This window comes from Corvus hawaiiensis, chromosome 1 (assembly GCF_020740725.1).
Source record: "Corvus hawaiiensis isolate bCorHaw1 chromosome 1, bCorHaw1.pri.cur, whole genome shotgun sequence".
In the NCBI taxonomy this organism is placed as follows: domain Eukaryota; kingdom Metazoa; phylum Chordata; class Aves; order Passeriformes; family Corvidae; genus Corvus; species Corvus hawaiiensis.
This window is the reverse complement of record NC_063213.1, coordinates 67,436,844-67,508,932: the sequence shown is the minus strand read 5'-3', so window position 1 is coordinate 67,508,932 and position 72,089 is coordinate 67,436,844. Positions and strand designations below refer to the sequence as shown.

The following is a 72,089-nucleotide window of genomic DNA, read 5'->3' as shown; positions in this document are numbered from 1 at the left end:
AAATGTACAAACATATAATCCTAAAACCCCTCTCTTATGTGAATTGCATTCTTCTGATAAAATGCAAGGAGTGAAAATAATTTCGTTTTTCTTAACTTGTTAATCAAGTCTATATCCATCAAAATAAGGTAGCATAGGAGGGTTACATTTGCCTCAAATTTCTGTATGTTTTGGAGGTTTAATTTGCAATTCACAAAGACTGAGTATGACTTTGGTTTTACTCATACAACCAAAGGAGGGTTTTCTATACAAGCATTGTGTTTTCCTCTGATTCTGACCATGGCAAGCAGCATAAAAAAAGAACAGAACATATCAAAGCACTGTACATGTTATTTCATAAAAGGCTGAGGCAACCAACCCATCACAAATAAGACATCATGACTGCAGCAATGATTAATGAGATGCTAAGTGCAAGTAGAAAACAGTATTTTCTGCCTAAGCATACAATCAGAACATTCTGCAAATTTTTTCAGTAGTGCACACAGTTCATATGTGCTGGAGCCTACATAGCAGAAGAGATGCATTTAAGTAGCACAGATAATCCACATACTAAGTTTCAGAACATTACAGATGTAGACAATCTAAAAAGAAATCCTACTACACTGTTGATTAGGAAAGCAAGCAAAGTAAAAACCTTACCAACATGAGAAAACCAAGGCCCTATATTTTGCTAAACCACCACGCTGAACTTGATGGCTGATTTCAGGTCATGATCAGAGCTGGGGTTGATTCCTGCCAGAGCTCCCACCAAGGCAGGTCCCACTGAGAACATCAAGATACATCTCAGCACAGGCCATGCCCTGGTAGATCCTGAGCTTTTGCCTGCCAGAACCTACTTTAAAAAAGAAACTCTGCCCTATGCCCTTAAACTGTCTCATCTTTAGAGTCTAAATCCAGATACCCTTTGGAGGGAGAAAAGGCTCAGTCCTTGGGTCTCCCACTGACCCTCAGGCCTGGGGCTGTGCTCCTGCTGTGACTCCAAGAGACACTCCCAAGACAGACACTCACCTAAGGGGGCTGCTCATTCCTCACAGCCCCCGGGAGCCAGCTCTCCCCTCGGGCACCTGCGGGGAGCAGGAGTGTGGCTCAGGGAGATGTGACTGCACCTGGGATATTGTCTCTTGCAGGTTTATTTTCCCAAGGCAGCCTCAGCACCCACGGCACTACCCTGCACATCATGCCTGCGCTGTCCAGGCCATGACACCACAGCTCTAAGGGGACTGTGATGGAGACCGAGTCCTGCCTGCACTGGTGCCAAAAGCAGGGAACCACAGGACTGCACAACCCTCTTGCCACAACATTTTTTGCCTTTTCTTGTTAAGAAAGAATTTCCCAGGGTGGGTTTAAGCCCCAAGCCCCCAGATACTTTCGCCTCTTGCCCTGTCCTTGTTCCTCAGAGAGCTGCCTCTCGCTGTTGCTGGCTCCTCTGCAGGCCTCCACCGCTGGTATTGACAAGGTTCATGGCAGCAGCCAGGATTTGGGCTGGCCTAGGTGGTGGGACAGGGCTCTTCCTCACAGCCGCCACCATGCCCTGCCCCTCACAAATGGGCACGGGAAGCTGGGCAGGCTGCAGCTCTCTGACGGAAGGAGCTTCTTCCCACTGCCTCGCAGCTCCCACACTCACAACCACACGGGCCTGTTATACATTTCCTTGTGAACTTGAGAAACATTTGTGAGTGTGGCTGTGAGGAAAAGAATGGACTAACTGTCCCTTTATTACAGTCTTAGTTTATTCAAATTCCTGTTGGTTTTTTTTTCTTCCCTCTCAAATCCCTCTCCAAAGACCATGAGGTAGAAAGATCATTATTAAAGAATTATACTGGTTTTTTATATGCACTTTACTTTGTTTTAGAAAATAAGGAGGCAGTGTCCTAACTGGTGTGATCCAGTCTCTTCAGTCACACTGATGCAGATCAAATGAAATCCAGGGCAGCAAAAGCCTTTGCTTTGTCTAATTGGTTTTTGCTGAGCAATGCTTCTGGTAAGTGTTTATCTACACTGTCTGTGAAAGGGATAAAATGCATTTTGTGTCTGTATAATTGCATTCATCAGGTACTGTTTGACCTCAGGAGACAGTCCCTCTGTAGCCTTCCCTACTTCTTTTTCTTCTCAATTCTTTCAATTTTTGAGTACGACATTCACAAATTGAAATGAAGGAAACCAGAACACCACTTCTTTGGAGGCTTCAATTCTAAAACAAAACAAAAGAGAAAAAAGGCTTGGAACAGAAAATATCTTTATTTTTGCAGAGAAAACTCAAGGTCAGCAGCCAGTTCAGAAGATTTGTGGAAAAACACAGCAGTTCTAGTGACTGTGGGTTCAGTCAGTTCCACTGACTGTGGGTTCAGAAGCAGTTTAACTCCCATTGAAAGGGTGTGGGACAAACTTCTCCCTTGTTGAGGAGACAAAGAGGTTTAAGAAATGTATCTAAGTCAAAGAACACAGAAAATCAAAGTAATACAAAAAGAGGAAAAGAAGTGCTTGGTATAATTCACCTTTCCCAAGCACATAACCCTGACAGAAGGGGCAGCTTTTCAAGTGGTGTAAATCATTGTCACTCTCTTGACCTCAGTAAAGTTGCTCTGTCAGGGGATATGACCCTCTTGGTAGTTCTTCTCAAAGCACAACAATAATAACTGAAAATGTAGAAAATTACCTAGAGTTTTTCTACCTAGAATATTGTGCTTCATAAATCCAAAATCCACGGAACTCAATAGGAGATTTTAATTGAACCTATCAGTTTTGGATTGCCGTGGTCAAACTAAGCATGAGTCTACAGCCATGTTACAAACCCTAAAAAAAATGGTGTTTGCAATGGAATTGCTGACAGATCCTTAACCATAGTGGTGCTAGCGGGAGTCACTATAATATTGTAAATAAGGTGGATAGGCTCTTCTTATCTCATTTCACAGCTGAGCAGTGTATTGCCAGATAAATCAAATCAGGGTAAACGGTTTCATCTAATAAACTGGGTCAACATATAATGTATTTTTCAGGTTTGCACTTTCATTGATTCTCATTTGATTTAAGAAGAGATATTTCAGTTTGTGTTTACAACATTTTAAAATACCTCCTTTGCCCCTTCTCTAGAGAACAAGCAAGCAAGAGAGAGACTATGCAAGCTGGTAGCATCACAATAATGTCAAGTTTTCTGTTTTCTGTAAGTTCTACTTTCCATTTTTATGCATCTGGGAGAGAGTGGGGGCAGGGAATGAGGGAGTTACTATCTCATATCTGCATTTTCTCAATAATGTTTTAGTGATGTTTGCTAATGTATCATTCATTAACCATCAGCCACTACAAAAAACATAATCTATCTCACAAAGTGGACATTATTATCGCATTAAATCATTTCACAATATACCTGAACGGTTCCACATGAGGGGCCTGGCCTGACTGAGCTCAAATGCCTTGGGGGCAAACTCTTCAGTAGTAATGAGATACGAGGTCTGTCTGTGATGAATATGATATTACTCGTGTCAGTGGCTGTGGACTGCACCCAGAATATTTCTTCTTACAGGTTTTTTTTTTCCCTATTGGAAAGGAACTCAGGCAAAGCACTATTAACCCAGTAAATGAAGCTCTAAAGATCACAGAGTGTGCCCATTAGTCGACAAGATTGTGACTAATCCAATTTTTCTTGCAGGGAGCAATTCTAATGCTTCTGTAACATCTGGGGATGGCAGGGCCTGCATTACTGATGAAGCTGGATATTTTTTCTTCTACCTTTTTCTTCATTGAAGAACAATTATTGCACTTACTTATTTCACTGCTTCTTCCCCCTCCCCCACATTTTTCCCCTGACTACTTCTGCCCTCATGACCTCTTTGAAGATGGTTAAAATAATATTCCAGGCTGACAGAAGAACCAGAAAGGGTGACTGTGATTGAGGCTAAAAAAGATATGCCTTGTGTTTATTGGATTGTGGACAGAAAATGTGCTGGTTCAATGCAGAAAAAAAAGAATTAGGTTCCCTCAAAACAAGAAGAAAAAGGACCTAGAACACTTTGTTATCAGTCACCACTAATGGCATGCTGCCTTAAATTGTCCCAGAGTTGAAAGAGAATGTCATCTTGCTTCTACTTACTCTGGTAAAAGCATTGACGATTATTCTTTGTGTGACAGATTAAACATCAGGAACAGTAAAATCCTGCTTTTCTGATTTATTTATTGCCAATTATGGAATTTTATTCTAATATAAAGTGCCACTGAGGACAGACTGGGGCAATTTCATTTAGATATAACCTCAAAAAACGTTTTACAATAGTAAAAAATTACCTAATTCTGTTGGCTGACACATGTATATTTTACAGGTTGATTTTTCTGTGTTCAGAAGCAAATTTTATGTTTGCCTGTTCAAAGATGTAAAAGATGCTAAATACCAAAAGAGTTCTGTTCTTATGGGTAGGGAACAATGCATTAAATTAGAGGAAGAATGGATTAATGAAGTTTATTAAATGAAGTTTACTGTAACTTCATTTGCAGAGTTGCAACATGGGAAGAAGTTCAGGGACAGAAAATAAGTTAGGGAATTCTGCACCTGGTTGCTTCGATCTTTGATTGAAGGAAATCAAAACTATTTTGTTGGGTTCTACACTTAAAATTAAAGTTTGTCCAACATTCAGAGCCACTAAGCTAGAACTCTACTTCTCTCAACAGCTGCTATTCCATTTTCATTATTTTATTACAGTGTCTCACAGTGTGGCTGTATCTCTGTGGAAAGTATTGTCTCTTCAACATATCACAAGTAGTCCAGATTCTGGAAACAGAAACACATTTTTCACAACATATTTCTGCTTCTAACTGAAACCAGAATCCAGAGTTGTATATGAACAAGAAAGAAAGATATAAGGTTTCGCACTATGGCTTTTCTCTTTTCTAGAGTCACAGGGTGTGATGAGAATTCTGGTAACAGTCAATAACAATTCTGCAGGGGCTCACAAGTTTGTTATGAAATATCTGGAGAATATCACCACGTGATTTGAGCAGAGTCCTTGAAGAGCTGGTGCTAATCAACATGAGGAGAGTCATAAAGGAAGTGAAAGACTAAGACCAGTGTTTGCTAATATTTGTAACAGTGTAAATGTAGCAAATAGAAAAGAAAGGGGTAGAAGATTTGAAGGTATTCAAATCACCTAGATGTCTGGGCCATTAAATAGAAATACATGTTAATTTAGAGAAATAGAATAAAGTTAGAGATGCAAAGAATCAGAGAGAAAGTCAAAGAATCAGATGTGGGAGTATTTATTATGTGGAACAGTTGAGACAAAGGAAAGGTTCAAGGCATGAAATATCTTTGATGCTATCAGTCCAACTGAAATACTAAAACCTGGCAATGCAGATAGTGGCTTTCATCAATAGGAAATGGAACACAAAAAGGAAATGCAACACAAAAAGGAAATGCCATTACTACCTTTAGGAAGCTGTAGTTTTAGTTTCACAGAGAACAATCATGTTTAATTTGAGGCACTATTTATCATTCAACAAGAAAGCAAACCATGAAGTCTGCAGTGTATTGTTATGCAGTTAAGAAAGAATGTACCAAAAATATGCACTTTGTTACAAATCCCCCTGTCAGGGCTTAGCCTAAGTAAATTAGATATATTTTGAACTCTTCTTTAATTAACCTGTGTAGTCTGGAAAATCTGTTTCTCTGGTTTGAGATTACAGGGAGGTTTAAGGTAGGTACTATTGAGATGCATACATTATGTATAACCAATACCAATAGATGAAGTTAGAGAATGAAACCCTCCAAGTCCACTCCAAGTCAGCAACAAAACTACTTTTGGACCCACTGAGCCAAGATTTCATAGACAGATTCATTTTGGCATTTGTCAATGTATCCATCTAATTCTGTTGCTCTTGGACATTCTCCGAAACAGCCAAAAGAGAACCCACCCGATGATGTCAGGGGATGATATGCAGAATCAGGATATTGCCATGCACCTTCCAGAACAGATTAACTGGGAACTTGGCCAAATGTGTCTTACATGCCTTTCCTGACAGATGCATGCATGTAGTATTGAAAAGGAGTCTGCAAGGCAGGGAACACTTGAGACTGAAGTGATTAAGTATACAGGTGTTTGTCGGATTAAGCCTTTAAAGAGGATCTTGCCTAACAGCAATAACTGTTATGGATGTAACTCATGAATCAAATGGAATTAGTTGATGTATGATAATGTTACAGATGTATGATAATGTTACAGAAAAGAGGTACTTATTTTTGCCTTTGAAGCGATAACAAACATCATAAATTTTAATGTCAACTTTAGCTATTATTATCTCAGCAATTCAATTTTATTTAAATTGTTTCATCTTTTTGTTTGTTTGTTTGTTTGTTTGGATATTTGTCAAAAGCCACCTTTGACTTTTTTTGAATAACTGAATCTGGTAAGCTGTCAGCTGGCTTGTGTGAGGCCACAGCAAAACTGCTGTTGACTTCAATGGTATCAGGTTTTCACTCGCAGCTTCCAGTGTGGTTTGAACTGACATGCAAATCCAAATTCAGCTATAAGATGATAGAAATAGGATTTTTTCAGCCTACAGATTGCTAAACTGCCTGAAGCATGCTACTTTCTTACATACATATCTATAAAAACATTTTGAGAACCTTTGTTGTGCCTGGGTAATTCCAGCAGTGGTGGAATCTGAGAACAGTCCTTGCAGAAAGTGTTTCTTACATTATATGTAATTGACAATCAAAGCCTTAAAAGCTGTTTTGGTGGTGGGTCATCAAAACTTGACCAATGGTACAATTCAATGATTGTGAAGTGAATTTTTTCCTCTGGTGTTTTTATTATCCTACCTGATATCTGGTACCATTTTGCTGTATCAAAACCTATTGCGTTTTCTCTTAAATTTCAAGAGAACTGTTGCAGCTCACTTTAATATTGACTCCAAAGCATAATTTTATATTTCACACATCCAAGTCTTGAAATAGTTAAATTGGCAGCAAAATCCAGCCACTGCAGAGTCCTGAACAGAACCTAAGGGCTCACTGCACTGCTAATTATACTTAGACATTAAACTAGTAGGTATTGAATTGTACTGGTAGCAATTTTACTATTGCAGAATGCTGTTTTAATGCTTCTAAGAAAGCCACAAGTATTTAGGGATAAACTGTGTCCCAGCTATTGAGGTACAAGAGTATCCCTAAAGATGGTTCTTAGGCAAACTTGGAGATGGGAATAAGAGCTGGGCAGCACTAAGGCTGAATAGCTCCATCTCCCATCATGTACCTCAACTAACATTTTTCAGGTGACATTTTAAGGGTACCCATCCTAGAAATGGAGTGCTGCATAGGCAATTGGAGCTTTTCAGGCTTTTTTTGAATTGGCCTGGTAACAGTGTAGCTACACTTTTTGCTACAGGTAAGTGGGTGTGCAGAATTCCTGTGCTTTGTCCTCATCAGCATTAAGTAATCTCTTTCAGAAGCTACACTTAAGAAAAAGCACAAAACTAGGATATTTCCCACCTTGACTTCAGTGGGAATCCTTTTTTTTTCTTCCCCTAAAAAAAAGACATACTGTATTTTGTTACCTAATATTGAAAAAGGCACTTCACTTCTGTTAGAGGCATTGGAAGTTGGAACAGGAGTCACAGGACAGCAGGTGGAAGGGAATATTTAGGAAGGGTTTTACCCAGAGTTACAGGCAAATGGCTTTTCAGATGTTATGGCCATCAGCGTAAAGCAGCAACTCACTTGTAAATAATCATAAAGGAAGAGAGAATAGGTATATAAGAGGAAAGCAGGCAAACTTATGGGATGCAGTTGTGCTAAACTAGTGGGAGCTTCATCCCTTTGTTCAGGAATAACTGCAGTTCTCTCAGTGTCATCTCAAAAAATGATTGAGTGAAGTTTGTGCCTGATCCTGACAGGGCTAATGGGAAAAGAGGCAAGCATCATATTTTTAAATGATAGTACAGTAAGCGGAAGTGGATCTGCTCGTGTAGTAATGCTCTATTAATTAAGATCATCAGGATGCATTAGGAAGGAGAAGTGGAAGAGACGGAAATGTTTAAAAAAATTATTCAAGATATTATTTATGAGCTCTATTTCTAGGACTGTAGCTAGTGTGGTACCTCTCTCAAAAATAAATGATGGAGACTGATGCTGCATAATGGGACAATTTACAAATAGAAATGAAAGAAATGTTTATAATTTTGACCTTAGTGACTCCAGTAAGATTAGTCCTTTGCTGGTTTAATATTTTTTCACAGTTTGTGCTGTTAAATCAAAAGGTTATCTATAATACATCTGGCACTATTAATGCAAAGAATCAGGGGTATTCAACAGACATTTATTCATTATTAATATAGATAATAAAGGATCATTTATGAGGTTACAGATGAGATTTTTATCATCAAAAGCTTAAAAAGGGAAATGTATTTTTGCTCTAGGACAGAGAAGAAAAGAGTCAGTAATGGGAAATATAAGAGTCAACATGAAACTGTCAAATTCATTCTTTTCCTGAAGACAGCCAAGACTTGATGGCAATGAATGAAAAACAAAATAAAATTAAATGTTTTTGCTGTAAAACTGCTTTATTGACAGGGAGGGGCTTTCTGTGGCAGTGTGGTTTACTCTGTTTTTCTCTTTTAGCATGACAGTTGCGATGTTTTTCCCTCATGCAGCTAGGCTTTCCAATGCCTTTTAAGAAGACCTAGAGTGGGAGAACATATCTGTGTCCAAAGAACTTCTGGAAGCTGTTTGAAATTGAGCTTGACAAGAAGTTCAATTGAACTTGAACTTCACAGGAAGTCACAGCTCTAAGGACCCTTCATTTTTGGGTGCAGACATCACACTCTGTGCCATAAGGTGGTACACTTGCAATTAGTAGTAGAAGGATGTGCACATGTGAAACAGGAGTAACAACAAGAGTAAGCTATTGAATTTTTTGCTGTCTCGTAGTTGCTGGTGTTACAGAGGTAGAACAACCCCCTAGTGCTACTGAGGAGGCTTATGAAGTGACAGAACTTGATTCATTGAGCCAGTGGAGATTTCTTAATATCACAGGACCCATAACACTTGTGGAGATTGCCCCCTGCATTCCCAAGACTGCAGTTACCGAGTAAAGTATTGCCTGTATGAATGGCGAATGCCAGGATACTCAGAGTTAAGGCTAAAACTCTCTCCTCGTTTCACCTATCAGGCTTATCTAGGGCAGTTGCTTGAATCAGCTTCTAGGGTTCGCAGAACATTCAATTATCTTGTTTCCCATATGATCTGCAATACCCTAGGGTGCATTTGGAATTTGATGAAGTTGTTTCTGATCTGAGGGTATGGACTGACCAGTCTGCTTGAGATGACCTCAAATCCTCACTAGGAACAGCGGTAGTAGTAAAATAGAAATAGTTGCATTGAAAATTAATTTCATTACTTAGATACTGTCTTTGTGTTGTCTAGAGTTTGGGTACAATTCCGAAAACCCTCATTTGCAATCCCTTTTTCCCTTGTTTTCTTTGGCCTTTTTCATGCCAGAAGAAAAGGGTCCACATTCCCTTTGTTATTTGTGGGATCTTACAGAAATTGTTTAGCCTTTCCTCAATCAAGGAGATGAATCTTGGCAGGCATTATAGAAATGAGGAATTTGAATTATGAGATCCAAAGTGTTGTGTTTTGTTTTGTTTGTTTGTTTGTTAAGTTTCTGCCTTTTTGCTCATAATCTCGTTGAAAAAGAATTCCGAGGATGAGGAAAACCAGCCCTTTTTGAAACTTGATCCAATAGAGGAAAAACCCACAGCATCATTATCTGGATGTGAAAACTGGATCCACTTTCCCCTTCCTCCAAACCAAATAAGGTTTGAATATTTTAGGTTTGAAACTGTGAATAACACTTGAATATAAAATAAATACTTTATAAGCAAACAAATTAATTTTTCCTGAGGGTGGAAAAGGGAGAATAATCCCTGGATGGTCTTGAGAACTCAGACCCTTCATCACTTGTCAGAATGTGTTGCAACATGATGTATCACAGGGGGTCAATGAGAAATGGAGCAGAGCACAGTGGGAATTTCCTTGTCGAACTTTCTTTCTTTTAGTTAGCATTCCAGCCTCTAACTCAAGCATGATGACAGGTAAGCCCTGACTAATCCAGCAGAGCCTTATAAATTACCTCCCCAGGTTCCATTTCAGCCTTCTATAGATATCACTGTTATCACAATGAGTTAGCAGGATTTAATTTGCACGTGTCTCACTCAGCTGCTTTCCTGCAAAGTCCACTGACCTGAGTTATTGGTCGGAGTTGCTGGAAGAGCAGCTGTAGGGTGACCACTCTTCAGGCTCTTATGTGGGACTTTTAATCCTTACACAACTTGTAAAATCTTGTAAGATTGGACTTCCTTGAATATATGACACAGAACAAAAGGACTATAAACAAACATTTGGGTGGAGGACATCCGTGGTATTGCAGATGAGTTTTAACTTTTGATTATCCATCAGAGTTTAGCTAGAAAATGGAGCATTTTGAATAACAAGTCCATTTAGACAGTTCATTAAGTTTTATAAGCTCCTTCTCCTTTCTCACTTCATGTCTTTAACAGGAATAGACTAATATATTACAGAAAGTCATTGTTAGTCCCAGGTGCAGCAAATTCTGCCAATGAACAGCTACTTATCTAATTAATCACCTTAGCAACATCTGTAGTCACTCCTGGATGCTGATGGAGACCTGTGAACATGCACTGATGACCTTCAAGCTGCAGAAGCCACGAGAGAGCATCAGAAAGACAACAAAGCAAAGCAGCTGGCAAGTTTGAGAACGAGGTGGGCTAGTGTTTTAGCTGGGCAGTTCCCTGTATTTCAGTCACAAAAGATTAAATCCTACATGACATGCAATACAGATACTAAGGTCTTTTCTATCAAAGAAGCTTCTTAAAATTCATGAGAAGCAATCAGAAAGACTTTATATGTGTAGAAAGTGAGGAGAAAGTGATTGATACATCAGGCAAATACATACCTGCCCAAGTCATTAACATGAGGGAGGGAGAAAGGATACCATGGTTCACAGAGAAAATGCAGTTTATAGAAATATCTCTGAAAGCATTCAGCTAATTAAAGGCCTGAAACAGGAAAGTATTACTCACATGAGTAGTCAAAATGGTAATCAAACCATCAGTGTAAGGACAACTCATGAGTAAAAGTTTGCTGTCAAGACCTGAATGAAGCAAATGCGTGAAAAGCCTGCACTGATGATTAAATCCTGTGCTTGTTAAAATGTAATAATTCCAGTGACAGGGAAGAGATTTGATTAGTGTGCTTGGACAGGAAGGCATTATTATGGAGGAGTGATTTATAGTATAGAGAGGCACAAATTTTGCAGATTTTTTGTTCTCGTTCAAACAGAATCCAAGGCTTTTTTTTTCACAAAGACCTTGTGTGACTACAAGCACTCTTTGATTTTACTGAACTGGATAGGTATTTCTACTGGTTTCTAGTAAAAAAAATACTTTTCTAGCTTGTAAATGTCGGGTTGGTGGTTGATCAATTTATTTTCCATATTAAACCAAGTTCAAAATGACTTTGCTCTTGAGTAATTGAGACTGTGCAGATAGGTGGCATAAGATCTGTGTCAGAGTTACTTCTTGTGCTGTAGATCATGAGGAATAACAGTACCTGATAATTGAGTGTACATTTCATGAAAAATCAAATATAGTCCAGTTAAATTACTGGGAATCTTTCTGCTGGTGTGGTAGACTTTTCTCCAAGTCAGCAGATTTACTAGATCTTCAGAGATTATTTTTCTTCTACATTTAAATGCAAATGAATAAGGATTTACTCTGTTATGGGATCACTGAGAAAAAGAATTAGAGCTTCTGTGACTGGCTTGAGAGTGCTCCCATGGCTTGGGCAGCATGTCACCTTCTCAGCTAATATAAATTTGCACACTTCCATAGCCTTGAACACAGCTGTGATAGTTAACACCAGGTGAGGCTCAGGGGCTGCTGTATTCCTGGAAACTGGCCTCTATTACTTCTTCCAACGAGCAAGTAACTTTTTTCCCAGTGCTCTCATTCCATGCCTGTTCACTAACAAGTCTAAAACTTTGTCTAGATGTCTGGGGGCCGTGGGATACTACTTGGAAGTAAAACTAATGAACATGTCCCTATAATTACCCAGGAGACTGCATCTTGAGTACTATGTCCAGTTTTGGTCTTCCTACTACAAAAAGGACATTGTCTTACTGACACGAGTTCAGTGGAGGGCCAATGAGATGGTTGGAGGCAGAAACACAGCATATATGAGGAGTGGCTGAGGAATTCACTAGGTGATTTCACTTGGAAAGAGGCAGTTTGGGGTGAGATTTTATTGCTGTCTTCTACCATCCAAGAAAGTATAAGGACAGTTCATAGTTAAAGAATGAAGTGCAGTGGGCCGAAGCTGCAGTAAGAAAAATTCTGTTTTGATATTAAGAAACAAATTTTCACAAAGACAACAGTCAAATATTGGAACACATTGCCAGAGGGGCTGGACACTCTCCATCTTTGGTGATATTCCAAACTTGCCAGGCCAAGTCTCTGAGCACGTAGTTTGACCTACTTTGTGCTGGGCTTAAACCATTTTATCACATAGGTTCTTTCCAGTCTAAATTATTCTGTGGTTCTATGGAAGTCTTTTTAATCTCACAAGCAGAAATTTGTTACAGCTGAAACACCACTTCCATATATTATCATGCATTAGAAGAACATCGTATGCTCATGTCTGTTTCACTAGATTCAAGTTCTGTTTGTGCAGAATGAAAATTATAACCATAGATAGGTTTGTTCACTCCACCTTCCAATACAACAGCTATCGGGATGTTAAAGGAATAGGAGCAAATTCAAAACAAAGGAAAGAGGGGTTTTCACAGCAATTCTTTCTGTAGTGTGGAAGCTTGAGGTTTCCATGGAGTCCAGCACTGGACAAGTTCATCAAGGAGAAATCTGGTGATGATTTCATAAACAGAAACTACCTCTGCTCTGGAAATCCCAGAGCTGCAAATTTTCAGAAAATTGAAGTATATTCAAGGCTATTATTATTTCATACTTACTTAATTCTTATACTTTTCCTTATGCATCTACTATTTATCGCCATCAGAAAAATGGTATTAGATTAGATGATCTTTTGATCTGACTTAATATAGCTGTCCTTTTGGTCTTTTCTGCTTTTCTGGTGTGTTGAGATTATTTTTTTCTTCTCCCCTGGAGCTCTTGGCTAAAGAATGCCCAGCCCTCTGGGAGCAGTGCACGTGCACCTTGCTCATTGCATGGGGCTGCTTAATGCAGTCAGGCTCTTCAGAGACTTCAGCTGTCAAAATCTTTCCAATTCTTGACAGCAGACTTCACAGAGGGTTTATAGAGATTTGAGATTTGATCAAATTTGTGCTAAAGGCGTATATCTAGTATGTTCTTCCCACTTTCCAACTTTTGCACTAGAGCATAAAATGTGGGGCATATAATCAACGAATAACTGTGAGATTCTTTTATTAGAACCAGAAAACCACATTTTCTCTCAAAAATATTTAGCCCTTTTTGCTTTAAAACTATTAGTGAGACACAGATTCTTGCCCTGAAAAATTATTTCAGTACAATTACTTAATTAATTAATTGAAAAAAGGTGATGAGCAAATGAAAAATAAAGTCTCATACTGGAAGGTGTTGGACAGGTTTAATATCATATGTCACATATACCAATACTTTGAGTTATGCTGGTTTATAAACCATACAAGTTAGTCTGGACTTTCAGGGCTCACAGTCTGTAGAACGGTGCAGTTTAAATCCCATTTAGTTTAGCAAGCAAGATGCAGAACTGGGGTGAAGAAGCTGCAGAAGGAAAACAAAAAAAATAACAGGTTTATAAGCTTTTGCTGTTTATGACTGTCCAATACCTTGAATCATGTTCGGGTTCAGATTCATCAGGCAGAGTTACAGAGAGATACTCCCATGTTAGTTCTATGTAATAATTTCCTGGGAACTGGGTTGAGGGAAAGAGAGGAGACTTCATGAACACTCTGAAGCCATTTTTGGAGACTACATACTGTTGAGAGATTGGACACTTTGCAGGCTACCCAGAGGCAGCAAACACAAACCAACTTTACCATGAAGAATCCCTGGTCTGGTCAGCCAGCCCACAACCCACAGGTTCACAGCCCCCCAGACTGCTGACCAGGCAACAGGAGGTGGAGCAACAGAGGAGTGATGCAGGTATGACAGCCACACTACATGACACAGTGTCATTGGGAATCAGACTTTGTCACAGCTGCAGATTGTGAAACTTCTTACTGCTCACACACCCCAGTGGAGTCCTGTAGTCTAGGGTTAAGTTCCTGCCTCTTTGAGAGGGATTCTGTGTTTACAGCATACAAGAATGCTAGTAATAAATTTCTCCTAGTCCTCCTCTTTGCAGTGCCAGCCTAGTATTTGGTGGGAACTATTTCTTAATTGGTATTAATGTAGTGTAGATCCCATTAGGATTATGATTTGATGTGAGGCCAGAAATGCAAGTAAACTAGTGACTACATGATGCAAGTAATATTTTCTGGGTAGCCGAGAAGAAAGCAAATAAAGTATCCATATCTGATGTAATTTATTCAAACATTTTTCACTGGGAAATATGTCTTGATGTGCAGTCACTGTGGCCTAATCTAGCCTGTTTCTTGTGAAATGCTGCTGAAACAAATGATGGTTGGATCAGGTTCATGTAGGCAAACAGGTTGCAGAACCCAGCACAGTTATAAACTCTTTATAACAGAAAAGAATACCAGCTGTGTGGAGAAAAAAAAAAGATCTTATTTTAATTTTGTGGGTTTTTTTGGTTCTGATAACAGATAAAACAAAAAAAAAGAACTTGTTTTGTAAAATACAGTAGTGCCCTACTGAGGTATATACAAAATTAAGGGAAAACCAGTCATTCAGTTATAGTTCAGTTCTCTTTTCCTTCTACCTCTGGATCCCAGTTTCCAATTTCAAAGGAGCTCATTTTGGTCCATGAACCAAATAGAATTTGGACATGATACCATATTGGAATAAGCCTTTGTGACAAAGAGGTATTCAAAGCTCAGTGAAGTGAGAAGTATATTAGAACTGGTATATCCAACATATCCATGTGCATTCCTGAGATATATATCTATATATTTTTTATTATTAATACTAATAAAGGCAGGGCACGGGTGCAGCAGGCCTTAGTTTCTGTCTTTGGGGACTTTCATCTTTAATATAGTCTCTTAAAAATACATGCATTGCTACATTTTTCATTACCCTTAATTTTTTCATCAATCACGTTAATTTATACAGGGGGCACTTAATAATAGCTAATTAACACTTATGACTTTTTAAATTAAAAGACCTTTGGAGAGATTACTGCTGATTGCGAAAAGGTTTTTGTTCCTCCCATTAAAAAGAGAAAGAGAGAGAGACTGAAGATGTGGCTCGGGCATATGAGGGGAACTTCTCTCTTGCTTCACTGATCACACAACAAATGAAAACAGCAAAGGCCTGTGCAAAGGCAATACCGCTATTAGCCTACAGTTCTGAAAGGTGCCTTTATTTTAACTGATTATTAAGCAGCATATATATTATTCAGAGTGACCTTTAAATAGCTGAAAATTAAATTATAATTTACTGGGGAGATATCTAAACCCATGTAGCTATTTTTACCAAAAAACCCCCATGATGTCATACAATGTCCTGAAAATATATTTTTTTTTATTACCAAATGAAGTAAAGAGAGAAAAAGCATTAAATTTTGACAGTGAGAAGGCTCTTGTGGATTGAAATAATATTTTTTAATAGCCCCCTGTTATTACAGTGAGAAATAGCCCATGTTTAGTTTTTGACTGCAATCACTTTTGGATATATCAGGGAGCTGTTGGGATTCACACCACTTTCTTTCTCTAGTAACAACATTATGATTCCTTCCTTTTAATAAACAAATGTGTTCCTCAAAATTGAGTCTATGTGCTAAACACTTCCAGTGTTCTCCAAGTCTCAATGATCTGGCCAGAAAACTTTCTTTTAAAGCATCAGTGAGGACTTTTTGTTCTTTTCTGTGGTTGCTATTGTCACTGTTATAATAACTATTACTATAATAATACTGATATTTTAAGATGGTGATGGTGATGATGATGCTGCTGCTGCTGCTGATGATGATTATAACCCACCAATAGGTGTCTTCACTCCCTGATAGAGCCCACAGAAACACAGTATCTGTAACATCTGTAAGATCCTACCTCAGTCTGGTGATGAGAAGAGGGAATCCAGTCTAGAAGGACAATATTCTATCCCTGAGGTAACCTCTGACCACCTCCCTGGCAATGGCCTCCCTTCAGCTGCCCAGGGCCTGAGGGAAGGCTGTCTGACATACCCAGTGCTTCCTCCCAGATTCACCCAAAGTCATGAAGCTTTTACTCTTTACAGGTGAGCATATCTGGCTCATATCAGTAACAAATACTGCTTTATGAATATCTTTTCTAGACAGGATGAAGGCAGGCTCATGCAGTATAAAAAGACCAACATCATCCCTGTTTGGGAGCTGCTCATTCTTTTTTAGGCACATAGCAAAATGTGCCACCTTGGTGATGGCAGCAGTCTGTAGGCCACATCTCACAGGAGGGCCTGTGTTTCACACGGCCTCCCTATCATGAATTTAAATCACATAGGACAGTGTGCTGCTGCATGTCAGACTCAATAAACATTGAAGCCAATTGAAGTGACCTCAGTTGCTCCTTGTAAGGCTTCCCCTCCAGACCCTTCACCATCTTTGTAGCCCTCCTTTGGACCCTATTAATAGCTTTACATCCTTTTATATTGTGGCACCCAAAACTGCCCCCAGCACTTGAGGTGAGGCCGCCCCAGTGCAGAGCAGAGTGGTACAATCCCCTCCCTTGCCTGGCTGGTGATGCTGTGCCTGATGCCCCCCAGGACAGGGTTGGCCCTCCTGGCTGCCAGGGCACTGCTGGCTCATGTTCAACTTGCCATCAACCAGAACCCCCAGGTCCCTTTCCATGGGGCTGCTCTCCAGCCTCTCATTCCCCAGTCTGTCTGTACATCCAGGGTTGCCACGTCCCAGGTGCAGAACCCTTGTTGAATTTCATACAGCTGGTGATTGCCCATCTCTAATTTGTCGAGGTGTCTTTGCAGGATCTTTCTGCCCTCAAGGAAGTCGACAGTTCCTCCAATTTAGCGTTATCTGCAAACTTAGTATTTCTTCAAGTCCCGCATCCAAGTTGTTTATGAAGACATGGAAGAGCACAGGGCCAAGGATGGAGCCCTGAAGAACCCCACTAGGGACCGTGCTACACAAGGTGATATCTCAGCTCTCTCACAGCTCCAAACTGGAGAAAGAAGCCAGCCAACAGAAGTGCCATTTCAGAACGCTGCATGCCTGTTCTCCCCTTTCAGTCAAGATTTTCTGCAGTAAAGGAATACTGAGTCACCAAAAAAACTATGGAAAATTGCTCTCAGATGCCAAGACAGTCTTAGAACTGGGGCAGCAGGAATCAGCAGCAGTGTTACCAAAGGCAATATGTACCCCCCTAGCTGAGTGATGGGACTTGAAATGCAGTGAGGGCATTTGCTCACTTCTCATCTAAGGAAGGAGGCCAGCCTGTATCAGGAATCAAAGCAGTGTAACAGGAGAAACTCCTGTGAGCGGGTAGCAAGGCAGTGCAGCATGGCTCTGACATTGTCTAACATCTCGATGAACTGGAGCAGAATTTACATATAAATGATGTCAAACAGACATATTCTCTGTAATGCTTTGCAAGTAACCACCTCAATATTATTCATTTTGATATGATTCCATGCTGTGAAAACATGCATGAGCCGGAAGAGTTTTACTGTGTTCTACAGGCTAGAAAAAACAATTAGAAATAAAACCAAAAAGCAAATAGTCATTATTATATATTGGCAATTTACTTGATAATGGCCCACATAGTTACAACCAGCATCCCTTATGTCAGAATTTCATGCTACAAATGCTCTCACTGGCTTAAAATAGAACTGCTGTGGTATACTGTGTTGAATTACCAAGTAACTGAATAATAATAATTAAAAAAGAATTTGAAAAAACTAAGCTTCAATTTACAATGATTTGCAATTGAACACTGAAATTTTTAAATCTTTCAGAGTCTTTAATCCACATTTCCAGAAGGTTCCTGATTTTTTCTCTCCCTACAAACAGACAAATATTTTTGCATCATTATCAGTAACCGCACCAGTGATTCATACTTACTTTACTCTCCAGAAAGCCTCAAATGCTCTGCAGATTGAAGTGTATGAAATTCTGATCTTGCATATAACAACAGGCAGTGGAAACATCATCTGTAAAGATCAGGAAGAGGGACATATGTTTAATCTCTTGATTTTCTGCCGAGAGAAAGGTTATAGCAATACTTAACACTACTTGAGACAACAAAAATGCAAGGGAAGATGGAATTCACAGTAATTGGTAGTGTGCTCTCAGAGAATGGATTTTTTTCCCCATACACTCTTTATAAGTAAAGAGTAAAATCACTTTACCAGCTAATTCATCTCTCTACTTAGCTGTTCAACAATTTAAAATCATCATCCATTGTCTTTTATATGACAGCAATAGACATGGTGAAACCTCTGGTGGATTTCATTAAGTCTTTGGCAAGTCTTCCCTATTTGGGATTAAATCTCTTTGTCTCTTTTTGGAAAATGGGTGGACATTTAAGGTTTATAGTGAGCAGACAGTTAAGCTTCAGGGCCTTAAACTACATGTATGCTCAAAGTGGAGTTTCTCAGAAGGCTTGGCTGTTTTCCCTGGAGATTTAACATCTGTTTGATCTCTACTGGAAGACTACCCACTGTGAGATCCCCTTAACTGAAGATGTCCCCAGCATTTATATGCTGCTTCTGGGACTTTGTGAACTGCCTTGTCCCCAGGAAGCACTGCTATCATGGCAGTGCATAAATCAGAACTGGAACTTTGATGTAAATGGGGCTGAATCCATTAATTGCTTTAAGAGTCTTTGTGATTTGCATTGTCCCAGAGGACATGCAGTTATAGTGATTCAAAGATCATACCACGCTTTGATGTTGCCAGGGCTGGATTCATTATTGCCTGAAATTGTAAGAACAAAGCTTTACATGGACACTGGAAATTAGCTGGGAGCCAATGCAAGGATGGGATCCATGTTATTTCCTTCTCCAGGCTTAATGAGCCTTGGAAGACCCCAGCACTTCCTTGGTACACAGGAGTTTAGTTTCTCTTCTGGATTTCTGTAGCCTGGTTTGCGAAGTTTCAGGCTAACAGCCTGTGCAAGAGTCTGCCTTACTGCACACATGAGGTAGCTTCTCTGAACATCTTTTAATTGTAAAAGTCACCTTTCAGCTCTGTGCTTAGAGTCTTCAAAAGCTGTAAAGATATCTTTGCTCATGGATAGGTCCTTGAACTCCAGAGCCCAAGTCCCATTGTTCAGAAATTGTAATCATACTTCAGAGCCCAAAGTTGCAGTGTATGTACAAATTTTAGTCTAGCTCTGTGGGCCAGAAAGACAAGTCTATTACTTTCCCAGGATGAAGTTAATTCATTATACTGTGTAGAAAGCTAACACACATGTAAGAAAGAATTCAGATTCATTTTGTAGTCTGCACAGAAATAATTTTAAAATATACACATAGAATTGATAAATGGGCAACAAAATAACAGTAATGAAATCAATAATAATAATAGTAATTAGCAATTCCTTTCCATTTTCTAGACCAAGCAAGGAAGAGTTAAAACAGTTTGTACCAATTATTGACTACAAGATCTGCAAATGATTGCATAAAATTTCCAAAATATGCCTGCAAGCTTCTATTATTGATGTTGTGCCCCAGGACATGCACATATGGATTTAATTGTCTAAAGCGTTTTATTAATTAAATTGCTATGATTTACCTCTCCCATGTTAGCATTTACAGTTTATGAAACAGCTCGTAATTAGGAAATGACTATACTGATGTTGCTTGTTTACTTTGCAAGCAATATATAATAGTGCCACATTCCTCTTTTTAAACCCACTCTCCCAGGCTACCTTTTTTTTCTAGCCCGATTAATAGGCAACTGCTGCTGGTGCGTTAAATTGCTTTTTGGATATGCCAGGGCTACTGCTGCTGTTGGAGTGCACAGCAGCATCCCTCTTCCCAGACTGGAAGCTTCATCCAGAGCTCAACGGAGTTAACGGACCTCTTCCATTGGTGTGTTTTGGATCTGACCCAACAAGCAAAAATTAGTCATTTTTTTTTTCCCTAAATAGAGTATCATGTTGATTGTGGAACATCCAGAATACTCTAACCAGACACATACCACTTTATTTGCAGAGACAAGGTTTTGTGTTTTCTTTACTGACTCTCAGAAAGATTTTCTAAAATACTTACGAATAGATGCCCTGAAGTTGCACAATTGAATTTATCCAAATGAAAGACAGGCTGTAAGTTTAATGTGGAAGAGTATTTGCAAATGACTAGATCAAAGATGCATCAAAGGTTACTTAGCTGATGAAACAGATAATCCATCTCTGTCTGAAAGTTAGTATTACTAAATCTATAATTTAATTCTACAGTCTCAAATTCTGTACATTTTTTTACTTATTTGGAGAATGCAGGCACTATATAAATGGCCCATATGTATATATGGAGGAAGAGGGAGAGGAATGGAGTGTTATTACAGCAGGCAGTTGGACTTGATGATTGTTGTGGGTCCCTTCCAAATGAAATTTCTATTTTATTATAGTCTAGTCTAGTCTATGTTGCAAGAACAGAATGGAAGAGAGTAAAACTTTCCACAAAAAGTCACTTGCTAGCTTATATAAATATTCCTACTCTGTTTTCATTCTCCTACTCTTCACACTGGGATAAGATCTGACATAGGCATGGCCTCTTGCACTCCCATAAATTCCAAAAGCCTTTACAATCCTTGCTGATGCCAAACAACTCAGTACTCTGCTCTCACCTACTGAGTTCAGGGATAGTAGGGACAGGCATAAAGCAATTGATGGCATTAATTCAACTTAAATGTGTGCTGGCTCATTTGTGATGCAAGCTAAAACCTACCTGCACCTTTGGTTGAAAGTTGCATTTAAAATCAGATATTTTGCAAAGGAAAAATGATATGAGGGATAAGAACAAACAGGACTTGAGATGTTCACATAAAAACTGGTGCTTTCCTCTGAAAGGGAATTTAATCCTTCATATGAAACAAAAGTCTTGCTCTTCTTAAGACTTCATGTTATTAGTCTAGCAGTGCAGTAGATATCTGGGTAGTGTCACATCTTGGATTCCCCTGCCAATGAAGTGCTTAATAGAGGCCTTTCACCAGACACCAGAGGAAAAAGTGATCTTTTAACTAGCTACTGTCATTGTTCTTAGCAGACTCGGACTGTTTTAGTGGTTTTGGTAAAACATGAGGTTCTCTCAGAAATTATTGCTGCCCCTGTGGCTTACTGAGCATTTGGTGTGTAGTGAGTTATATTTCAAAGTGGTGAACTAATAAAGGAGCTCTCTACACGTAAAAGTTCTTTTGTGAGAGATCATTAAATGGGATTTACTGACACTGTTGTTTTGACTTTTGATTCTCTTTGATGAATGAGTGAGGTCATGTTCATCTTCAGTTGGGCTGATAAGTTAGTTTCTTCCTCCTTCTTTGCTATCTATGTAACAGGAATGGAAAATTTCTGTGATCAAGTAATGCACTAGAAGAGAGTTAAAATCAGATAAAAAGGGAGCTTTCATGTGGAGTCTTATGTAATGTCCCTCATTTAATGTCTCAAAATGTTCATCAAAGCAGTTCTGCTTAGTCCTATGAAGCCTGCTAAGAAGGCAACAACACCTTTGAAAACCAGATCCTCATTGTAGATACAAAAAACCTGAGAATGTTGACCAAAATACCACTGATCCCTCAGGGGCAGACTCTCATGTGACACAAATATTCCTTATTCCAGGCCAAGTTTTTCAAACATTAACGAATTAGTTTCATGCTGGTTTACTACTGTAAGAACACTGGTAGTCTTATTGGTACATTCACAGTTAAGGAAATAAAGAGTAATTTCATAGGAGTCAGGATATATCCTCCTGCATAAAACCGGTGGCAGAAAAATAAAAAGTCTAATCTTTTTCTGCTGTTTCCAAAGTTGCCATGGACTAAGGATATGGACATACCCATGACTTATCTATCCTTAGGAAAAGTAACAGGGTGGTTATTATCCTACACTTGCAGAAGAACCCAAGCCACACTGATTCAGTGTTATCTGGTCAGACCCTCATTCCTCTTTGATTGATGGAGAGTGGCAGGAAGGTGATTTAGAGGAGAAGCCTGATCTGGGTCTAGGTTATTGCTGTAGAGCCCAGGAAAACTCTCCTGTGTACAGGAACTGGGTACAGGCCATGCTCTGTGTCAGCTCTTCACTCCATGTGAAAATCAGCTGTGCATATCTACTTGATGCTCTGGTTTTCCTGAGGGTAAACATATGAATGAAAGCCAAAGAGTCCCATCACATCTCACAGGGGTCCTTACCCGTAGCTACTGCTGCCTCTTGGCGGAATCTCTCTTTTCCCATCCGCTACTGAGAAAGCCTAGAAAGATATACTGGAAAGCTCAACTTCCTGCTCTTGGGGTGGCAAAGTTGCTTTCCCCGCAGCTGGGAAGCTTTGGGTGGACTGTACCTAAATCATGACACAGGCTGTTCCCTTTGTGAATGCTAATGCACCTCCTTCGCCATCACGTACATGCTTCAGGCACCTCACACCTTCACAAGGTGATTTCATTAGGATTCCAATTAAAAGCCTGCGAAGAAATATCTCTGTTGCTCTTTTCCCTGTAAATATTGTAACTTTGGTTTGCCACTGGAATTTCAAAGCCTGTATCTGTGCAATTAAAGTACCAATTAACTGCTTTTCAGTTTCATTTTCTCATTCTGTTCTGGGTAAACTCCCTTACTATAGCTAATAATAATAAAAATGAACTAATCAGAAAAAAAAAAGAAGAAATGCATGAAATCCTCAAAGATATGATCTAACCTTTATGGGACTCAGAAAACCACTTAGCACCAGCACTTGTTATAATGTTTAGCTCCATGAGGGCAGCAGCGGTATACCTACTAGCGTAATGTTTTTGCCTCTTTATAATATTAATTGATTGAATTTAAAATGGCAACATCAGTGTCAGCATGACATCTTCAAATCCCTACCATGATTTTCAGTGTGTGTACAGAGCATTTCTGGCTGGAGCAGCATGTGGACAGCCTCCGGCTGGTGCAGAGCTCTGCTTGAGCTCTGTGCTTGGCTGCTGGAAGCCCTGAAGTGTTTTCCCCTTATAGAACAACTCACCTTTGCTATAATGGACAATGTAGCAAGCCACAAGCGCTGCATATGGGTAATGCTGCTGTGCACTCCTGCACCCTGTTGAAGCTGTTTGCTTCTAAACTAAAAATGACACAGGAAAATTAATCTAGTACATACAAAAAGAAGACTGTTTTTAAAGGCATGCATACATATCTTGCCACCAAACGATTTTTTTCAACAATAAAATGTCATTCCTAACTGAGGGCTTGGTGCAAAGCCCAAGAAAATCAAGGAGAGTAGTTTCTGCTTATTTCTTCTGGTTATGGATAAAGTCTTTCAAGCAGATACTTTTTTCTCTCATCCATAACTCATGTAAATGATGTGTAGAATCCCTGATGCAAAAAAATTGTGCTTTGTAAGAAATAAGGAGCAGGAGTTTTTCCTTGCCTTGTCACATCTAAAATATACCTGAAGCTGTGAAGTACTGCATATTACTGTGGCCATAAATGTAAAAAGATCTCATATGCAGGACCAGATGTTCAGAAATTCTCAGTTTGCACAGAAGGACCAAACTATGTAGCCAGAGCCGTGAGACCAGTCCTCGGATGACATCAGTTGCAGCAGTCCTCTGGTGGCCTTAGGGCAGGATATGATGGCTGTGGATCCATCCCATGGCTTCTAGTGGCCATCACCACATTAGTCCATATTGACTATGGTCTCTTTTCTAAGCCACAGATAAAGGTTGTCATTTCAGATGCCCAGAAACAGAAGCTAAGCCCTTTTTTTTGAGCCTTCACTTGAAAATTTAGCCTCATATATGCCTCTGCCAAGTAGCTGTGAATAAATGCTACATTAACAGGGAGATTCCAGAACAAGTGGAAGCCACACTTGGCACCCAGGAAAAGATAAATCTATGTCATTTTCCTCTTCCATTTTATCTCTTGCGACAATATTCATTGGCCCCACGTGACATATTTTATGATGGCCTTTTTTTTATTAAGCACTAAGCAAAACCTGTATTTCTCCAGAGCACTAAGGGTCCACCAGTGTGAATCTGTCATTATCATGCTAAAGAGTTCTGTTCCAAGAATAGTGTGACCTGATCGTTTGTATGTTAATAGAGCTTGTGTCTAGAAAGATTGGAAGGCAGTCTTCCACCAGGCACAGGCTGCTCCTGAGAACAATGGACAGGGCTGCTGTGTAATAACAACAACAACAATAATAATATAATCAGTATCTTTCCCCTTCTATAGCACCTTTCATCCAAACCACTCCAAGCACCCTGAAAATTAATTAGGCCTGACAGCAATTCTGGTACATCGCATTCCCAAAAATCTGTTGTGGGATCTGAGAGACTGTAGATGGGAAAAGAGTGAGATTTTCCCTGAACTCCAAGGGAAGTCAATGGGAGAGCTGTGGACAGAAGCTGGAGTCCTGATTCATACTTCCCTGAAGTCAGATTATAAGGCAACTTTGTCTAAGAACACAGTGAGTTTAGAAGACAGAGAAAGAAATCTCTCAGAAATAAAATACCCTTATCAGTTATTAATTTTCAGTCTGGGGTCCTGAAATCAGCTTCTGTATAAATACATAAATAAAAGTTCCCTGCTTTTCAGTGACACTGAGCATACACAGCTAGATCTCAGTTTAAGTCTAGACATCTCAGTATGAATTTAAGTATCTTGTTGAAAGCATCTGGGATTCAAACTGGTGGCAATTTGGCATCATAGGTAATGGAAACTGAATATTTTCTTGATGTACAATTGATCTGTCTGTTTGTATTGTGGTTAAGGTGTAACATGTCTGTGTTAGAGTAATAGAACCATCTCACAGGACCAGGTTATGCTGCAAAGATATTCGGCTGACAGGGAGATAGAGTGATGAGATCTCCAAGCCCTGTGCAGCTTCAGTGGCATCACCTGAGGGCAGGAGAGACAAAAGTCTGTGGAAGCACTGGGAAGTTTTCCTCATACACACCCAGAAACCCCAATCCTTCTATAAGCACAAATTCATCTCCATTTTGTGTGGTTACATCTCTCCCGTATCTTATCCCTTACAGGGATATACAAGTGAACTCCAATCAGCAATATTAAATACTTTTGAAATAAACTCAAAAGACTCACTGCAGAGAATGGAAAAGGTTGTCTCTGCTTTTTACCCCAGTCTCCTTGTCATGTAGATAGAATTAAGGGGAAGGATCAAATCAATTGCTCTTCCTCACTGGGTCCAGATTTAAAAATACACCTCCTCAGGAAAGCTGTGAATTGCACATTCCCAGCTCACTACTTGCTCTAGGCAGTTTTTCATATCACACAAACAGTGTAAATGGGCTGAATTAAATGTAGTAGGGCAGGGCAGGGCTGGAAAGTTAAAGTTTTGCTCTGTCCCCAGATTTTCATACTTTGCAACTCAAGATATCTTTGATTCTCCTTGTCGGTCATTCACGGGGACTGATAAACAGAACAAAGTAGGTGCTTCTGTATAGCAGATAAAGTCACGCCTTTAATCAGGGGGAGAGTGTGTGGCTCAGCTTTGTACCTGTGCTCATTTGTGCACTTGCTGTTGTGCTGACAGTGGATGCAGAGCAGACCATGAAACCAACAGCATCTTTGCCCTGAAGAGCACTTAATCTGAGTGACAAGGAGAAACAAGTCGTACATAGAATTATTTTGCCATAGGAATAAGGCAGTTTCATCTGGCCAGTTACAAGGACATGTATTTAAATGAAGAATTTAGAGGAAAAAACTAATTGCTTTACTGAAATAACGGCAGGTACCTGGGAAGAGATGCATAAAAAAGACTAAAAATGATTCATTAGGCAGGAATCAGAAGGGACCTCAAACACACACCAAGGGTTTTCTTGCTGCATTCAGATGAAGCCAGAAGTTGGCACTGTGTAACTAGGAGATTTTTTTTAGAATTCAGGTGGAAAGTGTCTAAAACTGCTGTATAATCTGCACTTCTGGCTCTCATCCATGCCATGGTCTGGCCACATTATGTAGAAACTCCTCCTGTTTTTCTTCAAGGATTTCCTATTTTATGCTAAGGATTAATGCTGTCTGTCACTCAACAATATATCAGATGACCTAATTTACCCAGCAAGGTAAATGTCAGACAATAACCAGAAATACCATTTGATAAAGTAACAGCAGAGTCTAATAACAGGGTTTGTATAAAAAAAAAAAAAAGGAACACTGGGTAATTTCCATTTGATTCCTTTTAAGCCTGGAATGGGTTGGAGTTTACTTGATTTCAAGGAGGTAAATCACCTAAATCATACTCTGTCTGTGGGGATTGAAATCCATGATAGAGGGAAAGTTTTGAAAACCTGAGAGATGTGACAGAAAAAATGAAGCATAACAATAAAAAAAAAATGAAAAAAGAAAAAAGAAAAATCAAGCAGAATGGAGGAGACCAAAAAGAGCAAAACTGAGAGAGAACACATTTTGGAGAGGCTTTCTGTAAATGAATTTTTTTGGATGCATCTTTGCTTCCATACAGGTTCATGTGTTACAGAGTTCATTCAGGCTAATTGAACCTAGAACATTTTCAAAGGTTATTTTGCTAATTACTATATTCAGAGCTTCCCATCAGCCATGCAAGGCTATGCCACTTTAGGCCACTTGATGTATCTCAGCCTACTGGTAAAACTAGCAATAAAATTTACTTAACTGATAGAGTCATATCAAAACCAGCAATATACTGCTAATTGCCACAATCCAATTTAGAAGTGACAAATCAGCTAAGGAAAAGTTAGCATCAGCCCTTGAAAGCATTTATGACCTTCTTCCGAAGGGCAACGACAGAGATTTTGGTAAAAGAGCTAATGTGAGTTAGATTAGGGTTACAAGTTGCTCTGGGAATTACCTGTCAGCTAGAAGTAGAAGAAATGATGTCTATTTTACTAAAGTCCAGAGAGGTAAATTTTGTTGCAGGTTGTGTGAAACTGTTTCCCTAGGTATATTTTAATTTGAAAAACAAATGTTATTACATTTTTACATTATTTACAAAGCATATAATTATGTAGCCAGGTTCCCATCTTGTTTAAGAGGGCAAAAAAGCCTCCAAAAGCCCGTGCATGTCATGAATTCCAGTCTCAAAGGGTGACATAGGAGCACAGTATGTGGGGGTGGAAAAAAAAAAAAAGGAAAAAACAGAGAATGTTTAACATTCAGAATTTGTCCACAGCCGATAATTTATTGGAACTCATCTGTAACAAGGTCTGGCACTGATTTATAAGTTGATTTGAAAAATAAATAAAAGTGATAGAAACCTGCGTTTGGTTTTAATGATAGACTGTTGCAGCATGAAAAGTAAGGTTATGAAACATTGCAAGGAAATTAGATATTATGCCCTGAAGTCAACTGCAGCTACCAGCCCATTAATTGTTAGATATTTATTATTAAAAATTTCTTTTCATGAGTGACTGCAGAATATTTGCACTCTTAAAGTTGTTGAGTTCTGACATGAATGAAGCATATGAAGCTCATTTTTTCTTCCCTCTCTGTGTGTCCATCTGTGTGTGTTTGTGTTTGTGGAGCTGACAAGGTAGCTGACCCAAGAATGTGATGAATCTTTCCTGCACAAACCAAACACACAAGTGCTGCCTCTGAATCGAGACTGAATAGAATAATGAGTACTGGGAGGTTTGCTACTGTTTTGAATTTCAATAGTAAGGGGCTTGACAGTGCTTGGAAACAAGTCTCCCTGGAAGTAGAGAGGGCCCAACTCTGTTTCCAGTGAAACAGACAGCATCCCCCAAAAGCTCTGACAATAAGTATGGATAGTGTGTGCTCCAAGAGCTGAACCAATTATACACCAAGTGCTGCAGAAAGGGGAAGACAGGTAATGAGTAAAAACCAGCAGTGAATACTTAAAAAATCAAAAAGAAGGCAAGTAAAGTATCTTTTCTAAAAGTCCTCTAAAGCCCTTGGCAAACTGAGGCACTATATCGTGCCTTAAAAGTACAGAGGAAATCCAAAGAAATTAACTCTGAAAAAAACCAAGTTCACGGAAAGGTAGGACTTTCTAACACATCCTCCTGCTTCTCCACTCCCACCTTAGGAAACAGCCAGCACCAATGGCTTGTGACAAAGCAGTACCTAAGGAAAAGAGCATGAGTAGGACTGTTGCCTATGACGCACACGGAGGAGTGAGTGTTGATTGCCTCTTTGACCTGCTGAGTGACTGTGGGTGCTGACCTGCCTGTAGGAATACAGATATTAACATGCCTTTTCTCTTAAAAGCACTTTGAGGACAACTAAGGAAAATGACAAAGGCACAGGGAAAGAAATCATAATGTTTTATTACTACGTGGTTGTTAGATTGCATTAACATCTAGACTCACAAAACATTGCCCAAATACATTAAGGGAAATGGTCCCTATTTCAATTGGCGTATGATTTACCTGTCTCAGAATTTTCTATGCATTATTAACAGCAGTTATAATAATTAAGTATGGTAATAATGTGACTATGGAAGCTCAATGGAGGAAGATAGGATTTAAAATCTTTGCTAGTTAGATTGTCTAAGGCAAACTGTGCTGAGCCTGTACAGTGTTTGGATCATAAGAGGCAATTATTGACTCTGTCACAGGAAAGCAATACATGCATCCTTGTTCCTCTTTTCCCTTCAAGGTTGCATAAACAGTTTAGCCCCTTTCCTCCGTCCTCATTTCACTTGGAAAACTCTCTCTAAGGTTTTTTGCTCTATACAACAGGATTTCTGGAATCAGGGATGTATTCGCACTTCATCCTTGGGATGTGAACATTTCTTTCTCCATCATGAAATACAACTTCAAGTATACATTACTGTTCTTTCCTTGTCGCTATTTCTGTGTTGTTTCTAATGAAGATAAAATCAGGGAGGACAATACTTCCTCTTCAGAACATGGATTTAAAAACAGAGGAACTTTTATGCAGTGCAAAAGAAGACAGGCAGCTATTAAAGAAGATTCACAGTTATAGGCAAATATATTAATAGTGGGGTTAGCTCTTGAAATGAGGATTTATAACATGCCTTAACCTAATCCCTCATTAAGATAATTTATTCCCACCCTCAAGGTCTCACATCACAGCTAGCACTAGGCAAACAATTAGTAACAAACAATTTATTTGATCAATTTCAACTCCTCTTTTAAAATGAATTGCCAGCCAGTGCAGTACAATTTTCTCAAATATATTTATAATTCAACATTATTTTCCAATTTTTGTGACGTATTTGTAGCCTGTTGTTTATCTAGGAAGAGCTGGGTGCTTGATGGTAGCTAGTCAAGGCATTTTGAATTTTACTTGCTCAACACTCATACTTTCAAGATATGAATCCTATTTCCCCTAAATAAAGTTGAGTACATGAAACTTTTAATCCATAACTCACAGATCACAATGGGAGTTCTTTGCTCTGAGGTCACACTACCCAAGAGGCTCACAGCTCCCTTTGTAGTAAGGTGAGAAAGAGACCTATTTCTATCCTGCTGCTGAGACAGACCATCCTGACATAGTGAAGGTTGCAAGCCTATGTGCTAATTAAGGTAGCCTTAGGAAGTTACTTCATCAGAAACATTTCCCGATGAAACTCCATCAAGTATCCAAACACTTGCTGAAGTACTGGCTAAGCTTCTTGCTCATCTGCCCTTCTGCCTGCTGTGGAGAAACCTGTGGGAGTCTAGTTAGTAAACGTGGCATCCAGAGGACTGAAAGGCTGTGAAATGAATTGGGGTCTCTGACACAGCCCTATCTGGGCCACCACAACAGCCCTGGAAGGTATTTTCAAACTACATTTTTTCATGTTATATCACTCAGAATGAGAACAGTTATCAAGCTAATGAAATTCTCACATCTCTGTCAGCTGATGGGAATAAAGCCAGGCCATACAGTTTCCTAAAACAGCAGCGTAAGGCCACTGACTGTAAGTGCAACCTATAAAACAAAGGAAGAGCAATACAGAGGTTATGGCACAAAGGCACCAAGCTGGGATCCAGCAGGTCCACATTAGAGTCATTCTCTCTTCTTTTCCTCTGAAATGGGGAGAAATATCTTGTCATTTTTCACATGTGGCTGACTGCCTGTTGGTTTGGTTTGCTTCCCATGACAAAGGTGACTTTGCACCACAGGGCTGTTTGCAAGGCCGAGCTGGGTATGTGTTACCCCAACACAAACAGCCACAGCTACGTGGTTCAAATAAACTCCCTCAGACAAGTACTGTAAATCCAGAAAATTCAATTAAAGTTACACTTATGAGACTATGGAGAACAAAGCAGAGAATGTAACTAAAGCCCTCAGCCTCAACTCAGCCTGCAGAGACACGAAGCTGTAACTATTCAGTGTCAGAGAGGCATTTTAGATCTTCAAATTAGGCACTTTTAAAACAATGCTATAAATTTTTCCCTCAGTGTTTTATCCCTTGGGTGCCTGGATGCAAATCAGGGAAAAGGTGTGGGGTGTTTAGGATAGGAGGGTGAGTAGGTGGGTAAAGTAACAAACTGGACTGTTCTGATTGGGGATAGTTATAACCTCTCCACAAAATTTATATTCTGTGCATTTACATTATCAAAATGTGAATTTAAATTTAATTTAGCTCAAGACTTTCCTTAGGATAAACTATTAAAAACCTGTTACATTAATGCCAATTAAGAAACTCTACTAAGTACCAGCACTCAATATTCCTAATGAAGACACCATCAAAAAACAAAAAAACCCGTACACTCATGCAGATCTCTACTCCAAAAAAAGAGGCTACAGCAAAATTAAAGAATAACAAGTAAGTATTTTGACAATTTTTCTCCCACTTAACTGCTGTTTTAGAGGACTTTTGAAGTGGCAAGATCTTGGAAGGATAGGTAAAACAAACCCCAGTATTTATCCACATCAAGAATGCAATCTTGACTCCCTGCTAAACTGCCATCCCAGCCTTCCCTTGGAGGAGTAACAGAAATGTGAAGAACAGATTCCCAGGTGTTGATGCTCCAACTACAATGCCAGTGAAATATAAAGAGTAAAACTGAAAAGAATAATTTGTGCTGAATCTATTATGTCCTGTAAAACTGGTAAGATACACAGCACCTTTAACAGAAAACCTACATAGAAGACCTAATTCTTTTATTTCACTTCCCTCCTAGCTACAAAACTCCCCAAGTATTGTGGTGGGAAAGTGCCCATCTTTTCATCCTCACATTTGAACCTATCTATAAATTTGTATCATTACAGCCTTCTCAAGAAAAATGGACTGAAAGAGACTCCAGGAGCCAAGATGACTGGTCTGGTAAGTCAATCACTTGGTAAAAGTCTATTCCAGCACTTAACTAAAAACACATCTTTTCTTAGATCACACATTACTTTCCAGTAAGTGCGAACTGTTCTCCCTTGGATTTTGTTTTTTCTGCCTCTCCTACCACCAAAATATTCCCTACACTTTCCCTAAGGATGAAATTTGTCCTCAGCCCAAGCCAAATCAAACACACAATTACTCCAGTTTGGCTGTTGAGTTTGAAGGAGTTTAAATTGCTGAAACTCAGCCCCAGGGAGGAGCTGGTTGATCTCCTTTTGTGGTAATCTGTACTCTTTTGCTTTTCAAGAATTTCTTCAAGTCTCAATTTGTATTGATGGTTTCTTTAAAAATCACTAACTGGTGTTCATTATTCTGCAAAAACCCACTAATTTAGTGCATATTAAACATACGAGATCACACAAGTGTGCTGTCCTTCATTTGCAAGGCAGGGTCTCAAATACTTTCTTTTTCTTCAGAAAAGATGTTCTTTTTTGGCAGAACAGAACTAACTCCTCTGTTTCAACAGGAGATCCCAAGCATATGAGATTCTGTTCTGTTCTCTTCTTTTCTGAAATGTAAGTAGCAGTTACAGTCTTCTTGCAGTGAAATAACAATAGATCTGCAGTCCATGCAGCTCATACGCGTCAACAGGCTTTCTGGTACAGTGTAGTGCAATGCACTACATTCAATAGAACTGGGACAAATTTGTAGTTAATGCATTTCTTGCAAACTAACAATACAGATTTTCATAGATAACTGCAGAAAAACAGAGAGCTGTGTCTGAACAGAACTTTATTAATCCATTGTTAAAAAAATAATATGAAGTAGTGCCAGACACAGACTTCTAAGCAACAAATACAAGTAAATCACTTGGTTTGCTTTTGGATACCAGAATTACAGAGGCAAAGAGATGAAACTGTTAGACCCATAAATGTCAGTTATCTCACTGTCGAAACAAATCAGCTATTGACTACACAGGAGTTAAGAGAGTCAGGATGTAGGTCACACTTTAACAGAAAGGAAATTACACCTGATAGAAAAATGTGTTGGTTTTACTTATCAGGAGGATAATATAACAGGTATGAATTCAGACTTAATACTAACTGGTTTAGCAGAGAGGAGGCACGTTCATCCCTACAGCAGTGGGCAACTCACAGGCTACTGGTGCTGCTGTTTTGATAGCTGGACATAAATAGACTCTACAAGCAATGGGACTTTGCTGTGATTTTTCACCATTTTTTCTGCTAAAGAGACTTCTGAGGCTATGAGGCTACACGTGTATTCAAGGAAGTATTAGCTGCATCCCTCTGCTCACTCCCAGATTTTCTCCAGCTTTTTCCAAAACATAACGGAGTTCAGGTCACAGACACATGAAAGCTGCTGCAAGGCATGGAAGAATGTGATCTTATACTGTCAGCTATTCCACAGGAACAACCTATGTGCTCAATACATATGAGAGAATTTATGGGGTTTTGCTCAGTGAGAAGTGTGTGTACATGGGCAGCTCTTTCTGAATTCACTGTACGGAATTTTTCTGAATCTCATGTCACAGGAATTTGTGGACACAAACTCTTTGCTGTCTATCATCCATTTAAAGGAGCAAAACGTTTACATATTTTTGAGGATCTGGTCATTATTTTTCATAATTTAAGACCTTTGCATAAAGAAAAAGCCCATGTATCTTTTGCTCAAAAGGAGAAAAAAATGAACGCTCAATAAGGTCATAGTTGTCATGGTGAAAGGAATACAAAATGATTAAAAAATCTTGCAGAGTACAAAATTAGTAACTAGGATGCCAGGTTTTTAAATGTATTCTCCAGTTATGAGAAAATGAAAAGGGTAAGGGCAGAGGAGCAAACATGGACATAAAGCCACAAGCAATCAATCCAGTGTGGGTTGCTCCTCTAACTAAAATAAAACAACGTTCTCCCAAAGGCTCACATCCTCATGTAGCTACCTCAGCTCTTTTTCTGTTGCTGCCTTACAACATCAAAGGGCAGAAAAATTAAGCTTTTTGTGAGAAATAACAGAGGTAATGGATGTACTGCCAGGCCTCCCTGCTGTGGCGGTTTGGCAAGGATGATACACTACACACCATCTTATTTGCTGTTGTGATGAGTTTCAGACATGTACCATTATTTACTACATGAAGCTGAGAAAATAATGCAGGTTACCAATTCTCCTGAAGAGAGATTGCAATAATAGAAATGAACATGGACAAGAAGAGATGCAGACAGTTTTTACTGGGAGTCTCAAGAAATAAACTAAACCAAGGATAAAAGCCTAATATTGAAAATTACTTATGAATAATCCTCTGCACCATAGAATTCTAATTAGGAAAAATAAAATGAATTAAAAAGAATCAATCTAAACTCCCTAAACTGTGCAAAACACAAGAATCTGCATTTTCAAAACCCCACATTTTAACACTGTAAGTCATTAGCAGAAAGAGAACAGTTAATCTGATCAAACAACCACAGCTCCAGAAGAAGAAATCTAGCAGGTTGAAGAAATTGCACACTAAATCATATACAGCTCCCTTCAGCCACTTGTGTGCCTACCAAACATGGTTCAGTCATTTTCAGTTTGGCACGGATATTCTCAGATTTGAAGGACCTGCAGTGAAGATGACTAACAGAAGCCATCCTATTTCCAACCACAAAGTCTCAGCATACCTACAAACATGTCTTTGCCCATCAAATAGGATATACATGCAAGATTAATTTGTCTTCACAGTGAGTCTTCACAGACAGAAAGAGAAGTTTTACACAGAGAGGGGCAGTCTAATGCTCTTGTGTGGTGGTTGAATTTGGTATTTTCAGAACAGTAAAGTAGTAAAGGCTCAACAGTATTTATATTGTCTTCAATTCCTTTGAAAAATCCCTGTCCTGAGCATTAGTTTGATTACTGAAACCTGCTTTGTATCTGTTGCATCCAATACTATGCAAAGTAAAAGCAGGACGGCCCAGAATTAATGCTATTGCTCTCCAACACATCTTGATTTTCATTCCTTTCCTTATCCTACCACAGTGCAGAGTGCAGAAATATAATCTGGTAAAAGGTATCACACTGCACCTTTCTGATACACAGCTACACCTGGTCTCCATACAAATTTAGCTCTCAGTACGAAGAAAGCTAGCTCTCTTCACTAGCGACATTTTTACTGAGAAGCCAAAATATGTATCATTTGTACATAGCTATGCTTCAACTTCTTGGAAAAAACCCCAAGCTCTTACCTATTAAAGAATAGATTCTATTGAAGCTGTGTTTCAATGCAAAATTTTCGAAGTCTAAGATGGTTGATTCAAGCAGCCTTTACCTTATGTGCCTGGGGATCCAAAAGCTTCAGGCAGCAAGTGGTCTCATGCCTGGCAAGCATGCAAGCATGATAGCTTAATCTCAGGCTGCTTTAATCCCAGGAAAGATGAAGTCTGCAAGCTAAGCTTGTACAGCCAGGCACGAGTCATTTATTAAGGATAAGGAGTCCAGGGAAATCAGGTGTGACTCGTAGTAAGGATTAGCTACCTTTTAACCAGTTCTTACCTACAAAGCTACACAGAATTTGTTTTCTTTTATATATTTCCTAACAGCAAGAATACAGTCTTCATTTGAAGGGGCCAAGCACTCACTCAGTTTTTGCCTATTAGCTGCACTGCACAGGATGGTGTAAGCTAGGTATCCAGCACTACCGGCTGTTAGCTTGAACTGCTTATTAAGGGCAATTTTTAGTGTATTTCTCACTAAAATGATTTTCCAATACCAAAATTTGGATAGTACATAAAATAAATAATCCTAACTTTAGGCTACATCAACAAAAGATTAAAGGGATGTTAAAGCCTAAAGAGCTTAAATTCTGCTTGTTGCTGCCTGAAGCCTATATGAACCCTTCTTTATGCATTAAAGCCTTCCAGGGGCCTCAAATCCTCTTTGAGAACATAGAGTAGTTTGGTTTAGAAGGGACCTTTAAAGGTCACCTAACCCTCCACAATGAGCAGGAAGACCTTTAATTAGATCAGGTCTCTCCGAATCCTGTCCAACATAACCCTGAATGTTTCCAGGGATGGGGCATCTACCACCTCTCTGGAGAATCTGTTCCAGTGTTTTGCCACTCTCACTGTAAACAGTTTCTTCCTTATACCCAATCTAAATCTACCCTGTTTTAGTTTAAAACCATTACCCCATCACAACAGTCCCTGATAAACAGTTTGTCCAGGTTTCCTGTAGACCCCGTTCTGTGCCGGACTTTTGCACAGATCTGCTGGCATTACTGCCTGTTACTACAGGACTCTATTCCAGTGGAGTTTATACTCACGTTCTGAACAAGTACGACAGCATCTACCACAGCTGTCCATGTTCATGCAAAGTGCTGACAAGAAGGCAGCAAGCAGTGTAGCAACACTTCCAGCTATCTGTGGATCAGGTGCTGTGCTAGAGCAGCAAACAGCACTGCAAGATCTAAATGCAGAAAACAAAAAGAAACTTTGAACTCCTTCTGTATTGACAGTATCAATTTCATCTGCAAGTGTCTTGCATTTGCTCTCAGTCACATACTCTTGTTTTGCACTGAGCAGCAATTACCAAATGAAGATGCCTCTCTCCCCATGGGACTGTGCTCTGAAGGTACTCACTGTTCAGCCAGTGAACACTATCAGGTGTTTTCAGCATGGCTTCGCCAGCTCCAGCAGTTACTGTAGCCAACTCAGAGATACTAATTTTAAGTATATTTATTAACAATTTGTAAACAGGAGAAAAAGTGGAAGATAGACACAGCAAGATCTAAGATGACAGAGTGACCGAGGTTGGAAGGCCACTTTGGAGCTCATACGGTTTAACCTCCCCTGCTCAACACAAAGCCACCCACAGCCAGCTGCCCAGGACCACATCCAGACAGTTTTAGAATATATCCAATGATGGAGACTTATCAAACTCTTTGGGCAATCCATGCCAGTGCTCAATCACCTTAACAGTAAGAAAGTACTTCCTCTATTCAGAGGGAACCTCCTGTGTTTCAGTATGTGCCCACTGCCCCGGTGCTGTCACTGGGCTTCGCTGAAAAGAGCCTGGCTCCCCCGTCTTTGCGCTCAGTGTTTATACACATTGATGAAATTCCCCCCAGCCTTCTCTTCTCCAGGATGAAAAATCCCAGCTCTCTCAGCCTTTCCTCACAGGAGATATGGTCGAGTCCATCATCTTCGTGTCATTTTGCTGGACTCTCTCCTCTAGCCCCATTTCTTTCTTGTGCTTGGAGAGCCCAGAACTGGACACAGCGCTACAGGTGTTAATGAAAATTACAAAGTAAAACTTTACATTTAAAACATAAGTAATAAAAAAATAAAAAGGGAAAAAAAGGCAGAGGAAGCATAAAACTGAGAAATCTAATAAAGAAAACATCTAAATAACCAAAAGCAGAGAGAAGCAATACATTACCAACACACCTCAAAAAATCAGCACAACAGCACAATCCAGGTGTAGAGAAGTGTTAAGTCAGCACTGTATTCTGAGCTATTTGTGCATGAATGTCCTTTATTGCATTAGTCTTTGCTTCTCTACAAGCGAATGGCAAAATGATACAGACCCGACAAGGCATCATTATGCTTAATTCCTCATGTGATGACAATTGCTCACATTTTCCCATGGAAGCAGCTTTTGACTAGTAGCAAAGTGAACCAGCCACCTTAAAGTGAAGGATATTACGCTTCTCCTAAAACTGCTGTCTCTGGCTTGCTTCCACAGCAGTACTCACAGAAAACAGAACCAATCAACAAGAAAATAACAACGCAAAAAAGCTTCAAATAAAATGCAGAAAAGATATTTTATGGCTGTCTTAATTTCCTTTTAAATCATACTTGCACAGAACAAGGAACAGAAACAATTTAACACTTTTAATGCTGGGGGTAAAAGTAAACTGGGCTTACATTGGTACTACTTCATTTAAAGTACAGATGGGCTCTGCTGGACTTGGGGCACAGGATCACTGAGGGTATTAACATCTATTCCTTGCTCATCACAGACTTACCAAGGCAACTTTGGGCAAGATACCATTTCTCCTACATCTCTGAAATAGATAGGGCTTTTCTGCCTCATAGGCAAGACTGAAATTAATCTCTATAAACTGTCTGAACAGTCAAGAGTTTTATATTAAATATTAAAATTAATATAAAGATTTTTAAAAAGGTAAAATGTAAAAGAAAAAAAAAACAACCTTCCACTAACAAATTCTGAGCTATTAACTAAACCACATATAAAATCCCTCCAGAAAAACGTATTAATCCATTTAATTACTTCCTTAACTTGTGAAGTTTACTTATTATTTCCTGCCCTCCAGAGTATACAGGCAATTTTATACCTCTTTTCAGAACAGTAAACAACTCAAAAAGTTTCCATGATTGAACAAGCAGCGGTCAAACATGAGAGAAGGGCTTGTTTGTGCCTGGGAGCATGGGAGGCAGAAAGAAAGGAAACAATTAAGACACACCAGGTTAGTGAGGAAGGCACTTATTAAAGAAAAAAAAGAGCACTTGCAATAATTTATTTCCTCTTCCTTTAGTTCTCACAGGCAGGCAAGGGAGAAGAGAGATTTTCTTGGAAGATGGAATGAGGTCAAGGAGTTAACTCATACATTCCACTCATCAAGACCTTTCCAAAAATAATGAAAAGTATGACAGATTTTTTCCTGGAGAAAAAAGGATTTAAAAGAATCATCCAGATGGTTATAAATGATACGAAACAGAAAATCTGGAATGTGACCAACCTGCAATAGTGTGATGTAAGCCCTTAAATGCAGGAATACAAACCTGAAACAATCCACAGTGCGTAAATAGAGCATGTTGAGAAAAAGAGCTCACATCCAAAAGCAAGAAAGACAAGTAAGGAGGTAAGAAAGACAAGCAGGAATGACATAAAGCCCAAGCTTCAGCTTAAAATGTCTGGTAAATTCAAAGCACAGCAGTGGTAAAACAAGATTAAGAAAAACAGTTTAAAGGAGTATCAGGAAACACTGTAGGTTTGGAGGGCAGGGCATTAGTTCTTCCACGCTTGTATTCACACACAGGTACCTGCATAATTAGCAGTTCTGATGACACTGACGTACTGGAATACTGAAGAAATCCACTGCACAGTCAATTACTTCATTACTGAAGTGTGCCAGACAAGTGCAAAAATGTAATATGAAAGCAACTGCAAATGCATGCTGACTTAGGAAAACAGAGCTCCCTCAGCTTTCCAAAGGAGGCAGAAGCAGGTGTCACAGAGGTAGATTGCTGACATCAATGGAGATCCTGGTCAGACTTAAATTTTACTGAGAATTTCAATGCTGTTATAACTAATTTCTACATCATAGATTTTTTATAGAGAGAAAAAGGCTGTTAGCACAAGGATAAGAAGCAACTAATTCACATTATATTTAGATAACAATTTTTCTGTTGAGAGAATTGAATGGTTTTTTCTATAGTTTCACCATGCCTACTGTAAAGAGTCCAGGAGACAACGAGTATAAAATGCAATAGTTACTGTGACCAGCCTTCAACATTGGGAAGGGTTAACCAACATCCCAATATAAGTACACAAAAAATAAATAATTTACAGTTACTTTGTGGACAAGCCCTTATTCATATTTCATAGACAACACAAAACCAACATACATATACAGTACAGAAGACTCAAACTCAAAATTTTGTAGTAAGAACACTTGCAGGTTTGTAAGGTTTTCTAACTTGCATGCACTATGAAGCTCATTAAAAAGACCCCACAACCCCACAAACAGCAATTCACTGAAATGAGGGTTTTCTTAATAAAGGCATGAAACTGCACAGACCATGATGTGTGGCAAATCATGAACTACTCTCACTTGTGTGTGCACTTTCTTTAACACACATATTGTTGATTGGCAAGTACTAGAACACCTATGAATACCTATGAAAATAAAGAGCTGACTCTTAAATTTATGCTATTAACAGTAAACCTACAATATTAATTTGTATATAAAAATAATTTTTAAAGTACACTTGTAAAACAAAACATACACTTCTACAGTTAAGAAAATTATTTAAAAAATAAATCAAGATTTCCCCTAATGATAGCTTCATTAACTCAGTCCTGCATACAATAGAGACTAAATTAAAAGGTGAATTATTGTGGTTACTATTCTCTCTGAAGAGAGACAATAGAGACAAAACTGGATTATATAAACAGTTCAGAAACATCCATACTACATTTGAATTCTAGTCAAAAACTTTGTGAGTGACTTCTCATGTATTTAAATAAAACAGATGCCAAATGAATTATATTTTACTATGACTTACTGCATGTATTGTAGCTTTCACATAATTTGGTTTCCTGAAGCTCAATAAAGTGTAGCAACAGGCAGAGTTTACAGATGGCAGAACTGAGACTGTAAAATTATCTAAACCTTGCTGGAAAGAACAATTTCATTTAGTGAAAAGAATGCAAGCGAATGTAACAGTTGATAGATATTATGGGGAAAGAAGTGTATCAATCCCCTTGACTTGGTCAAGTGCACTCTTGCACCAAATTTGAAACTGTAATGCTTTATCACACCTTACCATAAAACTTTGGCTGCAACATGAAAATGGACAGCCATGGCAGACCATCTGTCTCTTTGAAGGTGTATCTGTTCATCAAATTCTCACCTCTCTACCTCATCCAGGAAACAACTGATCATGCAGCAGCTGGGAATTTAAAAACCAAAAGTGTCCCATGCAATAAGTTCTCCTGACCTGGCAACAGTGGGTTTGTATGTGTTGAGAGGCTTTGCTGACACCCCAGAGAAGCGTCAGGGCTGGGAACAGTGCAGTTATGTTAGCACAACTCTTCTCTTGTTCATCCCATTATGCTAAGACGGCTGTTATTCCGTGTTCTGTTCCATAACACATTAATATGGCAGATGCGAGCTACCAACTCAATAAGAAAAATTTAAGGCACATTTTGTGTCTGTGCTTTGATTACAAACTCCTTTGAACAGCAACTCTTCCTAAGTGTCTGAAAAACATTTTGCACATCTTGAATACTTTCATCAACTAGTATTTTTGACAGAAGGCCATCCTGTGAGATATTTAAATTCTTTGTATGTTATTTCTGACTATATATTTCTATTATCCAATTAATTTTTGTCTAAGTTGGAAGAACACACACCAAGATGAATCTAAGGGACACAACAACAAAAAAACCATGACCACATAAGAACAATGATTTGTAAGGTGATTAGTATTTTTAAAGTGCTGTAGTTAAATATATAAAATGAAAGAGATGGCAAGCGATTCAAAAGCAAGTTGAATATGAAAGAAAGAGAGATAAATGGACTTAGTCTTCCTAAATTCATGATGAAAAATACACTGGTAGCACATTGTCTCCTCCTGTCATTGAAGAAAGAAAATGGTAATCTGTACCCTAATCCTCTTAACTTCATCAGAAGACCACACAGACTGACACAATATATATTCCAATCACATTAGCTGATGCTGTTATTATTTACTCCGATATTGAAATAGAAAAATTTTGATTTGATAATAGGAATTTAAGAACTTCCATGTCTCTTTATACCACTATAATAGAGAGGGCCACAGGCCACTAAAAATTCTGTATTTCATCACAGAATAGGCAAGTAACAGTTTCTTACACCACTATTTCAATCTCACTCTGTTCAGGCCCAAAAGCCCATTTTCCCCTTGGAAAAGCACGAGTGTTGACTGCACAAACTCAATCTCAGTTTTGTTACTTGCAAGCAATAGTCAAAAAGAGTAACACTAGGATTTCCATAAAAATTTCAATTATTACAATAAATACCAAGTTCTGTGATGATCTAAACAATAACTTAAAAAAACCCCAACATTTTTATTTAAAATGTAAAAGAGTGACAACATACTGTATTCTAAACCTTCCACCTTTAAAATCACAATTTGGTCAACCAGTTGGTGATTAATACAGTATTACATTTAAATTACCCCACCTAGACAATCACGAAGAACCACTAATCTCAGATCAGCCACATGGCCAATATTATTAAAATGCCCAAACTAGTCTTCTACTGTGTCCCACTTGAGTGCAGCTTCTCAGCAGTTTGCCAGGAGCTGCTGTCCTTCATTGCCGATAAAACCGTCTGACAATGGCCTACAACACCGTTTATGATGAATTCAAGTGCTCTGAAGAAAGGGCTCACAACAGTGTGCATTTATAGCAGTCTGCAAGCAGACAATATGCCTTCAGCTCCTTTGGTTTTAATAACGTTCCCTTTGGAAAGTGAATCAGTTGAAGACTGTTCCAATAAAATAGTAAGTCAAAGTCTAGACAAGGCATGAACCACTGTCTATACGGTTTGTGACAACGTCCTTGATTTTCTTTCTTCCACACTTTTTTTCCAAAGACCAAGCAGTGAAGGCAGTTTGAATTTGTCCATATTCTTACTGTAAACATTAAGAAATATACCAAGGACAACCAGTAAGCCTGACCACACATACCTAGAGGAGAGGCAGAGGAGGGGAAAAAAAGTTACCATTAGCACTTTATCGGTAGCAATTAAACACCAATATTTGTGGATTAAATAAACCTTACTTTAAGAAGAGAAAAGTTGAAGAAAAACCCCCCACAAATTAGTGGGCTCTGAGATAAAGATTCAGGGACATTCTATTATTACTGTCTTTCCACCATTCTTTTTTCCTGTCCTGGCTGGAGAGCTTATTAAAGTGCATTTATAAGTTAAATAGTAACTAAAGAGTATTTGTTCTTTCTCACATGAGCAAAATAATCCTGAGGGCCTTTAGTATGTTCTTCCTTCCTTTGGTTATGAGAGCTATGCTCTCTGTTACTGGTCCAAAACGTTTTCTCACTCAGTGCCTTATATCCATACTTCCCAATGTAGGCACATTTTTGTTTCAGCTCTCCATTCTTTCAAGCCTCAATATTTTTAGCTGGGGTAAATTCCATTTGGGATTTGGGTGCAAGCTTTGTTCTTAAATCAATTTGTATATTGAAATAAAACAGAATATTATGTTGTTTCAAACCTGAAGCAATTAAGATCAAAGTAGCAACTTAGCTGCATTTTTCAATGTAAGATCTTCCTTATAATTTAAAAAAAAAAAAAAAAAAAAAAAAAAAGAGATAAACCCAAGCTCAAACATTTGGCAATTTAAAGATAATAGAAGCTTTCAGTTATTTAAAAGGGCTAGCTAAGAATTCAAATCTGAGCTCTAAAAGCAGGAACAATACCATAATGGAGAAAACCCCTTCTTTTAGCCAAATCTCCCACCACAGACAAAGTACCCAAACAATTTATTATGTATCATAAGCACTAGATATTATGTAAGGCTTTTCTTAAATTTTCTTTGCTGTCTTTCAGACCTTTAGAAAAATGTAAACTCTTTTCTCCAGCATGACTGGTATCAACAAGCCAGTCAATATTTACAGTAGATTGCCAACATTTGTAGAAGATATGAAATGACAAGCATTAAACCCTGAAAATGATTAATTAGTGTCATTCTATTTCCATGATGAAGAACATAGTTTTTTATAAAATACTTTGTAAAACACTATAAATACTTACTGTAATGTGAATGGCTTTGCAAAGAACAAAAAGGAAAGCACAATGGTCATTGCTTTTCTTCCTGTTGTTACTGGAGACAAAAACAAATATTAACCTCTTTAAGAATTCAGTTACAATAAAAGAACATAACAAAGGCTTAGCAGGTAACCTCATAAAATAACTAAGTGTCTCACTGAAATGATGATCACAGCCTTGGTGCAAACACAGACTGCAGATGCACCAGTGCACTGCAAAACAGCACTGGAACCATGTGCTGTTTGAGAATGAGTACACTGTGCCAGTGGTAACATCTCCAGTCACACTATCTGCAGCAAGGAAATTTCCAGAACAAGACTTGCTATTTAAAAACTTCATGCTAATCAATCCACAGCCTCTGAGAGCAACAAACAACCCTTGCAAGTAACTGATGATATAAACTCATCTGTTAAAGTTTTGACCAAAAGTCAAATATCTTGCCATTTCCACCTCATGTTATTACAATTCTATGGTGTTTTGGGCTCTGTTTTTGAGTGGAATGGGATTATCCTCTCATCATTCTTTTGAAGTTACTAAAAATTTCTCTAACAGTGCAGAGAGTTACAATTTTGGTTAGAAGCCTAAGAGACCAAGGATGACTGACTTCAATGATTGCATTAGGAAGATTTCCTCAAAACCACTAAGAGATATTCTTCTACACGTGATCTGTTCACTAGAAAGAATCAAGGTAGTAAGAAGAGTGGAGAACACAATCCTGTTTCCAAACTGGAAATAAACTCTTTGATTGCTCTGAAATACTGAAAAACTACAGCTCCAACAATTATCTGAACATTTCCAATGCTATCTGCAATGAACAAGCATAAAGCATTACTAGAAAACTGTGTACCAGGAAACCTAGGAAGTTTATCACTGAAACAAAATCAACACATGAGTGAAAGTAGTAGAAAATGTTTAAAAACAAAGTAAGAATGCAGCCAGGCACACAGGTTTAGCTATGCAGGCTGAGGGCCTGAGAAGGTGTTATTCTGTATGATGGCACAGGGTTCACTTGACAAAGACCCCAGTACAGGGTGCAGTAGATCTGTACCTAAAGAATACATTTTTTATTAACAGAAAATATTTTGCTTACCATGAAGTACCTTTTACTATACCATACTGGAAAGTCTTACTGCAAATTAGTCTTACTGCAACAACTGGCAAAAGGAACCCATGACTACTGATGTATTTTCATGTTGCTATGGCTAGAAAAGCAAGTTTCATTCTTCCCAACTCTACCCCACAAACTAATATTCATTTAAGTGTGTTTTGTAGTAGAAGAAACAGCCCTCGCTACTGCTTCATCTGCCCCAACCTCAACTTTTCAGGAATAATTTTCTTTTTACATTTTAAGAAACTTATGTGCATCAAATAAAATGATTTTCTATTACATGAAAAATTAAAGGAGAACGAAAAAGAAAATTGAGTTTTAATTAGAAAACAGTTTACAGATGAATAATTTAAAAAATGGTTAAATTACTTCAGTTTTTCTAATTACAATTATTTCTGTTCTTTCAAATCAGTTATTAATTAAAATATTTATGTAACCATTTCCTTCTAAATTAAGTGTCTTTTCTTCTTTTTCCCAATTAAGTCTGATAATTTCTCATTCTGCTAATAGAAATACAATTTTCATTAAACTCTTTCACCCCACTCCTCTCAAGAAGGGGGAGGGTGGATGGGGGAGGTGGGAGGGACAGTAATGAATGTGGTGTTCTTCCAAGGCACAATAAACATTTTCATATTGCTACAGGCAAGACAGAAAAGGCTCAAGTGTTAGAATTGTCAAGGTCAGGCACAGGAAAACCTGGGAAAGGTTTACTATTCTACAGCATTTAAAAACTTTTTTTAGTATAGTGAGGCTTTTTCTTTAGAGAAGTATTTTAATACATGAACCAACCCTCTCTTCTGGGTCGGTTTCCAGTCAGGAGAGCTACTGAACTTGGTTAAAAGCAAATACGAGACAGATATGCTGCAGAGGAAATAACTGATAGGAAATCAGAGCATGCAATCCTCAGGTCAGAAAACAATGATGTATTTTCCTCTCCACTACTGTGAATGAAGTAGAGCATTACCTGACAGAAACCAGGGTGTCTTTTAGGGGAAGAAGAAAGGAAAGTAGCTACATGACATCTTGTTATACCTTCCCCCCCACCAGGCCCCTGTGACTAATGTTTGTAGCTTCATGTGCTTAGAAACAATGTCATTGCTTACTATGCCTTCCTAGAACATCCTTACCTGTACATTTTAAAGGATACATGTCTTTTCCTTTCTGTATTTCCCTATGAAGACAGGCTGAGACACTTGGGATTGTTCAGCCTGGAGAAGAGAAGGCTCTGGGGAGGCCTATAGCACCAGTACCTAAAGGGGTCCTGCATGAGAGCTATAGAGGGACTCTTTACAAGGGCCTGTAGTGATAGGACAAGAGGGATGGCTTTAAACTGAAAAAGGGTTGCTTTAGATTAGATATTAGGAAGAAACTCTTTACTGTCAGAGTGGCGAGACACAGACTGCCCAGAGAAGCTGTGTCTGCCTTGTCCCTGGAAGTGCTCAAGGCCAGGCTGGATGAGGCTTTTGAGCAAACAGGTCTAGTGCAAAGTGTCCCTGTCCATAGCAGGGGAGTTGGAAATAGATGGTCTTTGAAGTTCCTTCCAACCTAAATGATTCTGTGATTCTATTTCAACTCCTCCATTTAGAACAGTGTTTGTTTCTGCACTAAAACATAGCACAGACTACACGTACAAGTTTACTTAGCAGGCTCTTCACGGCTGAAACTGTGGCACAAGAAGAATCAGGAAGCTTTCAAATACATTCTACCAGTGAAGATCCATGCTACGGAAATCAGTCAGCACAAAGAACAGAAAAAAAGCCAGAGTAAGAATAATTCTCAAAAGCTCTGTCCTAAATAATAGAGTAGGATTACTTTGTTTTTATACAAAGGCCGTAAAAATATAATTTGCTCATACCTGTTACAGCGAGAAGGGCACCAAAGATTTTAATCAAAGCTAGAACAAAGGATATGCCAAAATACCCAGTCAGGGAGAAAAGGAATGCATAACCATAAGTCTGAACTGGATGCTGCAACAATAAAAAAGCCGGTTAGGGAAATATAAAACAAACCCTGAGGTATTGCAAAATGACATAAAACTACAGACTTTAATCAACTGCTTGAGCAATAATAAGCTGTTCAACAATGCATTCATGCAAAAATCCTTATTTAATTTTAGTTAAATAATGGAAAAATAATAATGAAATTATAAGCTCATAAATCTGGTCCTGTGATTTTGCTGCTTTTTAAAACATTACCCTATCTTATACATCAAAGACTGGAAAAACTTGCTTACTGTATGAATTATACAAGTTAACCCGTTTACATGATGAAAATAGAACTTTAGAGAGAGAATTGGTGAGATTTTCTAAATCATACAGAGCAAGGTTTTCCAATGAAGTTCTTCATAGAAAAAGGGAAATCTTTACACCTACCTTTGAGCAAAATGTTACAGCAGGGCTTAATCCACTAGTGCATGTTAATCCAAATAATATATACACAAACCCTATTGAATAGGAATACAAAACCTAGAATAGTGTAAGAGAAAATAATTACTAGGTGATACTATACAAAAGGACAAAATTAAATGCTTTCAGATGCTTGGCCCTATTAATATGCTCAGCTTCTCAGAACTCAATTTGCAGCGTTTGATGGTATTTTTACCAGGATTTATAGTTGATGTACAGTGAAAAGTCAACAATAAATGTTAGACACATTCTTCCTATCCACAACAACATAAAAGAAGTTTGGAAAGCTAGTCAGTTAATAATATCCTGAGGTCAGTGTCAACTGTGGTAAATCCTTCAAGTTCAGGATTTCACAGCCTAAATAAAACTTCCCACAACTATGCAATTTAATAGTCTGAAGAACATGTTACACATTTCATTTTCTGCTACTTATCCAGCTACTGGATTCTATTCTGCTACATATTCTGCTACTTATCCACAGTAAAGATCCATATTACATCAAATGTGCAAAGGACAGCACAGAATCACCATGGGCTGCCAGAAGTGTCACATAAGTTTCATCTGCGTCACTTCAGTTCACATGCATGGCACACATGCACCATGGTTACAGCATGCAGGATTTTCAAAAATGACCAGCTCAGTGGTCAGAACACTCAGGACAGGAGACAGGTAAGCTCTTTATTTTGTCTGGACCCTTATTCAATTCATAGCTTCATTGAGCAACAAAACAACCTTTATCTATTCTTTCCATGTTGAGTCAACAGAGCAGAAGCTGGAACTGCCCATTAGCCCCTCCATCTGTCCGTCCGTCCGTCCATCCCTCCATCCTGCCATGCAGCAGGAGGCATTCAGCTGTTTGGGCAACATTTAGTAGCCTTTTCTTGTGAAACAGGGAATGAGACAACAGAACTAGTCTACGCAATACTGGCTAGAACATGCTGATGTACTGTGCTTTCAAAACTCAGTGTCTTGTTATAATATCTCAGTTGTTGGGGAAAATCTATTAACAATTGATAGCAATTCCATGAGACAACAGACTACTTATCACTGCTCTATAATAAAGAAGGATGAACGCATGTTTAAAGAGCAGACCTGCTCTCAAACACTTAAAAACCAATGACCTGATCCTCAGAGCTTTTACTTGACACTGTTCAAACACACAGAAGTCAGTCTCTAGTTCTTCACTTGCCTCTGCATCCAGCTTGTCTCCCTAAGTACCCAAAGACCTCACTTTTCACAACCAGGAATAAGCACCACATTGCTATTTCCTTGTTTGGCAGTGTAATAAAAGTCACTTCCATAGAATGATACATAAGGCAAAAATCAGGTATAACCTTCCAGAACAGAGGTTACTATGTCAGCCACGAGACATCTTTTCACTTTTCACCACTGCTTAAATCCAGCTCAATTTCCAAATTTGACAGAGTAAGAGAGATCCTGTGGATGACAGGTTCCTTTATTATTCAATTTTATTTCCAGATCACTGTCCATTAAACATGATCTCCAATTCAGATTCAATTTTTACCCACAGTCTCAAGTATAGAAAATTATTTCCAAAATTCTACTTGTACTTCTGCACCAAATTCTCTTAACAAAATCCTGAAATGTAATGTCTAAACCACAAACAAAACCTTTATACCCTAAACCACTACACTTGTAGCTCAAACTTCTTGATCTTGAGCCATCCTAAATCACTTCTAGCCTTAAATGAAGACTCCTTCTTTTTCTCCATTTATGAAGCCATTCTCCTGAGAAACTAGATTTTTCTAGTTAAATGTCAAATACATGCCAAATATAAAAAATAAATTTCAGTAACTTTTTACCTGTGTCTTATTTACATTATGCCTTTTATAGTAAAAGATTTACTTGTATTTACTCAACTTCAGAGAAAAATAGGCCAAATTTAAACAAGTTTTGTCTAAAAAGAAAAATAACCTCAGACCATATGAACAGATAATCCACATTCCAAGTAAGTATATAAAAAATAGTCAACAAGACTTCTTCAAAACTATGTATTTCACTGAATCAGGAACAAAAATATTCACCCACTGTGAAAGTCAGTTTTATTGATTTCAAAAGATTTAAAAAAACCTGCCTCCCAAGTGCTAGCACACTCTAGAATATAAAGTATAGCAAGTAAGAAAAGCAACATGTTCCATGTAACACATGTTCAACTCTATCAGAAGAACAGTGTGTATTTTTCAGAGATTAAGTGCGTGATCATACAAAAACCACTACATTGATCTCAGGCCTGCAGGTAGACAAAGGAATTGTTGCTAGAAATGAGTGTTTCTGTAGCTGCAATATACATTTGGAGCTGCACACAGAAAGCAGCACCCTTGCAAGATTAAAAACTGAAACAGAAAAATCAGCAGAAGTCCTCAAACAGAAAACCCCAAGAACAGTACACTAAGAGCTTTTCCTTTCATAAGCAAGAGAAAAGCACATTAAGTTCCATGTTTTGTCAATGTAGGCCTTAGCTATGATAACACATGCTCTTTTAAAATTGCAAATGTGGTATTTACCATTTCTGAATTAGAACCATTGTGCAACTTCATAGCTTTTTCTTGTACATTTCCTATAACGGCATCTGCGCAGAGGGCAAGGGATATTAGGACCACCCCTATTAAAACAAACAAAAAAAACCCTCTTCAGAATATTCACCAACAAAGTAGTGGCAAAACCCCCAGGAACAGAAAAATAATAACACTCCCCCCCCAACATATTCTAAATGTCAGCAAAAACATTTCAAGACACCAGTACAAAGCAGTGCCTACCTCCACTCTCCCTCCACCAATTAACCCCTGAACACTGTGTGTCTCTAAGCTTGATGGGAACATCTGGACATTGCTGTAAAGAAGGCAGCTGTAGTTTTTGTAGTAACAATAGTGACAGAATATCAGTTGCAGTTACTTAATGAGATAAATAACCAGAGAACATACTCTTTTTGAGCAGTTAATCCCGCATTATTTTTTTCCTGACAAAGGCAAACATAAATGTTTGATGTAACAGTAAAACAAATGCAAGAGGACTCACAGTAGAAATCCTTCATTACTGAAACATTAATTAAAAAAACTACTGTTCAGGTACAAGCCCCATGGTTTTAGGTTATCATATATGCTCACAACAAAGTCACTACACAGTCAATAACATAATCAGTTTTCCAATAACAAAAAACTAGTAACTCTAGTTACGTCAGTCACAATTCATTTCCCAACCTCTAAACTTTCATGACTGTTGTATTTAATGATCAACACAGGTTGAAATACACTTTTCCTAAGTATACAACATTACAGAAGACACTAATCATCAAAATGCAAATCAAAATCTGCTCTAGTCTTGGCTCTTTAAAAGATCGTGTCAGCAGGAAACTGGAAACAAGCAGTGTTTTATTTCCTTAATCCTATGTTCTTACAATCAGAGGTGGGAGATTTAACATTTTTAAGGCCCATGAAGTTTAAGGGGGTATTTTCTTGGCAAGCTTCTGAATGTATACCAACTTCTAAACCAGTGTTTTTTAGCTTGGGAACCATTTCCTTTCCATGGCTAGACTTTCCAGGTCTCTTCATCATTCAAAGTTATCAGGCATTGGAAAAGGTACAACTCAATGGAAAAGACATGATAACATGAATAATATTGGTAATGCTAAAAATATAGATATCTCATCTGCATGGATTCAGCTCTGGTCCAAGGATATAATAACAGCTCCAGCCCAGCAATTTCACTCTGTAAAGTGATGGATGCATGTCTCCATGGGCATTCTCCATCATGATTGTTCCAGCCTTGCTTAATGGCACACCACTGGACAAATGCATGGTTCAGCACTGGACTGAGATGAAAAGGTTACCTGGAATCTGAAGCACCAGTGCACATGGAGAGGAGAAATGTGAGGACAAGACAAATGTTAATCTTACTCCCATTACACAGTTTGGAGTGTGAGGAGAATTGTTCCACTCATTCTGGCAGTACTGAGCAGAAGCAGCAGCAGCAAAGCCATGAATGAGACCAGCAATGTTGTGTTGTATATAAAGCATGAGCAAAAACAATCGGGAAAATTGGTCCCAAAGTAGTTCTGAAAGAAATCTGCATGGAAACAGTTCTACACAAGTCATGGGAATTAACTAAGGAGTTGAATTATCCTTTGTCATTTGAGAAAGAAATTCAACTAAGTTTTTAAATCCAAGCAGGTTAAAATCCTTGCTTTGCTTCTGATTTTAGACAGAATTAAAAGGTTAAAATGTGAGAACTCCACCTAGAAACTACAGCAAATCTGACTGAGATCATCAGTTAATATAAAGTAAATGGTTCTGAAATGGAAGAAGACTTAAAATTTAACTAGAAAAGACAACTAATGTTTTTAAGTTTTAAAATGGTCCAACTGAATTTTAAAATATTTATTTTAATATATATATACTGGGGTAAGTCTTGAGAATACATGAGACATTTCAACCAAAAGGGTGCAGTTTCCAGAAATTTTAGGAACCTAAGAACTTACACTTTGAATAAAGCTATCTTCTGCCACTGACAGAGCTCTGCTAGTGCAAAACCACAATGAAACTTGCATTTTCAGTACGATATCTGAAGGCACTCCACCAAGAACTCAGAACTTCTATGGAATGCTTATTGTAGGAAAAAACAAGCATTTTCTTAAACTCTAAAATGTAATATATCCTTACCTGTCAAGTTGAAGTTTGGTGCAACTGTGCTGTCAGCTAAAGTAAACCATATTAATCCTAGACTCATACATAGGGCAGCAGACACATCTACAATATTGTAACGTTTTCCTACAAAATACAAACAGCAAGAACGGACTGTTAGCACTCAGAATTTCACGTTTATCCTGTTTAACAGACTAGAAGGCAAAGGAAACACTGTTACAATGTCATTCTTTTACTTAAACAGAAGACCATTTAATGTTTTGGTCTTTCACAACCGGACTTAGTTTCTCCTACAACCGGTGTTCCTGCCATGGCAGAGGACCCTATGGGAACTCCTTTCCCTAATGGGAAATATCTGATTCTTGTGGTCAGCTTTGGTTTGACTCCTACTAACACAAAGCACATCCTCCCTGACAAAGCATTCTCTTAACTTCAGGACCACTTAGATGTTTTCTTAATACTCTTCCCTCATACAAGACATTTTGGCTGCCTTCACCGATCAGAAAAAAGTCAATTTCAAACACTAACAGACAACTTTGGCACTCAGAGAACCCTACGCTGTCTTACAGGTTGTGGAGGGGAATGGAAAAAGAAAGTAAGGACATGAAAAAGCAGGACTTAGTATATCTTGTTTGAAATAACATATTCCTTGCTCAGAAGCTGAACTTTGAACATGAACTTCCAAGGGAACTGTTTTGAACTGAATTTTTTAAACAATAATATTAAAAAATAAATAGCTTCTGAGACTACAACACTAAAACAACACAATAAAAAAGTTTCACAAAGCTTTAAGAAAATACCAGTCACTTTGCGTTAAAATGATAAAAAATTACTCCTAATAAAAGGTAAATACTGTGCAGGCATGTGTATATATAAAGTTGTAATCTCCTCTGAAAATTCAGCTGTTTTTCAACCAGAAGACCAGAATTACCTACAGAAGCAGAAATACAGCATTCTATATTTTGTTCCATAACACTTGTCCATGTAAAGCTTTAGTGACTGAATTTTTGTGTATGGAACAAATAAACTTTTATAAAATACTTCAGGCGTCTAAATCCAGGAATATTGGAGTATATTTATTCACATAACTATAACCTTTATCTGTTTTTCTCCAGATTACATTTTCTCTTCTGGGAATATGAACTATGACTTTAGGACTAGCCAAAGACATGAAAAATCAGGTGTACTGCTGATTAAATATTCAATCAAAATTTAGGAATTTATCTTCTCCAACAAGAGTAGGGATTTTATCAACAAATCATGGTTGGATTTTTTTTTTCCATTTCAAGTTTTCCATTTCAATATTGAAATGTTTCATTTATAAAGGGATTTATTTTAGAAAACAAACTTACTTTTCTTAAAAATTAAGAAAGCTTGTGTAAAAATAAAGTTTTGCAACTGACATGTAGAATGTTTTTCCCCATATTTTCTGTTGATCTAATCATATTTGTACATTTTCTCAGAAGATGCTTCAGAAATTCCCATTTTTCCTCCTATAGGAAAAGTTCTACCAGTGGAATTTTAAAAAGTACAGGATTCTATATACGACTCCCTCCCAAAGAAACAGTAATAAAAACATCTAATAGCAAGACTAACACTTACCTTGTATAAAAACCCCACCTATCATAACTGGAATCAGCTTACAGCACTTGAAGATGACTTGAGTAGGGTAATTCAGATATCCTAAAGAGGTATTTGACAAACCCATAGTTCCCACTGTCAAAAATGCTATTATCATGTAGGTTTTGCCAGGAATTCTACAAAACATAAACATACAAACCTTTGCATTACAGATTCATCTAGAGGAGATTTAGCTTGGAAATTGAGGTAAAGAAATACTTTTGTAATACAACTTCAACATCTTTCTCACTGAATTTCACTCTATAGAAATTTAAAAATGCACATAAATGTCTGATTTCATATTTCACTTCTTTCAATTACTCCAAATAAACAGCACGAATACAAGACAATAAAAACTTTATGGCTCATGAAGTATTCAAGCAGTAATTCTTTAACCTCCTTCTGAGAAGGTATGTTATTTACACAAGAATCAAGACCAAGGTTTCAGGTAATTTGTCAAAGGAAACACGGAAGATTGGTATACCAAGATATCCTGGATCTTAGTTCTGTCACAGGTCACTGTGACAACTTCTTTGGTGAAGTTTTCACACGAACCTTGACATTTTTAAAATTAAGAAAGTTAAAAAAAATACCATTGTTTTATGAAACAACAAAACTAAGGGAGCAGTGATTCAGATACCATGAACAGAGGGCCTCGTTGAACATTTTCAGATGTTTTGTTCACAACTTGATGAAATTAACACCTGACAACAGATGATCCAACAGTAACTTTTGTGCTCACTTCGTGATTTTTTTACAGTTATTGCTGCGCATATGTTCGGCTATTTTTCATGCCTACTCAGAACCACGCTAAGAACATAAGGAGCTGTCTTGCTGTAATTCTGTCTTATCTGTAACTCATTATGTGGTGTACACATGCTCTGAGGCATGCAAGAAAAATTTAAAGGCTAAGAAACATAGATTACTGCATGTCTACAAGGTGACTAAGTTATAGAAGATAAAATGTAAAATATATTTCAGACCTACATTTCCAACAAAACTTACTTGAAGGGTCATGCTCTGTAAGCATCACCAACTAGTAATAAAAACCTGTAAATACTAGTAACAGAACACCCCAAAGGCAACTGTGCAATATTACCTGATGCATCTCAAAAAGTCAGGTAACTCGAAATATAAGCTGTCAGTGTTTAAAATAAAAGGAATAATTTATCGAAGTTGTGTTGTTTGGCTAAAAGAGAATTTTATAATCTAAACCCAGTATATGCAAAATCATCCAAGGCTGACATCAGGTAAGGAAAACTAGTTATGTTCAACTAGAATACAAGGCAATTTTAAAATTCATGACACCATGACAGCCTCTATTCAAGTTTCCAGAGTGCCTCAATATACACTTTGCAGAGGCTATAGATGGGTAGGAAGCTGCAGAATGGCTACATTGAGTCAGAAAATATCTCATTTCCACAAATAGGAGATCAAAAATCTCCTTGGTCAACTGCATAGAAAACAGAACAGTTTTGTGGCAGAGTGTTATGAGTGCTGTCTCAAATAAAAACCACAAAACTTTAGCACATCCTTTGGAGCAAATCCACTCAGCCACACAGCAAGCAGAGAGCAGACCTCTGACACTCCCCAAGATGCACAGCATGTTAGAGGAACCCCTTGGTGAGGAGATGGCAATATCTGAGGAAAATGGCTTCAGGTGCTGTGAAGTGCATTGGCTCTATTCTAGATGGGATAATCCCAAGCAACACATACGAGTCAGTCTCTATCATCCAGCTTAAGGATACAATATGTTCTGTAAGTGGGACAAAGTGGCAGCAGAGTCAATAAAATTACTTACAGGTCTGAAATCTAAGTGGGTACTTCTAAAACATTCTCTACATCACTCAGAAATTCACTTTCTTTTATCTATAGAACTGCTAGCAATGCCTCACAGTACTCACATTCAAAAAGCAGAAGTTAAATTTACCATAAGTATCAAATACTTCTAATTTCATGGACAGTGGGTAAAATGCTTGGAAAAACACATACCTTCTTCTTTTGTCCTGAATCAACTGCAATTCTATTAGTCCAAAAATGGAATAAAATCCGAATTGCACTAAAGTGAGGTACCAACCAAAAGGTTTAAAACCTTCCACTGAAAATATCAATTCCTATAAAAACAAAAACCCACCAAAGTCATGTACATACACCAAAATATTAAATGGACAAAAAAATCAACAGACCTTTTGCCTTCATGTACATGCAAATCTAGCCTTTGCAGATGCTGGTTATTAACTATAATTTATCTGCCATAAGTAACTTGCAAAGTATTGAAAAAGAAAAGACAATTTAGGTTCTCCAAAATGAAAGAAGAAAATTTACTGTTGTTGTAAATACACTGAAATTAATGGATCAATTCATCAGGGGAATACATTTGATCCATTAGTAATTATCTCAAATTAGAGATGGCTTCCTGTCTGCTTTTTTGCTGGTTTTCAGTTCACTTACTTCAGTAGACCGTTTTAATTCAGATTTTATAAATATCTCAGGATACATTTAATACAAATTTTCTCTGACAAACATCCTTACTGATAATTTTCAGCTCTTGGGAATGCACATCTAATATTTTGAATGCCTACATTAAATAGCACTTGTGAGTTCATGAATTTGCTCGCTGTAGGAACATTTTAAACCAGAGCAATTTGTTAAGGAAAAATTCATACACTGCATAAAGACTTATGTAGGTCAGTTATAGAAACAAAAGGGTACCTAGCATTTTCCTTTTTGAAATTCTGCTTTTAATCACTGATAATGTTGTCTAAGTCTTTGGAGTAACTTTACGTTAACAAACTTCTCGGCTGCTTTTGAAAACTGCATTGGAAACATGATTTTTAATTATCAAGTTTTTAAATCACTGCTTTATTGAGAATACTCAGTGAACTTATAACTGAGAAAAGGGAACAGAAATGTAGTTGCTGAAGATAAAAGAGAAAAGATTAGCAGAATGGTAAATATTTAACTGAAATGGCATAAACATTATGCCTCTGTTTAACAAACTACCACAGTACATGTTTCAGCTCTGTCCTGAGAGTAAAGAGAAAAATAAATGTACAGCACTCATGGAACAACTTAGGGAGATCTAAAGGTTTCATCATCAATGAAGACCTTGCTATATCTTGCACACAGAAGTAAAAGATCAAGTTATGAAAGTCAAAGTGATCTAAACTTTGCAGGCACATGAACTATAATGGAAACTTAGATTATACATTATTTGCTGCTCTTGAATACTAAAAGGCTGACTTTGCCACAAATACCTAGTTTAAACATCTATACATATTAAAATACACACTATATTGTTATGCTATTGAAAAAGAAAAGGGGTAGGAGGAATTGGCCCAAGACACAAGTTCATAGCATTTACCTGTAAATATCCATAGATTAGATAAAACATAAAAACTCCAGAAACACAGATGAAAAATTGAGTAGGTTTGCTAAATTTGCTGAGATTCATGCCAAGAACTACAACATCATCTACTGATTTGATATGGGGAGACATAGCTTGAGATTTGGAAGGTACACTGATGGAAATGTATTTTCTTGATGAGGTGAATTTCAGATCCATGGCTCCTGGTTCGCTGCATTCGGTGCTATTGTTGTCTTCTGTCTGCTTTTCTCTTTCTGGGTGGTTTTTGTCTGAAAGCTGAAAGAAATGCTAAAGTCAGATAGGAGATAGTATACAGCCTTCCAACAACAACAATAAATGAATGTGACACTTATGGGGAAAATATAAAGGTTTCAGAGTTTTGTTGAATCGTTTTTATTCACATATTTTACTTATTTTTTCTGATGTCCAAAGTTAATACCAGTTAACTTTGCGAACACCAAAGTTAACATCAGAGGCCATCAACACTTTATGAAAGCACTTTGGCTTCATGTGGGAAGTAGAATTGCTACACTCTACAAAGCAAACAAACCAACGAATCAACCCCAAAACATCAGCAATAGAAAAGCAGCTTGATTTTGTCAACAGCTCTAACTAGTCCAATCCACGTACTCACAGGAGTGACTGGGAGAGAAGTGATCTCCATGACAAACTCACAGTGAAAGAACTGGTTTTGAAGCACTGTGGTTCTGCCTACTTTGCTTCATCTTCACAGCAAAATACACCAGACTAGTCCACAACATGGGAAGCCTTGCTAAAACTACAGATTTGAGCCAATGACCAGTTACAGGCATGAAGTGGAAGAAGTTATCCCCTCATCTTCACAATTATTCACTATTCCTTGCATACTTTTGCAGAAAAGAACATGGAGATGGAAAGAAGCAGGCTGAGAAGCCAGTCTCAAAAATCAGACTGTTTATCTGATGAGGTCTATGATACGGCAATCTCTTTAATATTTATCACATGCAGCTATTTCTACATGCAACAGAAAACAAAACTGGATGACTCAAGCCTAGAGAAGGAATTTAGCAGCTTAGTAGACCGAGATGCAATTAATTCTGTTCTCCAGCTCAGCAGACAGTAAATATGATGTTTGAGGGTTTTTTTTTAAGATAAAACACACTGGTCAGACAATTGTCCCAAGACTTTTAAGCGTAGGTCAATATCAAGTTCAGTGAGCAGTCAGTAATTAAACTCTGTCTCAGCTGTTTAGTGGTTTGTTTTTCCCAGCTCAAGAATAATGCACCTCATCACACATGTATAAAAAATGCTTTCCCCATTGTTTTTAAATGGAAAATATCTTAGTGTATTAACACTAGATCATGCAGTAAATGTAGTCTGCAAGAACACTGGCAATTTACTATACAATACCAGAAATTACAAGTTTAGCTGAAAAATGAAGGTTTAGTATGAAGTTTGCAATGTGCTTATGTTTCCTTTTTTCATATGATCTACTATCAGGTTGGTACAAGACTCCTACTAGAGTTCTGAAAGAACATCTTGGGGAGCTGAAAAGGAGTTTAGGTACCATAATAATTACTTGTGCTTAAATTCATAGCTCTTCAGCTGAAGATCAAAAGTGAGAGGTAGAAAGTTTACCCCTGTGGATTTTTAGCTAATCCCAACATGAAGTGACCATAAAAAAAAAAAAAAAGTTTTAGACTATTTTTAGTAAAACCAGAAAAGCACTAATGTCAGACAATGAGGCATGAGTGAGCCTTCACATACAATATCATACAGTTCTGATCACCCTCAAAGAAAGATTGAAATAACAATGGCAAAAAAAGGGCTATGAGGATGAAGAAACAGGTTGCCCATTTTAGGAGCTGAAATAAGATTAAAGCATAACCTGTTTAGCCTAATAAAACCTCAATGAAAAGAAAGTAGACCTGCTTTCAATAAAAGTATGGAGTACCACTAAGGAGAAAAAAATAGTTCTAATTTTAAAGATAGAAGAATGAGAGCAAGTGGGTATGAAGTGATCACGAACAAATTTACCCTTTCCATCTCTAGACTATCTGTATTCTAGAGCAGCCTAAAAATGAAAGAAGGAACAACTGAACAGTTTTTTTCAAGGTGAAGCTTATAAAAGCCATTGTGCACAGCTGTTGAGATTGGGCATGATAAAGAGCAGTCCTCTTTAATCCCGTGTTTATAGCATGGTGTTTATACCACTAAGCTGCCTGCAAAAGATACTTGGTGACTTGATCACTAAACCCAGGATATGAACTATTACTCTCCCCAAAAGAATTGCATGTAAGTCAGGACTTCCAAGCTCAAGCCCAAAGATTAAATCAGCGTGAAGGAAAATCAATGTAGTTCGGAACCTCTCCCTTGGTGGCATCTCAGCTGAACTTGTATTTTTGTCGATGCCTGTTCAGATCTCTCCTGTCCAGTGAATGCTTCCTCTTACATGCACCCAGCATTTGTTAATGTCACAGTTTCTCGGTGGAACAAGTGCTGCAGGAGCAATCTTGAGTCTCATTTTTCAGCTAAGTGGAAACAGTATGACATATGCTCAGAAGAAGACATGGCCATGTACTGTCATGGGTGCTTCAAAAGTCCAAAACCTGAGAGTTTTAGTGATTGCTGAGAGAGCTTGCATAGCATCAAAGCCTTTTCTCCTTCCCCCTCTACCCAACCCTGCAGTGAACAGACTGGGGTGTGGGCTGCAGGCTGGGAGGGGGCACAACCTGACAGATGACCTGAACTAACCAGAGATACTCTACGAAGTGCCATGGACACCAACAAAAAGTAAGGGGGGGTAGGGGGAGTTCAGTGAGGTTAGCCAGCTTTTGCTCAGGAACTGGGTGGACATTGATCTACCTGTGGGAGAAGTGATCATCTTTACATCACCTGTTTTGGTGTGCTTCTCTTTTTCCCTTTCTTCTCCACTTCTTAAATAATTTTTATCTTGACCCACAAATTTTCTTTTTTACTCTTCTTTTCCTCTTCCCCAATCCCTCTGGGGGTAGTGAGGAAAGTGAGCAAGCGGCTGTGTAGTGCTGAGCTGCCTACCGGCATTAAACCACACAATTAACGTAATCTTCAATTTTCAACTATTTCTATGCAAAGTATTTCCTCAGGAACACCATCAGATTTTACAATCTGTCCATTTAATGTTTTGCAGATTACCAAATCTCTCATGAAAGTAGTAAGGAACAACACTGATTACTCCAGACACACCCACGACCACCCATAAACCTATGATACATGGTAATTGCTTTTCTCTACATCCTTCAAGGAACATTATGTAACAGCTGAAGAAACTGTACATGTATGTACACATTTGAAACAGTCTCCTCCAAGTAATTTCACTAGCAACAGTGACAGAACTCTTCTGAAATTCCCTGTGACTTCTCAAACTGCTATTTTTTTAAGTATGAAAACTGCTATTCCTCCTCCTCTCATCAAAATCTCTCAAGAAACTAATTCACCTCTTGAACGAACATACCGCAAAAATCTGTTTGATGAAGAGTTAAGAGCTGTCCTGATTTGTGTAAAATACCCATTTCCCTCTTTTCTTTTTCCTCCTATGTGTAAAAGTGTAAACACATTCTTTAGATCAAAGATTTCCTGTTTCTTCCCCTTTAAAGAAAAGTCCCTTGCAGATCAGTACTTTAACCTACCACACAAAACAGTGATCACATGAAGGAGAAACAAATGAACAAGTGAGGACAAAAGCAAAATTTCTTTGGTCTCCAAAAAGTTAACGACTTGTACATGGAAAAAACATCATGAAGGAGCTTGAGTCTTGGTTGGCCAAGGGTTTTTAACACTGAAGAACATCTGTTAAACCCATAATTTTGGCAGAAACCAGCATCTTAGTACACTCAGAAAAACTGTTAGTCTGAGACACACAAGGCAAGCTCCACGTTGGCCTTGGCCATGATCCTCTGGAGATATGCCAGAAATGCCTGGTGGCAGGACAGCAGCTGGCACCACAACAGGGATGCATCAGGAAAAGTCCATCTGTGGGAAACCTGAGCAGGTACTTCGCTTGACGGTACCTGGGTCCTGCCCCGGAGGCAAAAGAGGGAAGGGGCATAGGGTTCAGCATGATCCCTGAGACTTCCTTCCTGCCCACTCGCCCGCGCCAGGTGTGTCCCTTCCCGAGCACCTGGCAGCTGTCCCGGGCAGGGCTGGCACGGAGGCTTTCCCCCCAGCTGCCACAGGCCGCCATTCCCCGCCCTTCCCTCGGGAAAGGGAACGCCTCGCTGCCCACGGGCCTCGCGGGACGCCGCCTCCTCGGGCCGGCCGAAACCCTCCCGACACTCAGTGTCAGCCTCCTCCCGCTCCAGATCCTGCCCCCGACGCCCCTCACCGTCGTGCCCATGGCCCCTTGATGCCGGGCGACGCTTCCCAGGAAGCGACCCCGCCTCCTTCCCGCTCGCCCCCCGTCCCTGAGGGCGGGAGGAAAGGAGGGAGGAGCTGCCCCGCCCTCGTACCTGTCCGGCGGGCGAGGAGGGGCACGGCGGCTCCAGCCAGCCGCCCGCCGCCAGCGCGTCCCGCCCGCCCGCCGGGATCGCTCCCTCCCGCGGCCCCGCGCCGGCGGAAGTGGCGACCGCGATGCGCCAGGGGTCGGCGCGAGCAGCGAGCGCATCGAGACGGCGCCGCTCGCTCGCTCGGCGTTCCGCTAGCCGGCCTGAGGCGGGCGGAGACGGCGCCCTCCAGCCGCGAGCGTTGTGGGCGGGGCCTCGGTGCCAAGGACCGCCCGCCGCGCGTGAGGGCCGGGGGCCGGGGGCCGGGGGCCGGGGGCCGGGGGCCGGGGGCCGGGGCCGGGGGCCGGGGGCCGGGGGCCGGGGGCCGGGGCCGGGGCCGGGGGCCGGGGGCCGGGGGCCGGGGCCGGGGCCGGGGCCGGGGGCCGGGGCCGGGGCCGGGGCCGGGGTCGGGGTCGGGGTGTCGGGTCACCGCTGCCCGCTCCCGGTTCCCGACCGCCAGAGGCTTCCCCGCGTGTCTCTGAGGGAGACCGGGGAGATCACAGAATCACAGAATCGTTAGGGTTGGAAGGGACCTCTGGAGATCAGCCAGTCCAACCCCCTTGACGAGGCAGGCTGACCTAGAGCAGGTGACACGGGAACACGTCCAGGAAGGTTTTAAATGTCTCCCGAGAGGGAGACTTCATGACCTCCCTGGGCAGCCTGTTCCAGTGCTCTGCCACCCTCAGTGTAAAGTTCTTTCTCGTGATGAGGTGGAACTTTTTGTGTCCCTGTCACTGGGCACCACTGAAAAGAGTCGGGCACCATCCTCATGGCACCCACCCTTGAGATATTTATATACATTAATGAGATCGCATCTCAGTCTTCTCCAGACTAAACAGGCCCAGCTCCCGCAGTTTCTCCTCATAAGAAGGATGCTCCAGACCCCAAATCATCTTTGTGACCCTGTGCTGAACCCTTTCCAGGAACTCCATGTCTCTCTTGTACTCAGGAGCCCAGAACTGGACACAGCACTCCAGATGTGGCCTCACCAGGGCCAAGCAGAGGGGGGGATCACCTCCTTCCACCTGCTGGACACACTCTTCCCAATGCACCCCAGGGTACCATTGGTCCTGCTGGCCAATAACTCCGCTGTGCCCTGCCCCGCCGGAGAGCATCCGGGACGTGGGGAAGGAGCCCAGGGTGGCAGGAGCACCGGGAGGGGCCCAGGAGCTCCTCGCCTGCCTGCGCTCCCCGCAGCTGCCAAGAGGAGCGACAGGGACACGTGTGGGGGTGTCACCTCCCCGCCCAGGTGTGCTTTGGTCAGGCGCTGCTTTAGGTCCGCAGCGACTGGGACTGCCTTAATAGTCTGGAAAAGCCTCCTGGAGAAGGCGATCGTGTTTCACAACACGTTGACGCCAAGACTGTTTGGAATCCTGAAAAAGTTTTTCCCGACGCTTGATTGATGCTCTGCTGTTCTGATGTGAGCAATGAATCACCCACCCAAAGCTGCTACTTTCATTAGAAAAAAAAGGCAAAAATGTGTTTAGAGGGAGGTGTTCTTGTGATCATTCCGCATGAGGCTGCAGGAAGGAAATAATAAAAGTATTTAATAATGACAAGCGAAAAGGTAAATGAGAGCAATAACAGCAGAATGCATAGAGCATAATGGCCAAAGGAATCAGGTAAAGAACTTAGAAGAAAGGTAGCTAAAGACATTTTGAGGAAAATGTGCAAATTAGATATAGCTTGAAAATACATAAAATCCATTTATTACTCATATCAGTCTATAAAATGACCGTGCTGTGTTTTCTGTAATTATGTGCAGAGGTATTTAACATTTTACATAATCACTACAGGACAATAGACATGTATTTAAGACATTCAAGCTTTTATGTTTACAGTGCTTTAAAAGTTTTCTTTATCCAGTGTTAGTGTAGTAAATCAGTGTGTATTATAGATAGCAACAAGTGCTCCAGCATTTAAAATTGTATTTTTAAAGGGTATTTATTAAGTGACAAACACCAAAAAGAAAATGTGCACTACAGGGTTACCTAAAAACAAACAAATAAAATTTGAAACCTTTTAGCAACTAGCTGTTTCTAAAAAATGGGATTAGTGATTATTGAGAAAAATACTTGCTGCCATCTTCTTATGAAGTTCCAGTGCTTCTTGGTTTGAGTTTCCTTTACCTGGATTAAGGGATTTCACATTTAGCAAACAATTGTGCTTTTTTTGCAACAGTATGGATGGTGCTCTTCACTGTCTCTGTGAGAGAAGTAACTACCTCAGTAACTCAAGTAAATATATTCAAAGTTGCACATGATCAGCTAGGATTTTCTAGCTTCTTGTAAATACATTCTCTAGGTATGTCACCTGTAATAAACTTTACTGTTACAGATATTAAGTGGAGTGATTACACAGGAAGTTCCACCTGAATATCAGGGAGAAGTTCTTTTAAGTATGCTTGACTGGGCACTGGAACAGATTGCCCAGAGAGGTTGTGGATTCTTCCTCACTGGAGATATTCAAAAGACATCTGGACACAATCCTGAGTAATGTGCTCTAGGGGACCCTGCTTGAACACTGATTGGACTAGATGACCTCCAGTGGTCCCTTCTAAACTTACCCGTTCTGTGCTTCTCTGAGGGGCCCTTACTGACTCAGTGGAAGCAGGCAGATAGCAGATTGCAGGCAGAAAAATAAAACTGCACCACTAAATTGGATTGACTAAATAACCTGTAGCTTGCAACAGGAAGGAACCTGGGTATGTAAGGCCCTTTCTTAGGAAGACTGTTGAGGAGAAACACACCGGCAGATGTGATCGGATATTCCCTAATATCTGAGACTTGTTGATATCCTACTGTAGTCTTTTTTAGTTCAGAAATGTAGAAATTAGGCTGCTTGATTCTAGGAGGTCTCTTGCCTGTTGTTAAAGAGCATGTATTTTGCTGCTTGTGATGTATTTTCTATTTCTATTATCTGTATTCCATCATTCCAACTGGAAAGTGGCATGTATGCTGGAGAATGTTCTCTTTAAATAAAGCAGAGAGAGGATGTTTATTATTGATCTCACAGATACTTCTGCTGTCTGCAATATGAACACGTATGGATTACTGGTAAAGCTAGAAAGCAAATTACATTTTCTTTTATCGTTTGTAAAAATGAAGTTAGGGCTTATGAAAGGTACTGGATTCAGGCTCTGGGGACCTAGCTTCTCTGTTTATCCAGGAAATAGATGTTGTACATCACAAGCAGAGGCAGTGGAAGTATTAACGATCTCAAAAGTTCTCACACTCCCTGTCTGCCTTCTTGGCCAAATCAAGGTACCAATAGGAAAGTTTAGTCTCTGCACAAACTTAATCCCGTTTTTTTCTCCAGTAAGGTACACAGTAATGCTGTTGGCTGTAGCTTTATTAACCAGAGCTTTTGTTCACAACAGTCTAGTTTAGAAATGCCAGCTCCATCATAGGCTTTGTTGCCTTTGTTGTCTAACCTAGATCATTTTCACGCCCTTTCAACATGAGGATTTCTAATTTTTCAGCAGTGAAATGGTACTCCTGTACCCATGTCCCATACAGCAGGTTGGGAATTAATCAGAACAAAGGTGTTAGGCACTTATTTGTGGAAGGGAACACAAATATGGAATATTTATAATAGATGCACATCTTGCATTTTGCTGATGGGCTATGGACAGTAATATCTTCGTGGCATAAGGTCTGTTGCTATTAAGAATTTAAAGGAGTAAAATATATTTCCTGTGTGTGGCAAAATTACCCCATATGGGTATGTTTCCCCAAGAAATGTGTGTAGGTATACCATGAGTGGCACAAGTATCCACGAACATTTTCATCCAGGCGATAAATAAAACGAAGCTAATGAAGCAGAACAATGAGGGGGGGTTGTTATATTTCAGCATGAAAGGCAAATTAATACCAATTTCAAATGCTTGAACCCACCTCTCAGAGACGTGTGTTATTTGTATAAATATTTTTAGAATCTTCTACGTTGATTAAATCAGGGCATAAGCAAATGAGGATGCAGTTTGTGAGTCTTGATACAGCTAAAGCCAATGTAATTTGCTGGTTTATCACCTTTATCAAAAATGGTGGGGAATTACATGCAAAGTGGCCAATTTGCCTGTGAATTTTGTTTTAGGGTTTGCATTTGAGACAGTTAAGTATTACACCAAAGAAAGTATTTTGGTTAGATGAAAGTGCATTTTGGCTGTCATAACTGATCTTCTGCTGCATTAGTGGGAGTTAGGTAAACATAGAAGCTTGATTGACAAAAAGAAGAGCAGCTGTTTACCTCTGTAGCATGGGGAAAAAGGGAGAAACCAATAGTTCTCTTCTCCTGTTGACAGATATAATGATATTCCTGATAATTTAATACAGTAACATTTTTCTGCCAGCTTTGTACAGGTTTTGATTGCTGTTACTCCGAGATGCAGTAGAATGAGAACAAAGTAAATAAGATGCACACAGAAGAAAGACTCGATGGACTTTTTGCTAGGAATATTTTTAAAATTGGAAATAAGCGCCCATCAAAACTGAGGATGGTTAGTTAAGTATCACAATATCAATGCAATTAAAAATCCATATGTTTTAATATATATGTTATTAAAATGTGTATGTTGTTTGAGATTCTGTAATAAATGTTTTCTGAATACTTTCCTATAATTTTCTCTACTTAAATTCCAGCTGCAATGATTTTTCTTAGCCTAATTTTAAGAAACCATTTCTAAGGTATTCCTTGTATGACTCCACTTTACTGCCTCAGAAGCTAAATTGTGGCTTTAACAGTAACAAAAAGCTCTATGATTATAGAATACGGAGTTTGAAACATGTGATACATCACTTCATATTCAAGGGAAAGCTATTGTATCTAGAATTATAAAGTCAAATTAAGGTTCTGCCTTCTGACATTACAAAGTACTGTAATACTGATTTTTAAATTTTTAAATTGTACTTAAAACATGGAACGTAGGGCCAGACAGATAATCTATCACATGTTGATAACAGTCTAGATACAACTTAATTATTTCTGTCTCGTCACTGGTGCATACAAATGCTAGTACTTAGAAATGCAAACAGTAAGTAATTTTTTCAGAGAGTGGACGTCCAGATGTATATTCTACAACTTGGTTAGAATAACAATGTAGCCAATTTTGCAATCATAACTGGTTGATATCAGAAAAATTGTGCTTAAACCAGGATGCCTTCAAATTATTTTGTACTTTGTGATTGGAGGTGTTTAAAGTAGCTTTACCAGTCAGTTTAGGTCACAAGCAGCCTTCTTTGGAATAACTTCTTTTTATTCATATACAGTTGTGAACAGGCTTATGACTTCATATTGACAGCATTACACTGATGACCCTCCAGAGCATGGGAGTAAAAGCGGTCTCACTTGTGCCTGCAGGTCTTGTGTTACGCTGGGGACAATGGCAGAATAACTACTAGTGAGGCAGGTTGATTGATAGAACCTTTTCTATAAAAAATTTCTCACTGTCCTATTGCATGATTTTTGAAATAATTTAGGGCTTTCTAGAGTGTAAATAATAGAGTATGTTGTGGCTGTGCAAAGTTTGAATTCAGGCCCTGTTTCTGAGAAGTGAAGGTGTGATGGATGTTTTTTGTTGAAGTGTAAGATTTGGAACGTTTGCTGAGTAAAGAGGAAGCTGTTTATATGTCCCAGAGATATGCAATGTGTGTTTTGATAAATGTTGAGGGATATCTGGGCGTGAGAAGTAACCTAAGGACAAGTATTAGGTCAGATCAAAGGTCTGTTTAGTCATTCTCTGTGATGGAGTCTAGGGACCTGAGGATATGTTAAGTAGTCCCTTGTTGCAGGGTCCCTCTCTCAGCATAGCCCCTGGCTTGTGCTAGTAACTTATGTGGAGGTTGTGTATAGATTGTTTAATAGCCTCTAGTAGACATTTCCTCCTACACTTTGTCTGTTGCTTTGAAGTCATTTAAGTTTTTGGCCTCTGTAATGTTCAGTTAGGGAGCTTTAATGGGTTATCAGTCTGGATGAATCTAGGACTGAACAGTACTGTGAAGGTCATGGAATTGATAAGTGAAGTTACCACAGAATGGTTTGGGTTGGAAGAGACCTTAAAGATCATCTAGTTCCAATTACCCTGCCATGTCAGGGACACACTTTCACTTGACCAGGTTGCTCAAAGCCCCATCCAGTTTGGCCTTGAATGCTTCCACAACTTCTCTGGGCAATGTGTTCCAGTGACTCATCATAAAAGTAAACAATCACAGTAAAGAATTTCTTTCTGATATCTAATCTAAACCTACCCTTCTTCAGTTTAAAGCCATTCCCCCTTGTCTTGTCACTACATGCCCTTGTAAAAAGTCCCTCTCAAGCTCTCCTGCAGGCCCCCTTTAGGTACTGGAAGGCTGCCCTAAGACCTCTTTGGAGCCTTCTGTTCTCCAGGCTGAACAACCCCAGTGCTCTCAGCCTGTCTTCATAGGAGAGGTTCTCCAGCCCTCTGATAGTCTTCATGACCCTGCTCTGGACTTGCTCCAACAGGTCTGTGTCCTGCTTATGTTGTGGACCCCAGAGCTGGGCATAGCACTCCAGGAGGGGTTGTACACGACTGGAGTAGAGCGGCAGAATCACCTCCCTTGACCTTCTGGTCACACTTCTTTTGATGTAGCCCAGTTTATGACTGGCTTTCTGGAAAGCTTGCTGAGCATGTGCTCAATCCCACTGTCCGTGTCACCAACGAAAATGTTAAACAGTGACAGTCCCAATGCTGACCCTTAAGGAATGCCCCTCATCACTGGTCTCCACCTGGACGTTGAGCCATTGATTGCAATTGTTTGAGTGCAACCATCCATCCAATTCCTTATCCATTGAGCAGCCCACCCATCGAATCCATCTCTCTCCAGTTTAGAGGCAATGGCATAGCATGGGACAGCATCAAATGCTTTGTACAGGTAGATGGCTTCAATTGCTTTTCCCTCAATCACCAGCACTGTAACCCCATCATAGAAGGCCAGCAGATTTGTCAGGCATGATTTGCTGTATTGAAGCCATGCTGACTGTCACGAATAACCTCCTCACTTTCCATGTGGCTTAGTATAATTTCCAGGAGGATCTGTTCCATGATCTTGCTGGGCACAGAGGTGAGACTAACCAGCTTGTACGTCCCCAGGTCTTCCTTTTTTTTCCTTTTGAAAATGGGGGCTATATTCCCGCTTTTCCAGTAAGTGGGAACATCATCATATTGCCATGACTCCTTAAATATGATGCACAGGGGCATAGCCACTTTCTCTACCACTATACGTATGCATTATATGGTATTTCGAGGTACATAAACTTGGAAGTTGGTATTTGGCAAGAAGACTATGTTCCTGGAAAACAAAGCAAACAGGTTTTTTGGTGTCAAGTAGATAGTGGAAAGGAAAGATTGATATTTCTCAGAAGAAGAAGAATATGGAGGTCTATTTTATACTTCTGATTGGTAACTTTAGGGAGAGAATAAGCTTGGACAGGCTTGGCTGGAGAATGACACTTTTAGATAATCATCAAAATATTTTATATTGAATCGAAATTAATTTGAAACAAAACTCCCGAGTTTCTGAAGTTCATTCTTCATTACATCTTAATTCCTCTTAAAAAAGGATTGAAGTAATTTTTACACTACATTGGTTTCTCCTGAATTAGCTTATAATATAAGTTAATAATTGATGTCAAAGAAGTGTGTGTACTTTGCTGATGTGCTAGAAAATGAAATCAGCTGGGAATTAGCCACAGTTGAAGTTAAAAGCAATATACTTTATTTATTACTAAAGACATGGTGTAATAAATAATGGATTTTATATGTATTCTCAAATTTTCTGAAGGCAAGATTATGAAAAACCTCTGTAGCATAATGTAAACTGAAGTAACTAACGTGTTATGCATGGGAAGGTATTGAAATGAATTTTCACATGACTTGTTTTGTACTCATGGGTGTTTTTATGATATTTTATAGTGTCTTAGGAGTATCTTTTAAAACTAAAGCAGCACTCCTCTGAAGTAGTTTTGTTACTGCTTTATTGGCATTGGAACTGGTGTGCTACAAGGCACGATGATATGCTCACATTTATATAGACTCCAGTGTCTAAGGTAAGAAGGGAATGCAGATCTCCCTCTTGTGTTAACTCTTCCTGGTGTTTTACAAGGGCTGGGAGCTTGTCCTCTGTGTGCTGAACCATTTTAAGAGTCAGTTCTGTTGAGGTATCCTAATGCCTACCCTGCAGTTTTCTGAGAATGAATCCATATGACACACTACAGCAAAGAATGACCAGTGAAACTGTTTGCCATTGACCCTATTTCTCCCTGCTCCAAATCAACATGAAATTACATCATCCGTGTGTGAAAAGACTGCAGAGAAATTATCAGAGGAGCCAGAGAGTCGATGACAAAGATATTCTCTACCTGTCATTGGATTTATTCTCTTTTGAACTGACATGTGTCAGGTACAACTTCCTCTGGTCTCTTTGTTGAGAAATGTGGTTCAAATTTGGCAACATTCAAGTGTTTAAAGCTGTCAAAGCCAGACACTTCTGTAAGTGCCAGGTTCACCCTCTGGCATCGTCCTTGCTAAAAAGTTAAATTCTGGGTTGGTTTGTAGCATTTGTCATCATTGGGAATGTTTTCTGTTACAGATGTCCTAGAGGACTTCTAAATATTTTATTTCCATTGTATTTTACTTTTAGAGCAATTTTTAAAAAATTGTTTCATAATAAGTATCTTCTTTGCCCATTAGTAGTAATGTCTCCTAATTAAGCTTCAATCTTTTTTATTACTACGATAACCTCTAGATTCTTACAGCAAGACAGAGCTTGAGCTGTGCTCAAATTTGCATAAACTTACAACAAATAAGCCTCTCTAACTAGGGGAGTTTATAATATGGAATAACTTAGGAAAAAAATAGAAATATATACTAATTCATATGATGCACATTCCTTTTGGTGTAGTGCACCCTCTGCATGGTTGCTTTTTATTTGGCATCTCCTGCTGTGCATGGAGAGAATGCAAGAATTCCTGGAACTCCACTGTCTTTTTGAAGCTTGAGGTTTATCTGCATTATTGGTGCTATGTTGATTTCTTTTTATTAGGATTAAGTATGTTGGTAAATTTTCACTTTTTAAAGCATTGGCTTTTCAAAATAGGGTAAAATATGACGTATCCAAAGTCTCTCTAAAATGTTTAAACAGAATAATATTTTGACAAAGATAAATTTATATCTAGAAAGTTATATGCAATGCCCTAAGAGTTGTCCTGTGACTTCATTGCCTTCATAAAAAATCCTCATGGGTGTATCCAACATCTAACTACACAGGGATCATGCCCAAATTTATGCTCAATGCATTACACAAACATTCAGGAGAGGACAATGCAAAAAGTGGTTTAAGTTCTAGATAATGGCAAGAAATTGGAAAAAAGCCCATAGTAGAGTCCAAAATATTTTGGATTTAATTTTTATTAAATTTTGAATGTTCTATTTTATAATTTTATTTGCATAATTTTTATAGTAACTGAGTTACTCTTGTAGACATTAAGTAATTGTAAAGGCACTACATTTCTTTGAGTGCTTATTGAGTTATCATAGGTACTTCATTTTTATTTCATTTTTATTAACAATTCATGCACTAAATAGAAGGGAAAAGTTTGCTGATTTTGCATGAAATTGCTAATTCCACAATCTGTGAGTACCCATTACACCATGAAGCAAAGAATATAATTTTTTTCTACAATCATCTACAAAAAAGAATACATTATATATATATTTCTTTTTTTTTTGAAAAACACTGCTCTTTTTCCCCTCTTTTTTTTTTTTCTGGAAATAGTAATTGCAAAAAAATGGCATACCACCTCCAAATATGCTGAAATGTCAGACTATTTACTGTCATACTAGAGATGTAAAAATAAACTAGTTTTGCTTTACTGAGTAAACAACCAAGAATATGTTGATTATGAATATGTAAGTGTCATTTATATGTGGGGTGGCTGACTTTTTCCCATCTGTCAAATCTACACAGATTAAGAGTCTGGTGTAAATGTCAATATGAATCCAAGTATGACAGCTCTATTTATTTCTAAACATGATGTACACCATGGTGCCTGTTTCTGTAACAAAGTGTGCCTGAAAATTAAGTGTGTCATAAGCATTCATTTAAAGAAACAGCCTACAGTCTGCCAAAGACATCATATAAAGAAAAATATCCTTTTCAAGAAGGGAATTTGTTACTCGACTATTTTAATGTCAGTTGTTTCTTCTTTGCAGCATGTCTACTATGTCTTTGGTAGCCAACCTGATTACCCCATATCATAAAAATTTAGTACCTTTCTACTGCAGTAGTTACTGGGTTATTGTTCATTTTGAAGGTATAATCAAGTCCATAAATTGCTAACTCTGCTGCTGAACTTAGGCCAATAATCTAAAGTCTTTTTTTTCCCCTATGGTCCATCTTGCAAGCTTTTTTCCTTTACTAAGCAGTTTAAACTGATATTTACAAATAAGTGAATAACATTATAACATGGATATTATTCTCAGTTTATTACAGTTGTATTCTGATTGCTTGGATATGTTGAAGGTAGTGTATTTCTGTATTTTTTTTCTTTTCCTGAACCTACACATCATTATTATTTGGGGTAATCTGGCCAGTTCTGCCAGGCCTTCAGCATGTTCTTTATATACCTAGATCACATTGCAACATGGCTAGGTTGCAGTGTTCTTGGGCTCCATTAATTATATTGTTTAGTGATACCTGGAGCAGTAGCATTATTAATGGTGTGTGAGAAAGATGAAAATTACTTGGGGCATGAAAGCTGGCGGCAGAAAATCCTTCTACAAGCAAGAATCAGCAGAGTTCACTGCAAAGGAGTAAAGGTAGTGTCAAACAATTTTTGTTTAGATAGAAACTAGTGGCCTTTAGTTCCTGTGTACCCACTGCATTTAATCTTGAAGATTAATCAATTCCTTTAAAGAAAGAGAAAAATAAATTTTTTAGGTTCATTAACATAAAGAAGTGTTCTTTTAATGGTAATGGCTATGGCAAATACTTCTACTGGTAAAATTGGTTAGAATTATTCTATTTGTTTGTGTGAGCTATAATCTCAATCAGCCATACTGAAAACATTCTGTACTACAGTTGTATTAGAAGAGCACCTGCTTGTATAGAAAAATTAATTTCATGGTCCTTTGCTTGTAAGATATTACACTTCATCTATCTTAAAGGCCATTCCTTATGGGAAGTAGCTAGAAATGTGCTAGTTTGCAACCTGATAGTTTGGAACCTCCCTGTTGGGAACTCTTTGATAGTTCACTCAGCAGCACGACTGTTCCAGGGCTCACTAACGAGAATCATTGCTTTTGGCTGAGGTATCTGGAC

The 72,089-nt window shown here is 38.8% G+C and overlaps 1 protein-coding gene across 5 annotated transcripts; it reads right to left on the bottom strand.

The window, feature by feature from the left end:
* Positions 1-13,631: 13,631 nt before the first annotated feature.
* SLC35B3 (solute carrier family 35 member B3) lies at positions 13,632-60,823 on the bottom strand. Of its 5 annotated transcripts, XR_007204788.1 has the most exons (11): positions 60,597-60,665; positions 56,252-56,530; positions 54,880-55,001; positions 52,870-53,024; positions 51,286-51,393; positions 49,135-49,232; positions 46,577-46,669; positions 46,060-46,171; positions 43,082-43,151; positions 18,209-18,297; positions 13,632-13,800 (listed from the first exon to the last, which is right to left on the bottom strand). XR_007204788.1 is itself a non-coding variant. In XM_048309579.1 (10 exons), the coding sequence occupies exons 2-10, from the start codon at positions 56,450-56,452 to the stop codon at positions 41,849-41,851; spliced, it is 1,110 nt and encodes a 369-aa protein (XP_048165536.1). In that variant the 5' UTR covers positions 56,453-56,530; positions 60,721-60,823; the 3' UTR covers positions 36,237-41,848. The 5 variants fall into 5 exon arrangements, 4 of the variants coding, with proteins under 4 accessions (XP_048165536.1, XP_048165517.1, XP_048165526.1 ...); XM_048309579.1 differs by lacking the exons at positions 13,632-13,800; positions 18,209-18,297; positions 60,597-60,665 and adding exons at positions 36,237-41,999; positions 60,721-60,823; XM_048309560.1 differs by lacking the exons at positions 13,632-13,800; positions 18,209-18,297 and adding an exon at positions 36,237-41,999.
* Positions 60,824-72,089: the final 11,266 nt, after the last annotated feature.

Coding starts and splice junctions, on each gene's coding strand:
- SLC35B3 (XM_048309560.1), bottom strand. Junction 51,394..52,869: donor AGGTGGGGTTTTTATACAAG/GTAAGTGTTAGT, acceptor TGTATTTTGTAG/GAAAACGTTACAATATTGTA. Junction 46,670..49,134: donor ATGGTTCTAATTCAGAAATG/GTAAATACCACA, acceptor ACACTATTCTAG/GTTTTGTATTCCTATTCAAT.